General features: G+C 37.9%; 1 protein-coding gene across 3 annotated transcripts; it reads right to left on the bottom strand.

The window, feature by feature from the left end:
* Positions 1-650: 650 nt before the first annotated feature.
* Positions 651-55,500, bottom strand: LOC108706964 (tight junction protein ZO-2). 3 transcript variants are annotated; one of them, XM_018243834.2, is made up of 24 exons: positions 55,284-55,500; positions 48,822-48,942; positions 35,219-35,272; positions 33,168-33,292; positions 28,634-28,736; positions 27,185-27,785; positions 23,692-23,795; positions 23,046-23,202; positions 22,450-22,555; positions 20,076-20,230; positions 18,265-18,352; positions 17,324-17,474; positions 16,522-16,630; positions 14,938-15,148; positions 12,675-12,862; positions 11,618-11,713; positions 11,453-11,532; positions 10,597-10,807; positions 9,168-9,268; positions 7,607-7,819; positions 5,320-5,430; positions 4,338-4,691; positions 2,162-2,247; positions 651-1,562 (listed from the first exon to the last, which is right to left on the bottom strand). In XM_018243834.2, the coding sequence occupies exons 3-24, from the start codon at positions 35,261-35,263 to the stop codon at positions 1,397-1,399; spliced, it is 3,561 nt and encodes a 1,186-aa protein (XP_018099323.1). In that variant the 5' UTR covers positions 35,264-35,272; positions 48,822-48,942; positions 55,284-55,500; the 3' UTR covers positions 651-1,396. The 3 variants fall into 3 exon arrangements, with proteins under 3 accessions (XP_018099323.1, XP_018099322.1, XP_018099321.1); XM_018243833.2 differs by lacking the exons at positions 48,822-48,942; positions 55,284-55,500 and adding an exon at positions 43,933-44,568 and having other exon boundaries at positions 18,265-18,349; XM_018243832.2 differs by lacking the exons at positions 48,822-48,942; positions 55,284-55,500 and adding an exon at positions 43,933-44,566.
* Positions 55,501-57,720: the final 2,220 nt, after the last annotated feature.

The following is a 57,720-nucleotide window of genomic DNA, read 5'->3' as shown; positions in this document are numbered from 1 at the left end:
TGTCATTCCACCTTGGATAAACGTTAAGATTTCTAATGGATTGGGCTGGCCACTCCATAATGTCAATCTTGTTGGTCTGGAACCAAAATGTTGCTCGTTTACTGCTGTGTTTGGGGTCGTTGTCTTGTTGTAACACCCATTTCAAGAGAATTTCCTCTTCGGCATAAGGCAACGTGACCTCCAAGTATTTTATATTTCCATAGTATGAGAAACATTCCCATATCTTGATGCTTGTGCCGCCATGTTTCACTCTGTACTGTGAGTTGAATTCCGTGTATGTAGTCGTCTGAGCCCCCTGCTTTCATCAGTCAGATTACCGAAGACCCGGAAGATGGCTGCCATGAATTCCAATCCCTGAATCTGCACCGAGGGGTAAGTAAAAACTTAGGGGCATTTGCCTGGAGTAGCAGCTAGGCTGGGGAGGAGGGAGGGGGTCTATGTGGGGCAGGTGTTTTTTTAATAAGGGGTTTGTTTCTCATTTAAGTAGACTCTTTAAGTAGAATCTGGGGCCACAGGCTGACTTGCGAACCCAGCTTGATGCATTTTGATGTAATTCCTAGTTTGATTCCTATAAGTAAAATTTTGGGGTAAGGTTATAAAAAGTACAAAATATGTCTATTGGTTGCAATAAAAATATCCCAACAACAAAGGAAGAAAAATACGAGTTTATTTTTGTCAGTTGTTTCTGTCCACAGGAACAGTATTTTCTATAGAACGGGGAAGCATTTACAATCTCGACTTTGTAACAGCCAGATGATCTGACAAGAAAGCTTTAATAACCAATTCATTCTAAAGCAGTTCACCATGTATCATATTACTTTGATACACATAAGAACTAAAATAATTGCCTTTTAGTGCAAGAAATATGTACCTTAGGGATGTCAAACTGGAAGCCCTCTCAGCTATCATGAACTACAGTTCCCAGTGTCCTCAACAGTAGCTATACTTCACAACAGTTGTATGGCCACAAGCCTGGTATCCTTGATATAAGACATTATTGAAGCAAGGCACTTACAAAAACATGTTTTGGAATGTCAAGTCCATGCGTAAGAGTAACAACACCCATATTACCCACCTCCAAATCCATCAGCATTTTGTATGGGAATAGTGGCTTTTTATCCCCAGCATCAAACAAATGAGCAGAAGGCAGTCTCTGTGTACTCATTTTCCGAATGATGAATATTTCCAGTTTAGTATAAGAAATAACTCCAGTGTCTGTATAACAAAAACATGTCCACATATGTTCAATGTGTCAAGAAAATTTGAGATGCATACTACCATAAGTTACATGTGATTTCCTGATATATAAGATTTTAGAATATCAGCCCACATAAAAGTAGTCCATGCTTTTAGTCATCTCTGCAGTAAAGTCCAAAATGTAATCTGTGCAGGAATTTCACAGCTCTGTATGTCTGTATTTTGAAGGCTGGGAATAAAAGCCACGCTTTGATTGGTCAGCCAGCTGGCGGCGATACTCTTCATCCTCTTCATCACTGCCATAACTTGCTCTGTTATCTTGGTAGGTTCTAGAAGGGGGTTTCTGGGGCTCTGGTGGCCGGGAACTAAACATAAATTAAATTAAAAATTGAGCAATAATTTAATAAGGTTTTTGACATTTATACTGATCACCACAATCATGCCCCAATGCAAAAAATAGAATGATTTTATTTATTACATGCCTTATGGACTAGTGTTATTTGACCAAAATCAAGTAATTAAGTATTTTTCTTATCTTTATTATATTCTTTCTTGTTCATTATTGTTTTTGTTAATTGGTAGAACAATAATTGGCTTTTCCTTTAATTGTCATTAGCTCACTTTGACTTGAATCCAATGCCCAAACACTACTTTTATTTATTTATTTATTTTTTAAAAGGGGATTATAGATATTTAAAAAAAATAGAGCCAAGAGGAGAGGAGATCTGCGCCTGTACTGCCTCTAGTTACTACACCACCTACACCTGCTTCTACACAAGCAGTAAAACATCTAAGAGGTAAACAATTTGACAGCTAGAAACTATTAATACAGTAAATGAAAAAAATACTCTTATGACATCATTGTAGCACTGAAGTATAATGGTGCAATAAATGGAATAGAACTCTATATTTTACAGTCAGTTGGGAAATTTTGGCTTTTTATTCAGTAATGCTAAAAAAGTACCTTGTTTGCTGTGGTCGATTCTGCTCATTTTTCTGTGGCTTCACTGGCACAGCATAAATATCGGGAAGTTTCTGGGCGAGCTCCAGCTACATAATAATAAAAGCAATTATAGTCAATGTTGTATTTGTTGGTCATGGTACAATCAAATTATTATAGTCTTATGTTTCCTATCTAAATCCATGTAATGCCATAACTATTGGTGTCCTCTGATTTGAACATTGTTAATGAAACACCTTTTCTCTCTTGCACGTCTTCAGTTATATGCCAGTTAAAAACACGGGGAGGCATATTTATCAAAGGTCAAATTCATGTGAATTTTTTTTTAACGCTAATAAATTCAAATATATTCGAAATTCGATTGGAGGGTTATTTGATAAAAAAAATCGAAACATCTAAAACTCATCGAAAACTCAAATCTAATTTAACTAAACTCAAATCAAGTTTTTTCTCTGAAAAAAAACTCGAATGTCAGGAAGGTTAGTAAGATGTTAAAATTGGTCCATGCACCTCTCCCATTGATTTATACATGAACTCGGCAGGTTTTAGGTGGCAAATAGTCTAATTTTTAACTTAGAAAATCGAGTTTGAATTATTCACAATTCGAATTTGAGCCTTAATAAATCTGCTTAATAAATCTGTTAAATAGTTCTGTGTAGACCACCATCCACAAAAAACAATCACATCTACAATATTTGAAACCATGTTTTGTAGTTTCTCTTTGCCTCAGCACAGGTATGGGATCCGTTATCCAGAAACCCGTTATCCAAAAAGATCCGAATTACAGAAAGGCCATCTCCCATAGACAAATTTTAAAAAAATGATTTCCTTTTTCTATGTAAAACAGTACCTGTGCTTTCGATCTATTTTATATAAACTTGCCGTTAATAGCTTGTACACAATACTTCTGCATGCTGATGGTATAGAGTTGGTTAGATCAGTACTTGATGCCTTCATCTATCCACACGTTAAGACGACCCCCTAATGTGTGAATTATTGCAGTTGACTATAATAAAAATATTTTTTGTGCCGAGAATCATTATATGAAAAAAACGGGAAGAGCAGCTGTTATGCAAGTCTATGAGCATAAAATATATTCATACATTTGAATGTATTACACAAGCAAAACTTAGAAAAGCAGTCACCATTCTCTAAATGAGATGCTTATATTGGGCTGGATTCTTCTGAGGGTAGCAAAGAAGTACAATTTTTGAATGTGGCAGTCTCTTTGGAAGAGGGCAGGTTAAGCATAATAGAATAAAAGTGGATTTTAAATGTTTTGTAATCACTTACAAAAGATCTTTATTACATGTGTAGTTAATAAATACACATTGAGCCAGACTATATAAGCTATATGGAGCATTAAGTGAGCAGAAAGCTTAAACATAGCTTAACACCCAGAATTATCATGTTAAAACACCCATTACATTATTGCTGTAAATGTGCTGGCTGTACCATATGCAGTAATATAACTTGCAATAGTTTTCGACATCCACATATACAGAACTATATTAAGATAAAGCGCTGTATAACCCCAGTACAGGGTTTAACATATGTGGGTAAAACTCAACTCACTATAATGGAATGCATGGGAAGCCACAGGTCTGCACTGAGAGCTGGTTTTGAAAAAGGCAAAACAGAGTTTTCCCTATATAAACACTATTTAGAAAAAAAAGTCATGTTCTGCCCACTTTCTATTTTATCAGATGTAAATACCATTCTCAGTCTTGGCAAAGGAGGTGACAATTGTTGGATGTTGCTACAAAGGGAAACCTTCTGCATTCACACACTGTACCTCCCAAGTTTTTAAAAGAACCTTGCTCTTATTTGTTATTTCTGGATCATCTTTAAAGTACAGTACATGGTTTTAGTTTAAGCAACGCAACTGTTACAATATGTTCTTAACTTTCTGAAACGTTATCACTTATTGCTTTTTGTGTTTTCACCTCTAAGTTGCAGTGCTAAGCACTCCTCTTCTACTGGTACCAGGCCTTTTTCCCTCAAAGAATAAGTACAGAGGTCTCTTTTTGTCATATTATGTATAACTTTGGTCAAACTTGTTTTAGTTTGTTGATAAAGAAGACGTAGAATCAAGTAACATCCATACAAATACTGTAATAGACACCTAAAATCACAGGGGTTCTCTTATTGGCTAGGAGATGTTAATAGTCTTTCTTACCCTGGCATTCTGAGCCTCTTGCAGTTCTTGTAGCCTTTGTGCTCTTGCACTGAAGTCCATTTTTTCAAATATTTTAACTTTTCCTAAGACAGATTTGGGAACATCTGCTTGTTTCTGAATGGGGCTTACTTCTTCTGTCCCTGGAGAGGGGTTAACCGTCCCTGGAGAGGGGTTAACCGTAACTGGTGCCTTCAGAATGGGCTTTCCTGCAAACACAGGCTTGGCTGCAGTGGGTGGAGGAATTGCCTTGGAAGAACCTCCTGAGATCTCACTGCTGGCTACACTGGAGCTGCTTTGCTTTGGCTCAGTGGAGCGTGGCAAGTCATATATCTCTTCTTTGCTTTGTTCGTTTACCTGTAAATGAAATATATATTTGAAACAATGGAATACATTTATACGTGTCTGTTGAATTTCTTTTTAGTATCACAGATTAACAAACCTACACAGAACCAAGGAATTCCAATATATTTGAAAACTGTAGAGGAATTTGATTAGTCAAGGTTAATCAATAGAAACAAAGCTCCAGATTAGCTTTCCCTCCACATACAACCACCTGACTTCAAGTCAAAACATCTAAGAAAAGGATCCAGCAATTAAAATAGAATAAAAAATTATCAAGATCAAGGGTCAGATCCAATTCAATCAGCTTCTAAATCCAGTGCTGGTCCTACAACTGACACAAAACATGATAACCCATTGAATATGTTTGTCTGCTTAAATTTAAGGTGGCTTCATTTGAATAATCAGAGAAATTTCTAAAGGATTCAGCTACAGTATAAGTGCTGCACAAAGTCCATTTAAATAGAACACAATCAGTGCAGCCCAGCAATCTGCATTTATTAAATATGGTCCTGATATTTACTTAGCCTTAAGTAACATATCCAAAGGCATTATTAGAATTGCATTCCAGAACAGTTAAGCAAGTAAAATACGTATTAATAATTCAAATTTAATACATAACAGATTGATATAATAAGCATACCTTTGGTGGTTCTGGCTTGAATGTGGGAGGTGGACTGGGATCCCTTAGCATTTCTCTGTTTCCAGCTTTTTTCAACTGGCCTCGTGACTCAGGCACAGGTTTAGCTACAGGCTGTCATATATGACAAATTAGATAAGAGAAGTGTCACCATGGCAATATTGTAATTAAAAATGTACATAAAAAATTTCTTTCTGTTCTTTTCATGCTGCTTCTGAAAGAGCTACCTGCTGTTTTTGCTATAGTGCAACCATCAGTTGTACATAAACACAGCACAGAATATCTAAAGGAAATATTGCCATCTCCATAACATGGTTTCTTCTGAGCACAAAGAAGGAAAAATGGTAATCGGGACCATGATAATGTAAAATGGATGTTCAACTTTTAATTCCAGAAATAACCTCCTTCTACAGCCTGAGACTGCCTGGCAGTCTCTATAGCAGACTGCATGAGACATCATTGAAATTATGTAATACAAGTTGGCAAGTTTGCTACAAGTCTAGTGACCTAAAGAAACCAATCAGCAGGAAACATGAATTGTTGCCTTTTTAAAACAAACAAAACAGATTACCGCACCTTCTATGGGATACTGCACCTTGGCAAACTTACTGGCTTTTATTACACATGGGGGATTGTGTTTTGGAAGCTATGCCTTAGTGCTCATTTTACTCAACACTTACGTCTGGGGCATTGCTTGGCTCTTCACCTTGCTCCAAATGAAAAATATGGAGGAATGTGGAGAATACAGAACTGGTGGGCACATAGCAGACTTGTACTTATTGCCTGGCACAGGGCAGGTGTATGGACACGATCCTTTAGCACCATGCACCTGCTAACTTGTGTGTCTGAATGTTGTTAGTTAGTGTAAGTTAGTGGAATGTTTCTGACTAGTTAAAACAGCACTGTATTCACTTGAAAAGTGCAACTCCTTGCGCAACCTGGGCCTTTCCTGTTTCTGACTCAATGAGCTGAAGAGTGAAACAAGCTAGAAGTCAGTTCTCCTCCAACCAAGGGTGATCTTTTAGTCACCTGACTTCTGATACATTGTTTCAAAAGCCAGAACCAACAGGTCAGAAAACAGCAAAGGACACATACTGCTTTCAATTGTAAACATATTTACAAATCATTGAAATATTTAACATAAATATATTGAAAAGCTGCTTAGATTTAAAATATTATGAATTAATTTGCTTTCCACTTTATATAGAGTGTGTTTATTAAGGAGTCTGTAAAAGCAGAAAATGAAATTGCCCTATATGCCATTTAGCCACACTTTTGCAAGCTATTTGTACAAAAAAAAACTTTAGTCAAAAATACCTTCAGTTTAATTTCACAATGTTATAAAGCCCACATCACTGATTAATTAAAATTTCAACTGAACACAACCTCTTTAGACTGATTGATGTTGATGTGAGGATTTGCTTAAAGGGATACTGTCATGGGGAAAAAAAATGTTTTCAAAATGAATCAGTTAATAGCGCTGCTCCAGCAGAATTCTGCACTGAAATCCATTTCTCAAAAAAGCAAACAGATTTTTTTATATTCAATTTTAAAAATCTGACATGGGGCTAGACATATTGTCAATTTCCCAGCTGCCCCAAGTCATGTGACTTGTGCTCTGATAAACTTCAATCACTCTTTACTGCTGTACTGCAAATTGGAGTGATATCACCCCCTCCCATTTCCCCCCCAGCAGCCAAACAAAAGAACAATGGGAAGGTAACCAGATAGCAGCTCCCTAACACAAGATAACAGCTGCCTGGTAGATCTGAGAACAGCACTCAATAGTAAAAACCCATGTCCCACTGAGACACATTCAGTTACATTGAGAAGGAAAAACAGCAGCCTGCCAGAAAGCATTTCTCTCCTAAAGTGCAGGCACAAGTCACATGACTGGGGCAGCTGGGAAATTGACAAAATGTCTAGCCCCATGTCAGATTTCAATATAAAATATATATATATAAAAAAATCTATTTGCTCTTTTGAGAAATAGATTTCAGTGCTGAATACTGCAGGAGCAGCACTATTAACTGATGCGTTTTGAAAAAAAAAAACATGTTTTCCGATGACAGGATCCTTTTAATTAAAAATATGTGCAGATACAAGAACCAACAGGAAATGAACATGTACAAAAGAGTAACCTACTGTATATTCATTAAATTAATCATTTTGGGGTTACTGGTCCTTTAAGACCCAGAGGTTATAATTTTCTGGAACAATTTCTAAGATACCTGTAAATTAAGTTAAAGTAATGGTGAAAGAAATATCTGTTCTGAGAACGTATTCATACCTCCTCTTGGTGCACAGGTTCTGACGAGCGGCTAATGGCAGACACGGGTGGTGGATCATCAACAAGCTCGTCTAGCTCATTGTCAGTGTATGCTCCACCTTCACCATCTGTATCCTCAAAGTCACTGACTAAGCGACTGTCACAACTCAGGTAGTCAGCTCCCATTGCTGTTAGGTATGACATGCGGTCATCATCCTCATCTGCTCCTTCAGCCTGAAAAACAATAATCACAATCATGCTAGTTGGATGTAAAACAACCTTTTCTGAGTATTCGATGTTAATGTATTATGAACAATCCACAATGTGTCCCTTCCAGTTTTGTTATTGCCATTAGCTTATGAGTTAGCTATGTTGTTTAATTCTAGCTGATTAAAAACTATTCTATTTTTTACTAGAACTGCACAGCAGAATTTCTAATGTGGTTTTCATTACAGAACAGCTATTTACCCCCATGAAAATGAATTAACAAATGAGAAAAGGTGGTGATGCAGGAAGGAACAGCAAAGCAGGCAGTGGTCTGTGAACATGTACACACAAAACACTTACAGAGGGTAGAAAACTTGGTATTATGGGCAGTAACATGCAACGCTCCCCCGAACCCCCCCCCTCCCTTTTTCTTCTTTCTAATAAAGATGAAACACCAAATGTGATTGCTGCTCTCTAAGGGAATAATAGAAAGAAAGCTTACTTACAGAACAGAGCTATGATGTTACACTGCATTGTGACGCTGATATAAGGAAAATAAATATGTTTGTGCAGATTCTAATGCTTAGAAATACACCATATATTGCCTTTTCTATCAATTCTCTACTGCCTTCCCAAACACTTTGCTTCTTTCAGACTGGCTTTCATACAATAGGATCATAATGGAGGTTGGAAAGACGAGAGTGTATTTCCATGTGATGTTGGAAGGTTATAAAGCTATTTACATTTCTGATTATTGTTTTAAGGAGACCCTATACTAATCACTAATGTGACAACACAGTGAAGACTAAAGCAGATTTTACCAAAATCACACAAGACCTTATTTTTTTCATGTTTGGTCCTGTTTTTATCCTTTTACTTCACACTTACTTTACCCACTGAGAAACCACCAATTAATAACAAATGTATCAGTGTGTAGCTTTCCTCTTTTAATGTTGTATAAAGTACTGAATATACTGTTTTAGTGACTTACAGAGTCACTTTGCAGTATAACTGATCACAACAGTTTAAGAATGTGCCTCTTTTAGGGCAGTGTCATACAGGGCTCTTTGAAGGTAGGGACAAAACACTCATCATCCTTCATTTGCTTTTACAGCAAGTGTGGGTGCATTTGTGTGTTTAGCTATTGCTGCTTGAAATCTCAGAATAACACATTTCCAAGTAACAGTTGTCTGACAAGAAAGTGCGCCCACACTGCAGTCGATTTCCGTGGAACTACTATTTCTACCTCCTACTATTTCTGCCTCCTGAATTATTAATGACAATTAAAAAAGTTATATTCCCCCATGTGGCACTGCTCTTACTCGTGTCATTTTGTTTACGAAAGAAGACCAAAAGTTTAAGGGATGATCAGTACCTTTCCGTCCGATACCCAGACTGCTTGAGTCTGCTGTTCCTTGATCACATCTTTTATGCTGCCATACCAGCTGTCATTGGCTGAACTGAGGTTGATAGTGGCTGCATAAAGAAAACGATAAAAATCAATACTTTTTACAAAACTGTGAACATTAAAAACACAGTAGGAGTCAAATGGTGCAAAACTGTGTGCCCCCAAACGAATGCTGTGGGCATAAGAATCTTCCTCAGAATTTGTCAACAACCATTAAAGGAGAAGGAAAGGTAATTTTTTAAACCTATCTTTAAACACTGCTTGGGTGCTCCCCTCCTGAACCGCATTACTTTCGCTGCCCAATTCGGTCTCCTGCACTCACATCGTCCCATTGAAGTTTCAGCCCTTTCCAAACTTTGCGGCTGCCATGTTGACCGAGTGTGCATCACGTCCCTGTCTGAAGTGCGCATGCGCTAAATTTAGTCCTCCCCATTGCCTGTTGCCTTGTACCACCTGACCGTAATATTGCAGCTCGCATGGAGGAAGAAAAGGATATTGTACGCATGCGCAGGGCTTACCAAATTTTTACTGCGCATGTGCAAGCCCTATTACAAATTACAGAATTTGATTACAGAAAGAGAGAAAAAACGTATAGAGCAAGGAATCCTGTATGTATCTCTCCATTTTGTGGGCAATCTATAAGACTTTATTTGTATTTTACCTTTCCTTCTCCTTTAATATGAGCTTTATGTTGCTTCCTGACCTGTATAAATTGTTATACTGTAATTACAGACAGATTCAAAATCTGTGTGAATCCGTAGCATATTACTGGCCAGTGTAATCCTGTGCACACACTTAAATGTTAACATTTCTAGGATACATTCAATGGATACTTGGGCTGTTCAGCACATGCTCCCTGATCCCTAAATTTGCTTTATGATGTTAAAGGAACAGTTCAGTGTAAAATAAAAACTTGGTAAATAGATAGGCTGTGCAAAATAAAAAATGTTTCTAATATAGTTAGTTAGACAAAAATGTAATGTATAAAAGCTGGAGTGAGTGGATTTCTAACATTACAGAACAGACCCCAACTTCCTGCTTTTCAGCTCTATAACTCTGAGTTAGTCAGCGACTTTAAAGGGGGCCACATGAGACATAACTGTTTAGTGAGTTTGTAATTGATCCTCAGCATTCAGCTCAGATTCGAAAGCAACAGTTTTGACCTATGTGCCCCCCCCCTTAAGTCTCTGATTGGTTACTGCCTGGAAACCAAGAGAGCTGAAAAGCAGGAAGTAGTGTTCTGGCTATTATATTACACATCCAGTCACTCCAGCCTTTATACATTACATTTTTGACTAACTAACTATATTAGAATTTTCCACAGCCTATCTATTTACCCAGTTTTTATTTTTACACCGAACACATGTACTATGGTTTGAAAAACATGTGTACGCACCTGTTATGAGATGAGTGCATGTCTTCTTGAGTTTAACCGCCTGGTCATACAATTTTTTGGAACTTTTGTTCGATGTGGGACACAGCCTTTGTCTCATCGTTTTGACTGCTTGCTTACTGTCCGGGCTAAAGAACACGACTATAGGGAACCACTGTGTGTAGTTCAAGAGATCAACAGCTTTGGGAGTCACATCCAGTAATGCATGTTTATCCTTATAAAAAGAAAATCAATATATATAAGAATGATTCAAAAAGACTGTGATGAAGATTTTTTACATTTTCCACTATCCCAAGTCTGCAAAGTGAGCATAAGCAGTGTATATTCACATCCACACTCATTCACCTATTCATGTGGTTATTGAGAAGCATTAATCTGCCTTGCCTCCTATCATTTATAGCTAGATTTAGCATCTCTTTCTCAAATGGCTATTCTATATGTTCTGATAAGTTCTCACCTCATATCTCACTGTAACTGCCCTTTAGGCTAGTCTTCTAGGGATGTCTAGAAAAGCAATAATTAAGGGATGTCTAGTAATAAAGCAGTAATTTGCCCCAAATATGATTCTGATTAACCATTGGGCTGACATAGAGATTTTAATTGGTCTAAAGTACACGGAACAACATTCAAAATCAAATAATGTTGCATGTGTCAGCATTTGAATGCATTTACTACATTAGCTAGGAGTTTATTTCTTACTCCCTAGGAGGCTTTATTTTGGCACCTTGGTGCAAAATACCTGTAAATTCCTAGCCATTCTAAACCTCCAAAGTCAAAAATTGCATCATTTAAAATTAATAATTGTATTCATTCCCCTTCATCATTATACAGCTTAATTTAATAAAGGATTAAAAAGTACCTGCTCAATTATCATTCTCACTGTATTCAGCCGCACAACTCCAGAAGGCTTGTCAGAGCCAGCATCTTTGGGCTCAGTCTCTGCAAAGGATAAAATAATGATTTACTTGACCTTGCAGGCTCTGTGGGAAGGTGAAATACAGACTTAGCTAAAAACAACACTTACTGGCAATTTGATAAAGGCTTGGCATGTCACTTGCCAGTTTTTCCATTGCAACATCAGCAATAGGGCCAAATACCACAACAGGTCTCTTAAAGCCAGCTGTGAATATAAAATAAAGGATTAGTTCTATAGTCACAGACAAACAAAATAGTAAATATAAGACACAGACAATTTTCATTAGACCAAATCAGTGATGATATAAGTGCCTTAGAGTTTACCTGGACAAACTGATTGGCAAGGGAATGTGCACATGCACCAAGGAATATATACGTCTGCAGGAAAATAACTAAAGTGTATCAAATATTGGTTAGTATGTGGCTATCATCAATGAAGAATAAAGCAATGTTTCTCTCAAGATAAGATGTTTTTTAAGTGCAATAACTTGTTAAATTGTTGCATTTTACCATTTTCATGACAATTTTGGAATTTCCGGATTCAATTAATACATTTAAATAAATAAAACTATGCACATGATTCCCCCTGTGCCAGTATGTTTCACTGAAAATTATACCACAATAAGTTAACATACTTTAAGATGATCCTTAATTTGTATAAATATATAATATAGTACAATATATTATACTTCCCTTTTAACTGTTAAAGTGTAATTAAATGTTTTTTTAAAAGATGGGTTTATGCAAATGTTTATTTACTAAAATTGATAGGTAATCATAACCAGAGAAACAGATTAAAAGAGATGTGGAGAAGCCTTCCTGTGTATTATGTAGTGTGAATATAATCATCACTATAGATTTGTATCAAACAACAGGTCTTCAGCAAACAAAACTCCCATCATCCACAGTAGGTTGCTGTTTAACCTAGCTAACCTAAACTAGCCAGACACTTACTGGCATTATATTCCTTGGCAAGTACTATAACTCTATATGGCATTCTTAAAATGAATCTGTGTTATAGCAATACCCAGATTTGTACAATAGTGATGAAAGGCTAAAGATGACACAGAAGATAAAAAAGCTTTATGGGATGGAGTTAATAATGATTTCTGTATAAGGTAGAATAATAGACACACTATGCTGTATCTATGCAATAACCTCCATACCTTCTCTAAGAAGCACTCTTTCATAAGATGGGAACTTCGTGCTAACTATGGAAACAGTAGTCTGATCATCACGGCCCTTCTTTGCATTCTTTTTAGCTCCGGATCTTTGGCCCCGATTTTTCCAGAAATCAGCTCTGTCTCCAGCGGCTCCTCTTTGAGCAAGCTGAACACTGGCCAGCTGATCAGCTCTGAAATATGTATGCAAGGTATTACCAATTTCATTACACACCGCAGTATAATACATGAATGAATAAATGGCAAGAAGAAAGAAACTCTCCCAAAATTATGGAGTAATTCTGTTTGAAAAGGTCAGTACTGTCAATCCATAGACTATATTAAAAATGTTTATAGCACAATGTGAAGTGCACAAAAGTCATCAGTGTGAACTAGACTAGTAATTTAATCTTAATATCCAAGGTAAAGAACACTGTAATGATCTTTATAGCTCAGGCAGATTAAAATATGACACAAATTACTTATGGCTTATGTTTTTAAATAAGTTTAAGAAGCAGTTAGAGATGAATATGTTTTTTGTCAAGTGTTTATTTGAAAAAAATAATGAAAGAAAAAAATACTGACAGTGAATACCTCAGTAACCGTTTATACAGACTTACTAATTCTTGCCTCTTTAGAGTCTAATGAGAAGCAAGAGAGCAATGTCTTAAAGGAGAACTTAAGCTTAGCTAAAGAAGTAGCTAGAAATATTGTACATTATGTTTTGGGCTTCTGTACCAGTCCAAGGCAACCACAGTCCTTTAGCAGTTAAGATATGTGACTCCCCATCTTCTTTTCTGCTGATTGACTGCACATGATCTGTGCTACTGTCACTTACTGAGCTTAGGGACCCACTCAAAATATACAGAACACATATGTAAGTGTCACTGTATAAGGCTGATTAGTAATTAATACAGATAATTACTGCAAGGCAGCACAGAAACCAGTGCAACTAGTATTAGTATTTAATAATCAGCCTTGTAGCATCAGCTTATATTACAGGCCAACCTCATTTTCTACTTGATAATTTGCGACAACCCCTAAAGCTAAGCTTCACAACAGCTGCTAAAGATCCAAGATGGTGACCCCCCTGTGACAAGTTTGAAGTCCTGGATCATTGCTGCTATTGAGGAGCTGAATCTTTAGACTGGTGCAATAAGCTCAGTATATAAAATATGGTATGTTAATTTTTAGGGTTTAGTTCTCCTTTAAGCTGGCTATAGACACAAAGATACAGTCATCAAAACAAGATTTGTACGATTTTTGGATTGTGTGTGGAGTGCCCTGACATTTTTTGTACCGTTCAGTTGATTGGACAGGTTAAAAGTTATATATCAGCGACTGATAAGATCTCTGCATGTATTGCCTATCTGACGATATCAATGGGTGACTGTCACTACTATTAGTCGGACATAACTTATGATTATTATGTACTATTGATGTCTGTCAATTAATGGTCAGAACATGGTCTGATTTATTTTTCCTACATATTTTAACCCGAAAGGTTAATGGTAGATTGCTAGATGGAAACAAACAAGCATTCGTCACACAAAGAATAAAATTTGCACGTTTATGGCCCGCTTAAGTACTCTCCTTATAAGCAGAATTGAAGGTGTGAGTAAACCTTTACCATCCGTATTTCAAGCAAGTTCTTTTATATTTGAGAACAAGTGTGCAGATTGAATTTAGTGGGACAAATGCTCAGTTATTTCTTGCTGTACTTGGACAACTGAGATTCAACCATCTCCCTTTTCTCCTCTTTCTAGTATCAAGTGAGTTGTAGTTATTATAAAAAAAAAGATGTCATGCTCCATGTGTTCTAATAAAGGATGTATTTACCCTATGCTTAATATTACCTTTTCGTAATTCCAGTAAAATATAAATTGAAGGGAGTGTATAATAATTTGGGGATTTAGGCTCTGGCTTTTTTAAATCAGCCAGCAATATAAGACAGAGGTAGTGCAGCAGCAATAAAGTAGTATTGTGAGAAGGATCATGAAGCTATGTCTGCATTGGTTACCCCTATGTAATACTAACAGTAGAGTCTCTTTAAATTCTATTGTGTATTAGTGGGATTGCTATAATGAACAAAAGCTATCAATCTTGCAACAATTATTTTGAAAGACATAAAAAAAGCAGTTGGTAGAAATGTTTTTCTGTATAAGAAATAAATAAAAAAACATGAATAGCTCTACATATCAGGCTTCTAGGGAAGACATATGTATATGTAACCTTGAAAAGCTAAAGATCAGAAAAAAATAGTCAATACCTGCTTTTATTTGGAATAAGGCCCTTTTCCAGCTCATTGGCAATCCTCACAGACAGCCAGTTGCCAAGTTTCCCATCATAGAGAGTATCAACTACTCGGAAAATCTCGCCTCTTGTAAACGACAAAAACTGTGGAGCTTCTTTCTCATATTCAAAATGTGTCCTTATAAAGAATGAGTCTCCACGGCCACAGGCAAGTATGTTTTTGTACACTGGATAAAAGAAACAAACCCTAGTATGTTGCTCAGCTAATTTAACTAATGTTGCCAGCAGTCATTTCTTTACAACGCAGATAAAATCGGCTTGTTCATTATGTAATAGTCTGCACTGAAGGAGTATCTTAAAAAACATTTATTTTATATGCAAGGGTACATAGAAACATACCTATACAGCAAAATGCTTTCATGTATTGATCAAGTGAATAGAATTCATATTGTATGTAGGCCCTCGGACACAGCAGGTAGGTGAAATATTATAAGGTGAATTTACATGATATGGTAAGTGTCAGAAAATATCATTATGATTTGCCGCTAGTATAACATCTGAATTATGTAACCACTGAAAAATGAAAGGGAAGGCAATTTCTAGTGGTAACGGGATTCAAAGTAAATTTGACACTGCCCTTGTGCTCCAAGCAGGTTTGAATTTAAAGCAGTTATCCTGATGTTGCCTGCCCTCCTGGTGGGGACACTGCCACCTTAAATGAACAGTAACACCAAAAACCGAAAATGTTTAAGGGTAAGGCCACACTGGGTGTTTTGGGGAGATTTGGTCGCCTGGCGACTAATCGGCACGTCTTTGCGGCTACCAATCTCCCCAAACGCCTTCCCTCACTCTGCGCCGGCTAAAATGAAAAAAAAAACGCAGGCACTAATCACATGCGGCGGTTTTATTTTCCGAAGTCGCCCGAAGTTGCCTCACGAGGAAACTTCGGACGACTTCGGAAAACGAATCGTTGCGTGTGATTAGCGCTGGCGTTTTTTTCATTTTAGCCGGCCTTACCCTAAAAGTAATGAAAATATAATATACTGTTGTGCCACACTGGTTCAACTGGTGTGTTTGATTAAGAAACACAACTATAGTATATATAAACAAGCTGCTGTGTAGCCATGGGGACAGCCATTCAAAGCTGAAAAAGGAGAAAAAGCACAGGATACACAGCAGAAAACAGATATGCCCTGTAGTATACAATGGGATTCTTCAGAAATTGTCTATTTACTGTGTATCCTGTGCTTGAATGGCTGCCCCTATGGCTACACAGCAGTTTGTTTCTGTAAACTATAGTTGTGTTTCTAAGCAAACACACCAGTTGAACCAGTGTAGCACAACAGTACATTATATTTTCATTACTTTAAAACACTTTCATTTTTAGGTGTTACTGTTCCTTTAAGTGGTCTTGCAGCAGCACCCCTGGTTACAGGAGATAGTAGATGACGTTATTTTTTAAAACCTAAGAAATAATTAGGGAATAAACAGAATTCCAAATACACTGACAATGTAAGGGAGTTTGTTTGAATGTAAGGACAGACTTTTTTTTAGTATTTTACTGATATAACCCTCAATTCCAAAGATTTAGTGTAATTACCATCATATCTGCTCTGGGTTAGAATAGTTACTTCTTCTCCTTTAGGGACTTCCAACAGGTAGAGAACTGCCTCCTCTCTAGCTATGCCTCTGAAGTCCTGAGTATTTACCTTGGGTAATAATTTGTGAAAAAAAGTCAAAAACATTAATATAATAGCACTGAAATTCTTCTAGTAACAGTTTAGAATACCGTCAAATAGACCGAACACTGGTTAGTCATGACTTAGCCCTGCTAGTATGCAAGAGGAATGAGTGTAGGGAGGAACAATTTCAAAGACAACCACGCAATGCTATTTGTTGGCAACCTGTCAAAACTGAAGGTTTTATCTGCCAATGCCCCTTATTGTAAGATAGGTGTATGGGGCACTAGCATATGTGGAAGTGAAAGGGTCAACACCTCTTTGTTCACTTCAGTTGCAGGCTCCTCTATGTGGGAAGGCTTCAAGGGCAGCAAGTTGCCCATATACTTGCAATATATATGGCTTATGTGTGCACTGCTGACTGAACTGCAAGTATAAACAAAGAAGGGCAATAACTGGGTGGAAGTGATTCAGACAGTCAGGATTCCTTGTTTTTAACAGGAGAGGTATGAACAACAGGGGGAAAAGGTGCAGTACTGAGTGACTCAAGGCCTGATCAGTTCAGATAGTTGCCATGGAAAAAATTCAAGGTTAATAAAAATTAAATAGTATGGTTTATCTGCTATTATTATTATTATAGAAAGTAAAATATATAACCATATCTCACTATGTACACAGGACGTACATTGTAACTGTGATCATTTTCAACAGCGTCTCTCTTACCTTAAGCAGCTGATCTCCTTCTTGCAGTCCCTGCTGTTCAGCAGCACTGCCCTCCTGAACTCCAGCAATAAATATTCCAACATCATTTCCACCAGCTAGACGCATGCCAACGGTGTCCCCTTTTACAAACTTGATCATTTTGGTACCGGGTCTAAATATCAAATTAATTTCTTATTACTTCTGTACTTCAGTTTTTCTACAGTGCTATGTATGATCTAACAAAATGACATTAAATCGATTGCTTTTTGCCAAAAAGGGTACATTTTTTATACAAGTTGTCTGATAGACGTTAGTAACCTGAAGATAATACTACCAATTCTTTAGCAAAATTAATGCATTAATGCATCCCCTTTCTTTATATTAGAAAGCTTCAGCCTGAGCGAAATATTTTCTAATATCTGAGTTGTGCAGCTTAATAAAAGGCTTTAATATTAATCAACATTTATACGGGGGGAAATTATTGACACAAATTAGGCATGAAGGAGGAAACCTTTGAAACACCAGCAAAGGTTTTACACCACTCTTCTTAGTGACAGGGAGACCCCAGAACAGGTGGGTTATTTTCTCTTTAATTCCAGAAAGTGTTTCCAAGCAACAATTGCCTGACAAATAGACAAATGTGTGAACATGTATTTTGTTACTGCCCACAGAGCTATAATTCTCTGCTGAGACAACCCCCCCCCTTGGACAATTACTCTTCAAGTTATTGTAAACTATGGATTAGGGAATCACTGCAGCTTTTAACTGTAATCAAATGGAAGCACCGCAAGTAATGCACACAGGCACTATCATCCCAATAAAAATAAAAATAATCTTTGCCGATGTTCTACGTTTTGCAATCTACCATCATTAGTGAACAGTCTTCTGCTGAGTAACTCAACAAGCATCCAAAAAATCCAATATGCCCATCACAAAATAATCCCCAAAGTAAGAAAACATACCCATATATTTCTTCATCTTCTGGGGTCGGTTGCAGAAACACTTTGGGGGCAGCTACAGGCACCTTGGGGACAGCTACAGGCAGTTCTACTGTACAATTAAGAAGATAGATTACTGCAAATCTTATACATATATATATATATATATATATATATAGATATATATATAGATATATATATAGATATATATATATATATATCTCAACATATTCTGTGTGTGTGTGTATATACTTTTAAGCCTAAGGCATATGGCACCCAGGGTGGTTTTGATAGCTTTTTGTTAGGCTAATGCCACACCAGGCTGTTCCCAATCCATTCCCATCCACTCCGTGGTATAAGTGCTCTTAGACATATGGTATCTGCCAGTGTGCACTTATAACCCGTGGATAACTATGAATAGGTTTTTCCTCTGCCTGAAAACAGTCCTGTGGGGGCATAAGCCTTACACTCTTACCTATGACACTTAGATATTTTCATCACAGCTTAAAGGGACCACATATATATAAAAACACCTTTGCTAAAAATTAGCTCATTAAATATGACTTATGTTGCATTCTGCCCTCACTTTAAAAAAGCCATATTCCCCTATAGTATGCCATTCTAAAGCACATATTTGAAAGTTGTTTTTTGTCACCAAAAGGTTATTCCCCCTTCCCGTTATAAACTGAGCAATACGTTCATAGTTCTTGATCTATCTTTAGACAAAGTAACCCCTCGCAGCAGCCTTTGAGCAGCTCATTATCAGAGGCTTCTTAATGGGCACAATTATTTTATCAGATCCTCCATTACTGCAGGATCAGGAACTGGCTACAAGTGCCAAACATAACAAAAAACATATATCTTATATATCTTAATTAAAACAATAAGCAACACGTAAAGACAGCACAAACCCTATCCATTGAGCTCATATACTACTACTTTAAATAAGGTGGAAATAATGTCCCAATTGGAATTGCCCCTGAAGAAGTATTCCAGGATACGAAACGCGTTGGGCTATGGGCGATACTAAAGCTCTGTAAAAGTTATTTATTTATTTATTTCCAATAAAATCATCCATTCATTCCCCTTAATGTGCCTGAATGTGTTAATACCTAAAAAAGAATAAGCAGAGACAAACCCCTCACTCTGAAGCGTGGGAAACAGGCTGAGAGCTGACCTCCGGAAGAACGGCGAACCGGACCGGCTAATCCATCCACGAGGACTGCTACATCGGACCGCTATCCCCAGAGGACTGAACGCACCTTGAATATTCTTCGTCCGGTACGCGCATAAACTTTCTATCTTGTACCGTACGCCAGCCGCTCTACACTATTGTAAGATTTTCCCCGCCAGGCACACAGCAGAGAGGACGGATTACAACCCGACTCTGAAGCGATCACGGATTCGAATTGTTTAACACTCGCTAACTCCATGTGAGTAGGTCTGAGCGCACAATTATCTGTGTATATAAAGGTTAATACACTATCGAGGCCTCTTTTATTTTATTTTTAGGAGATTGCCATTCGGAAATATAGCGCACCATATCCAGGTTAATGTCCCAATCTGCCTGTCATCACTTCCCATGGATAACTATGAGCTGCCTGAATCTCTGATAGTGGTGACAGGCAGACCTCAAACACTCAAGCAACAATTTATGAGCAGAGGTCCATGTCACTGATTGGTGTGCTTCGTGATGCAACCCTTGTGCCACCAGCCCAATGCTACTTAAAATAAAACTAATAAGAAATGGACCTTCAAATGAAATTCAAGACTGATGTGTATGAATGGACAAAGTTCATAAAAAAATGAGCAGAGAGGACTTTACAGGGGCTGACCTGGTGCCTCTTCTTTGTGTTCCTCCTCCTTGATTTTCTCAGGGATTACTGAGCTAACAGAGACCTTATGAGGAGTGTCTGTTGTGCCCACTACTTTAAATGGAGTAGGCATGGCTCCCATTTTAGCTAGTCTGTTGGGTGGGTCCTCTTTGGAGCTGGTAAAAGAAAAAAAAAAAGCAAATACACAAGATAAAACAAGCAACCTCTAGGGTTATCAGCATGCAACATTTTCTGATAAATCAGCTACTTGCTAGTTTTTCAAAAGTCTATTGAAATGAAAAGTAGCTTTGGAAATAATCCCAAATAACTTTAATAAAAGGTCTAGTAAAACACAACCTGCACCATAAAACTTTGGGTGCTTGCTTCATAAGCTATCATTTATACTCAGTGTATATGTATGTTCCTTCACAGCAGTCAAGCCAGTCTGTAGTGACCACTTTGAATAACAGATACCCAACATACTATTTAGAGTACAGTGGGCATATACAGAGATTAAGGGGTCTATTTATTAAGGCCCAATTTTTCTGGTCGAGTTTTTTAGGAGCAAAACTTTATTATTTAGATTTATTATGCTCCAAAGCTGCTAAAAATGCAAATCTGAAAATACTTCAGCTAAAACCTGTTAAAGTCATGTAAAACTCAATGGCAGATGTCCCCTAGTTTTTCACCCGACAATTCAAAAAAGTCACACAATTTTGTTGTAACTTTTCCTGCATGTACAATTTTCGTTCAGATTTTTTGGTAAATTAAGACAAGTCATAATTTCCTTTTATGAGAAGGTAAGCAGGGACTTCAATTCTGGGATGGCAGTGGATGTGATTTACTTAGACTTTGCTAAAGCATATGATGCAGTGCCACACAGAAGGTTACTGTTTAAATTAAGGAATGTTGGCCTGGAACATAGTATTTGTACCTGGATAGAGAACTGGCTAAAAGATAGACTACAAAGAGTGGTGGTAAATGGAACATTTTCTAATAGGACAAGTGTTGTTAGTGGAGTACCGCAGGGCTCTGTACTTGGTCCTTTGTTTTTAAACTTATTTATTAATGACCTGGAGGTGGGCATTGAAAGTACTGTTTCTATTTTTGCAGATGATACTAAATTGGGCAGAACTACAGGTTCCATGCAGGATGCTGCCACTTTGCAGAGTGATTTGTCTTAGTTGGAAAACTGGGCAGCACACTTGAAAATGAGGTTCAATGTTGATAAATGCAAGGTTATGCACTTTGGCAAAAATAATATAAATGCAAGTTATACACTAAATGGCTAAGTGTGTTGGGAGTTTCCTTAAATGAGAAGGAACTAGGGGTTTTTGTAGATAACAAGTTGTCTAATTCTGGGCAGTGTCATTCTGTGGCTACTAAAGCAAATAAAGTTCTGTCTTGCATAAAAAAGGGCATTAACTCAAGGGATGAAAACATAATTATGCCTCTTTATAGGTCCCTGGTGATTCCTCATCTGGAGTATGAGTGCAGTTTTGGGCTCTAGTCCTTAAGAGGGATATAAATGAGCTGGAGAGAGTGCAGAGACGTGCAACCAAACTGGTTAGAAGGATGGAAGACTTCAATTATGAGGGTAGACTGTCAAGGTTGGGGTCTTCACAGTGAGGACAGTGAGGTTGTGGAATGCACTGCTCGGTGATGTTGTGATGGCCGATTCTGTTAATGCCGTTAAAAGTGACTTGGATGATTTCTTGGACAGACATAATATCAAAGGCTATTGTGATTCTAAACTCTACAGTTAGTATAGGTATGAGTATATATAATTTATGTGAAAGTATGGAGGGGTGTGTGTGTATGGATACTGGGTTTTCATTTGGAGGGGTTGAACTTGATGCACTTTTCGCAAACCGAATAACTACAACTATGGTTGGATGTTAGGTCGAATTTTTATTTTAATATAATGAGAACAATGTGGGTTTTAATAAATACACCCTGGCCCTGTCTACACCTACTGGTATACAAAACAAAACTGCAGCTGTTAGACTGCAAAATTGCAAAAATGTATAACTTCATTTTGTATTTTTACCTTTCTTGAGTCAGTATGTATTCACTGTGCAAATAATGACTGAACGCTATGTAAACACAAACATCAGAATAATTTCTTTGTAGTCATCTCACCTATGTGTGAGTTTGTAAACTACGAAAATGCTGAACAACAAAGACTCAAGGCAGAACTAGATCCTAATAATATTTCCAAGTTCTATTCCTTTTCTTGCTATTGAACATGTTTTTAGTTTTCAGTATTTATATATGAATGTATATCCCTTTTAAATATAATACTTTTGAACCCTTTTGGAGAACTGGCATCCATTCAACTTTCTATTAATTAGATTCAGATTCAAAGGAAGGTTGCTGATGTATATTTCCAAACCTGCTTTTTTCTCGCAGTTTTTCAGAGGAAGAATGAGAGTCAGAATGCTGCAATCGGCTGTCTTCAACAGGTGAATTGGAAAGATTGGAGTCTATATCGGAAATATCTGTTTAAGGAAAGACAAAGGATGCAAACATATGTTACTTCAAAGGACAGAAACATCACAATTACTATTCCACATACAAAGTAGTATGCCTTCTGGAAATTCTAATACATATGGATTAAAAAAATGTGTGGTCCCTGGCAACAAAGAAATGAACACTGGAAATTAACCAGACATTATTCAAGCCATTAAGACAAAGCTAGCAGTTTTAAAATTAGAGGGACCATTCTGGAAACATGTGATTTGTTTACTATAATTTTAAACATCTATTACTAAAATGGCTTGGCCACAAAACTGACCAGTGTCTGAGGAAAAGGATATGGAGCAAAGGCTAAAGAGATAAGCATGATCAAGGCAAATTGACTGTTACTTCCTCTTTACAAAAACTGCAGGTTGTGCATGTTTTATATTTTATTGTATAGGCCAACTAATAACAAAGCAACATTCTGTTTAGCCCTTGCACATAGACTATTGGCCTACATAATCCACTTGCCTCCTATGTCATCAGAGTCACTATCATCCAGTGCAGGGATGTTGATAAGGGTCTGGCTGGCATCCCTCTGCACGAACATCTGAAGTTTCCCTCTGGATCTCTCTATTAACTTCCGAGCATCTGTTAGAGACATATTTTCTGTGACAGTGCCATTTATCTGTTGGGAAAAACAGATCGTCAACATCAACATAAGTTAATGCCCATCAATTTGTGTTGAAAATTCTGGGAACTACAATATTTGGCTAGTAAAGGATTTTTTTTTTTTTGCATAATGAAAATAAATGTAATGCTAAGCAACTTATATATACTAAAGATGTTCATTGATTTGTTACTTATGAATGTAACTGTTCTTGAAAGCAGTTTGTGTCATAAAATGTCTTTCTCTGCTTTCTCCGACTACTCATATCACTGAAACACTGTATCAGTAGTTAGATCTCCTCTGTCCAATACAATTCTTAAACTGCTCGGAATAACATCTGAAAAGGAGGATAACAAAAGTGAAAGGACTGTGGGAACTGGAGTCCTGACTAAAGGAAAACTGATTTTAGATATATTGTTACAGTATTCATGTAAGACCAGAAGGTAATAGTAAAAAACCGTTAGATACTGCTTTAAATTCAAATTAAATATTATATATACACATTACCTTAAGAACAATGTCTCCTTCATAAAGATCTCCATCTCTTCTTGCAAGACCTGTAGTTGTCATTTCCTTTATGAAAATCTGACTGCCAAGTCGCAAACCATATTCTACAGGAGAGAAAGAGAGTGATGATGTCTAAGGTGCATGCTTATAAAGGTGTGTACAAAAATGAAACAACAGCTTTGAAATTACCAAATATCTTCATTTTAACTTCATGGTATATCATGTATTTGCAAAGCTTTGTAATTCATTTTTTTGATTGTGCAGCAGATGAAAAAATAAAAAACAAGAGTTGCAGTATTTTTACATTACTTTTCTTGCAGAAAAATCTTCCAGCCTAAATTTCTCTCTCCGATTGCAATGAGTGGAATAAAGTCAAGTGATGTTAATTAGTTATCTTGCATGGTTTAATTCACGTGCAAGATATTTATAAATATGCCATTTATTTTGCACCTGGTCTTACACTGTTTTGGGTGTAAAATATATTACACAATGTTATAAATATGCCCCATAGGAGTACTCAACACCTTTACATATAGAAAAGCCCTTATAAATGTAAGCAAAGGGCCAAAATAACGCATTTGCTAGTGTTTGGTGGTAATGCAACTTATTATTCACCCATTATCCACATAGTCTATATGTTGGTTTGAAATCAAAGCATAAAGGTGTGACGTGGCATTAAAAACCCTACAACAATAATCTTGTCTAAGGTTGCAGCCCACATCACTCTAGTTATGTGCATGCTTCCACTGGCCAGACTAATTTGCTTGGTTAAAAACTGGTGCAGGGTACCAGGCTTATACCTCTGATAGTGGGTTTCTTTAGCATTGCAGAGCAGCAGTACACCTGAATATGTAAAACAGATTTATGGCTTAACATGTTGGCAGGGGTCTAAGATATACATAAATAAGAGGGGCGGTTTTGATGCAGCTACAGTCACATCATAATACAGCTGAGTTGCCTACACCTCAGAGGGGGTTAAAGTAATTCCCTTTGCTAATCACTGGTGTAATCTATTCACCTAAATGATAAATCAAAGTGCCTGTGTTTCAATTTAAAGATGGATTGCATGAGAGGGCGAAACCTAAGTCCTTTCAAATTTATGGAGTGACACTTCAGAAATCGATCGAATGGTCATTCGTAAACATTTTTTGTTCTGATTAACAAATACCCTTGCACAGTTCATGACTCAGGCACTCCTTTGTAACATCTCATACATCTACAAGAAGAAATAGGGAATTGCATTGCCAAATCAAGTCTCCGGATTGTTATCCCAGAGGATATAAATAAACATGAACTGATTTATTTACACTTATACCTTCATATAATTGAAGGCAGTTTGTAATAAACTGTCTGCAAGGCACAATCTACTCAGTATCAAAAAATAACTTGAAAATAAGTTCAGTTCAGCATTAATTTTTAGAATAATTTCTACATTAAGGGGCACATTTACCTAGGGTCGAATATCGAGGGTTAATTAACCCTCGATATTCGACCGTCAAAGTAAAATCCTTCGACTTCGAATATCGAAGTATTTTGCGATATTCCTAGGATTGAACGATCGAAGGAATAATCGTTCGATCCATCGATCGAAGGATATTCCTTCGATCAGAAAATTGTTAGGAAGCTTATGGGGACCTTCCCCATAGGCTAACATTGGCCTCGGTAGGTTTAGGTGGCGAACTAGGGGGTCGAATGGTCGAACGATTTTTAGTTCAAATCGTTCGATTCGAAGTCGAAGGTCGTAGTCGAAGGTCGAAGTATCCCATTCGATGGTCGAAGTAGCCATATTCGACCATTCGAAATATTTTTCGTCTATTCCTTCACTCGAACTAAGTAAATGGGCCCCTATGTGTATGTATGTATATATAGACACACACACACACACATTTTCCAGTTCAAAACTTCTTGGAACATGGACAAAACGCTGCTGCGAGCATCTCTAATCTGCACAATCCCAGCCCCTTTCATTATCACCACACCCCTCAATGTCATCAGGAAAGTTGGCAACCTTCCATATATATGTGGCATATCTATAATAAAGCAAGCAGATGAAATACCAAGGACATATACAGCGGAACACTGACTAATAAGCTGTTTAAAAATATATGAAATATATGGTAATTCTAAAGTTTAAAGGGGCCCGACTGATTTTGTGATGGGGTCCAGTATCAACTGGTTACACCAATGCCGTACACCATCATTTTTTTTTCTTTTGTTTTGGTGTAATGAAAGTATTCTTGGAATAAATACAGTATATTATTACTGTTTGTTCCTGTAACTGCTAGTGTTACTGCCTCATATTGCAGTCTCAGCCTTGCCCAATCAACCTCTGTCTTCCAGCCTCTGTATCACTGAAATTCATAGAACTTCTATTATAGTATAATTATAGCTCCCTTATCTGGAAACCCATTATCATGGATATGGGAAGGCCATTTCTTATAGACTCCATTATTATAATTCTAATTTTAAATGGTTTCCTTTTTTCCCCTGTAATTATAAAACAGTACCTTGTACTTGATCCTAAGTAAGATGCATAAATCCGTATTTTTTTTTTTTTGCAGACTTCAGATATGGTGATCTAACTTATGAAAAGATTCCTTATCCAGAAAATCAAGGCCCCAAGCATTCTAAATAATAGATCCTATACCTGTACAGGTATGGAATCTGTAAGCAGGAAACCTGTTTTTAGGTCTTTTTTTGTTGGCTCATGGTATGGCTACCCAAAGTACGGTACATGAAGATCCCTCATCCAGAAAACTCTAGATCCCAGGCATTGTGGTAAGTAGATCCCATACATATCAGGATACCATTCTATTCAAGAATCCAAAAGGGGGGAATGACCTTGCAGCTCATAGGGATTATTGGTTATTGTGGTTTAGCTAGCTTACCAGGGACATAACAGAACTGTCCATAGCAGGCAAAACTCCAAGTATTTTCATTGTTTGTATAGCAAAGGTTCCATAAAACGGTGCCAGAAAGTCAGCACAATTTCTAGAGAAAGGTTTTGAACTTAAAAGCAAACACAGGGGCCAAATAAATTGCCAGTCACCCTTTTAGGGCAGAGACACACAGGAAGATTCGGGAAGAGACGATTAGTTGCCCGACAACTAATCGCCTCTTCTTCGGCGGACTAATGTTGTGATTTCCAAAGTTGCCGAAGATTCCTCATAAGGCATCTTTGGGCAACTTCGGAAAAAGAAGTGCCATCCTGCTGGTGATTTAGATTTTAGCCGGTGGGAAGGCAGTCTGGGGAGATTAGTCGCCTGAAGAAGAGGCGATTTGTCGCCGGCGACTAAATCTCCCCAAATCTTCGTGTGTGTCTCTGCCCTTAATGTTCTAAAGTCACATTATAAACTTTTATTCACACATAAAATTTAATAGGAGACTGTCCTCTTATTGTCTGAAAAGGGTAGCCTAAAACTCTTCCCCTTCCTGATGACAGAGGATGGTGTCAAGAGCACACAATTAAATATGCCTGTATTCATATTCCTACCTTCACTGGGCTTGTTCTTACTGAGCAGAACACTGATGGGCTTATCTAGTCCTCTGCGAGCTGAAGCAATTTCTCTGTGTGGTTTAGGTGAAGGACTGTGAGACTGAAGCCTGTCACGACTGCGATTTACTGGCATCTCCCTTCCACTTCTGCATTCTGGTGCTAGTTTCCTGCCATTGCCCCGATCTGGGCTGTAGTCTCCACTGTAGCTGCGTTCAAAGGATTCCTCTCTGTCCACATTCTTCTGATCTCTTCCGGATCTACGCTCTTCACTCTGGTCACGGTCTAGGCTTCTATCCCTACTGCGCTCCCGTCTGTATTCTCGCCCATCATCCAGATCCCTCTCCCGGCTCCGTCCACGGGCCAAGTCTTGATCTCTCTCATAGGAACGACCTCGGTCCTGGTCCTTGCCATAGCCTCGGTCTGGACTTGTGTCTCTACTGTGATGACCATTTCCACTATGCCAACTCCTCTCACTGTAGCCGCTGTAAGCACTTCTGTGATCAAAGGGTCCATCATCATCCTCAACATCTCTAGTGTCCAGCTCAGGAGAAGGTGACCTCCTTGCAGTGACCTGAACTTTTCGGGGTCTTTTAACAACCTTGTAAGGATTGAAAAAATCCGTAAAATAGTATTTATTTTGGTTAGAACTCAAATACAAACAAGAGTTGCCTGTGGTTTCCAAGACATTTCATGCTGTGATAAATCTGTTAAAGGAACAGTAACACCAAGAAATGAACGTGTTTAAAAGTAATTTCCATTACCCTGCACTGGTAAAACTGACCTGATTGCTTCAGAAATGCTACTATAGTTTATATAAATAAACTGCTGTGTGGTCATGGGGCAGCCATTCAAGCTAGAAAAAAAGGATAAAAGGCCCAGATTACATAGCACATAACATAGAAGCCCTGTAGAATACAATGTGTTTTATCTATTCTCTGCTAAACAACCTGTGCCTTTTCTCTTTTTTTCCACCTTGAATGACTGCCCCCATGGCAATACAGAATCTTTGTTTATATAAACTATAGCAGTCTTTCTGAAACAAACACACACCTTTTGCCAGTGCAGGTCAACACTACATTACATTTTAATTACTTTTAGTTTTTGGTGTTACTCATTGACGTGTCTTTACAGATATAGTCAGCAAGATTTGCAAACAAACTGTTCTATATTTGCCTGTGTGTATTGGTCTACATAACTTTAACTGGCCTTGTTAGTTTGTAAATCCATTTGTCAATGGTCATTACTGACTTGCACATATGATCACTGACCAAATAGATAATATGTCACCTGTCTGTTCATGCCTGTATCGTACAACCAGTGTGTGCAGCAAAATTGGTCAATAATTTTTCTATCTGACTCTGTATTAAAAAGGACATCTACTTGTATGCACCCCTCATGACCCACAACAAAATTTCATATGTTGTAGACTACAAGGCAGACACTTACTAAGACAGCCGTTTTCCCACATTTCCGTAACTGCTGAACAGCAAATGAATGGAGCACATTATCCATTAATGTCCCATTAACCATAACCACACGATCATTTACTCTGAAAAAAACATGAAAAAGAACATTCATTTTTTTCAACACTGCTAAAATACATTAACCACGTTCGTTCTATAACCAGCAACATTGCCTTAACAGAAGGAAAGCAACAAGAATATAATTGACCATAGCCCACTCTCTCAGTAAAATGTATTAAAAAGGTAAAGTATTAGTTTCCTATTAACATAAATTCACAACCAATAAATTCCTTCATAAATCGAGTGGCACAGTTTGCATCTGACCTAGGCACTAACTGCAAGCATTTTATGTTTGCTTGGCTGTCCTCTGGTCTACTTTCCTCTAACAGGCAGGTTAAGCTACTGATAAAACGGCATGTATGCATATTGTCTGTGTTGTAATAGGGAACCTAGAAGAGTAGGGGGGCTGGTCCACAGTTTGTCCAAAACAGCAAATTCGCCGTTTTGGCTGAAGATGCTGGGGAGGAAAACTCCGAACTGGCGTGTATGGAGCAGGCTGACTCTCGGAGCACCCCGGGAGGCAGTGGCTCTAATACGGGTGGTGGGGGGAGTGCAAGGAAGGAAAGGCAGGTTCTAGTTATAGGGGATTCAATTATTAGAAAGGTGGATAGGGTAATCTGTCGCAAGGCCCCTACATGCCGAACAGTCTGCTGCTTGCCTGGTGCTAGGGTTCGGCATGTGGTGGAACGAGTTGACAGATTATTGGGAGGGGCTGCGGAAGACCCAGCGGTCATGGTACACATAGGTACCAATGACAAAGTTAGAGGAGGTGGTGAAGTCCTCAAAAATTATTTTAAAAAACTAGGTTCAAAGCTGAGGGCGAGGACTTCCAAGGTAATTTTCTCAGAGATATTACCTGAGCCACGAGCAACGCTAAGGAGACAGCGGGAGCGTAGGGAGATTAATGCGTGGCTAAAAGATTGGTGTAGGGAGGAGGGTTTTGGGTTTTTGGAGAACTGGGCTGATTTTTCAGTCGGCTACAGGCTCTTTGCTAGGGATGGGCTGCACCTCAATGATGATGGGGCAGCTGTTTTGGGAGAGAAGATGGCTAGAGGGTTGGAGGAGATTTTAAACTAGGTGTGGGGGGGAGGGTTCAGTAAAAGATTCAGTGGTAGACAGGTTAGATGAGATAGTGGGCAAAGAAAGGGAAAATGGGGGAGGAGATTTGGCTAGGGATACTGTTAAGGATAGGGAGGACCACATGTCATATGTTCAATATGGTGCCAGTATTAAATGTATGTTTACAAATGCAAGAAGTCTGACTGGTAAAATGGGAGAGCTGGAGCTGCTGGTGATGGAAGGAAAATATGATGTGATTGGTGTGGCCGAAACATGGCTGAATGAGTCGCATGACTGGGCAGTAAATATCAGTGGCTATACTTTGTTTCGGAGGGACAGAGGCAATAGAAAAGGAGGAGGGGTATGTCTGTATGTTAGGCAGGATTTAAAAGCTCATATAAAGGAGGAGGTTGTGTTAGAAAATGAGGGGCCAGAAGTCGTATGGGTGGAGTTCTTCACCAATTGTAAAGAATCCAGCAAATTAATTGTAGGAGTATGCTATAGACCCCCTAATGTAAGTGAGGAGGAAGAGACAAAGCTCCTAATGCAAATAGAAAAGGCTGCTAGTTTAGGTAAAGTAATGATAATGGGGGATTTCAATTACCCAGATATTGACTGGAGCAACGGTACAGGTACTGCTAGATCAGTTAATGGGAACAAGTTTATAAACTTATTGCACGACAATTTTTTAGCACAGGTTGTTGAGGAGCCTACCAGAAAAAATGCTATTCTTGATTTAGTGATCTCAAATGACCCAGAACTTATAGCAAATGTGCAAGTCATTGAACCCCTGGGTAATAGTGACCATAATGTTATATCTTTTAATGTCTGGTGCAAAAAACAAAAATATACTGGGGCAACAAAAACCATGAATTTTGCCAAAGCTAATTTTAGTGCCTTGAGGGCTGCCCTACAGAGCATTGATTGGGGCATTAGGTTTTCAGCTAAAAACACAGAACAGAAATGGTTGTCCTTTAAAATGATATTAAATCATTACTGTTCTCAATTTATTCCCTTAAGGACTAAACGTAGAAGCTCTAAGAATCATCCTGTGTGGCTTAATACAGAGGTAAAGATGTTAATGGGAAAGAAGAGAAAGGCATTTAAAAACTACAAATCTGTAGGGACAGAAGCTGCATTTAATGAATATAAACACTGTAATAAATGTTGTAAATCAGCAATCCGGAAGGCTAAGAAAAGAAATGAAGAGTTAATTGCGGTGGAGGTGAAAACTAACCCTAAAAAGTTTTTTAAATATATTAATAGTAAAAAGATGCAGGTTGAGAGTGTTGCTCCATTAAATAATGGTACCAGTATGGTTGTAACAGATACAGATAAGGCAAATGTGTTAAATCAGTTCTTTTCTTCAGTGTATACAATAGAGGAGTCTGGGTTCACAGGCTCACTTAATAACTGCACGAATGATCCAGCTCAATCTAGTCAGTGGCTGACTCAGGATATGATTCAAAAAGCTTTAATACAAATTAATGTAAACAAGGCTCCAGGGCCTGATGGCATACACCCCTGGGTTCTAAGAGAGCTTAGTTCAGTTTTAGACCAGCCCTTATTTCTGATTTTCTCAGATTCACTGTCATCTGGTATGGTGCCTATGGATTGGAGAAAAGCTGATGTTATTCCAATATTTAAAAAGGGATTACGATCTCAGCCTGGCAATTATAGGCCAGTAAGCTTGACATCTGTGGTGGGCAAATTATTTGAAGGCTTGTTAAGGGATCACATTCAAAATTTTGTCCTAATGAATGGCATTATGAGCAACAATCAGCATGGCTTTATGAAGGATAGGTCATGTCAGACGAATTTGATTGCATTTTATGATGTGGTAAGTAAGATTCTGGATAGTGGGGGGGCAGTAGATGTGATCTATTTGGATTTTGCCAAAGCGTTTGATACTGTGCCCCACAAACGACTGATTTCTAAACTAAGGTCTGTTGGGCTTAATGAAGTCGTTTGCACATGGATAGGAAACTGGCTACAGGATCGGGTACAGAGGGTGGTTGTTAATGGGACATTCTCTACTTGGAGTAAGGTTCTTAGTGGGGTCCCCCAGGGCTCAGTATTGGGTCCACTTTTATTTAACTTGTTCATTAATGACTTAGGGGAGGGTGTTGTAAGTAATGTATCAGTGTTTGCAGATGACACATAATTATCCAGCCCAATTAATTCCATCCAGGATGTGGCATCCTTGCAACAGGATCTTGACAAACTGGCAATCTGGGCAGCTAAGTGGCAAATGAGATTCAATGTTGATAAATGTAAAGTCATGCACCTGGGATGTAAAAATATCCAAGCCACTTATACCCTTAATGGGACTGCACTAGGCAAATCCATTATGGAAAAGGACCTTGGAGTCCTTGTAGATGATAAACTTGGCTGTAGCAAGCAATGCCAGTCAGCAGCATCAAGGGCAAATAAGGTCTTGAGCTGTATTAAAAGGGGCATAGAGTCACGGGAGGAGGGGGTCATTCTTCCACTGTATAGAGCGGAATCTTAGCTATGAGGAAAGACTGGCCAAATTGGGGATGTTCACGCTGGAGAAGAGGCGCTTAAGGGGAGATATGATGACTATGTATAAATATATAAGGGGATCATATAACAATCTCTCTAATGCTTTATTTACCAGTAGGTCTTTCCAGCTGACACGAGGTCACCCATTCCGATTAGAAGAAAAGAGGTTCCGCCTAAATATTCGGAAGGGGTTTTTTACAGTGAGAGCTGTGAAGATGTGGAATTCTCTCCCTGAATCAGTTGTACAGGCTGATACATTAGATAGCTTTAAGAAGGGGTTGGATGGCTTTTTAGCAAGTAAGGGAATACAGGGTTATGGGAAATAGCTCATAGTCCAAGTTGATCCAGGGACTAGTCCGATTGCCATTTTGGAGTCAGGAAGGAATTTTTCCCCCTCTAAGGCAAATTGGAGAGGCTTCAGATGGGTTTTTTTTGCCTTCCTCTGGATCAACTGGCAGATAGGTAGTTAATAAACAAAAAAAAAAGGTTGAACTCGATGGACATGTGTCTTTTTTCAACCTTACTTACTATGTTACTATGTTACTATGTAACCTACACTGGTGCAGGTGAATAATAATAAGCATTGCACTAACACTAACGCTATATAAAGAATTATATATTTTAGAAACCTGTAATCATGTCATGAACAAATACAAGACAGCACCACCAAAATACAAGAAAGCAAAAGAAAAACAAAAAAAACTATTTTTGATGGAAGATGAGACTGTGCTTGCACCCCCCCCCCCGCCCACACACACCAGAACATTTTGCTTATATTCAACAAAACTGTTTACTGCTCCAGATATTACAAGATATTATACCCACACCATCCCAAATACACAATTAGAACTACAGTTGGTGTCAGTACTTACTGCAGACAGCCATCGGCTGGGCCACCAGGAAGCACATCTGAGATTACAATTGAAGGTTCTCCATTTTCAAAATGGGGATTATTTTTGCCTCCAGAGACAGCAATGCCAAATCCCTTTTTGCTATCCTGAAATAAGCAAATAAAATAAAAAAACATAAATATGAACTATGGCATCCATGTTTCATGGTTCCTACCAGCAACATTGAACACATTCTAGAAACAGAAATTAAATGAAGGACTTCTAAAAGGAATAAATGAGAGGGAGTAGCTGTCTGCCATTATACAAAAATGCAAAAAAGTGCCCATTTCTCAATAACGTTTGCGTAAAATGTACCCAAAAAAATACATTTAAATTGATTGCATACAAGGGTGGATCTGCCTGCTCTTATAACTCTGCTTTCTGATACAGAAATTTAAAAAGTAATACACAATAAATTACTATTGTATTTAGTTCAGGCAGTGAAAGCCATAATCCCAAAAGGATGAAAATTCTCTTACCCTCCTTCAACATTAGATAATGAAAAGAATTGAATAAATAATTTTTAAAAATGCATATTTTAGAGTTTCACAGCTGAAAGTTGCTCTATGTGTCTGCACACAGGTCTACGCCCTACCTGTCAGTGCAGATACAGAAGGATCTGCAGATGACAGAGCAATGGCTGTTTCTCCTCCTGCATTGATCTGCAGGCAGAGACACAGCTATGTGAGACTCTAGCCTAAAGAAAGAATATTTTAATTAAGATATAGAGCTACTTAACCTATTTGGTGGGGTATAAACACATACATAAAGTGTAATTTTGGAATTGCACTCCCATTTAAAACCAGTTAAATGTCCCCACTAGCACTAGTCTGGTTATAAAGGTATGGGTTTTTCCACCATTATGGAGAAGCTTGTTTTTCTGTTCCCATACAACAGCCAGTTTAATGGTAGACTATAAAATAACTTTAAGGTAAAGTCAGCCTTCAAATAAAGTGTCATTTGCACCTATTCTAAGCTTTTTTTTTCGTGCTAAGTTTATGACTTTCTAACAAAAACACTCCAGCAAATTTCTCCCTCCCCTGCAACCAAGATGTACCTATATTATTTATATGTAACTTACTTTGATAGCTTTAGATTTTTACAATACAGGTTAAATTATACCCCATATAACGGTTATCAGAATTGATTTGGATGACCAGATGATGTTTGTTTCCATTTGCTTGGGCAAGAAGCATAGCCTTTGCCAGAATGTCACTCACACCCTGCTAACAATGTTCGGCATTTGCTTAGCCAAGAATGGCAACATATCTGGGTCACCAGCAGGTAAAAATGATTGCAAGGGTATGCGGCTTCAGAAGGAGAAAAAGCACAGAGCCCGTATTTATTAGTAGTAACAGTAGAAAACACCACATCAGGAATGGAGCCCTTCCTTAGCTAGGGGCTCGGTATTACAGTAGACTTCCCTTGAATTAGCCTGATTTACATATATTGTACCTACATGTAGAATCTAGTGGTTTGCATGTCAGTCAATAACAGAGTTGCCGCAGGTTATTTCACTGGTATAGCCAGTAAAATACTGTCCCAGGCTGAAGCTGCTATTAAAAATTAGGAAAATAAAAATGAAACTGCCAGTAAATTCAGGCACCCATGTTGTTACACCCCGCCAGACCTGAGTGTACCCCTAATCTGCCCAATGATGTCCTTAGCCACCCAATTAAACTACACTGATACAAATCTTGCTACCTTTATTTCACTGCTGCCAATTTTCATTTAAATATGTGGCAACACTAGCCAAAAACAAACGTGCAAGTCTAATAGTGATTATCTTTAACAATTGTTATGTCATATTTTAAGGATCAGGGAGAAGCAACAATGTAAACTACACTCCCAGCATATAGTAGAATATGTTTATATCACTAAATTAATCAATTGAACCAGACACAAAAGGGGGTATATTTATAGCCCAGGCAAAAAAGATTAACAGCATGTCAAAAAGAATTAAGAGCAGTCAAATCACAAGTGTAATATATGAGTGATGTTTAAAAATGGGGGGGGACGTTTAATAAGCTTACCTTTTGCAAGGTCACTGTGAACTGCTCCCATATGAGTTCTTCCATGCTAGAGGCCTGCAGAATGAAAAAAGGAGGGCAACATAATCAATACCTGTCAAGCAACAATTCACAGCACCATAACGTTTATAACAGCCACTCATATAACAGTATTATTCAGTCATAATAGTAATCAGTGGTTAGGAAGGTCATGGTTTGCTTTGCTTTACATAAAAGGATTAAATTAAAAGAAAATGAAAAATTAAAGACAAACATAAACGCACCCATGGAATATATATGCATTAGATAAACACTAAATACATTTGAATCATCAAGAAAAGTCTTCCTGTTTGCTAAATCATGTTTATAATCAATATATAATCTCCTATTTTAGTCTGTATGTTATATAAAGTTATACACACATTATATATATATATGTATATGTATATATATATATATATATATATATATATGTGTATATGTATGTGTGTATATATATATATATATATATATATATATATATATATATATATACACGATACATACGCTTGAGAAAGGGAACGGATGTGTCCCGAAACGTCGCGTGAGTGTGGATGAATATAGCGTTTATGCTGGACTTTTAACAGATAAGTGTCTTGATACAAATGACGCTGCTACTATGTTGTGAAGAATGCCATTTTTTGATACATTTTAACAAGCTAATAAAAGCTATGTTTTAAATATGGAGTGCGATCTGGTTGGACCAATATATATATATATATATATATATATATATATATATATATATATATATATATATATATATATATATATATATATATATATATATGTGTGTGTGTGTGTGTGTGTGTGTGTGTGTGTGTGTGTATATATGTGTATATATATATATATATATATATATATATATATATATATATATATATATATATATATATATATATATATATATATATATATATATATATATATATATATATATATATATAGACTGCTTTCACACAGAAAAGAAATATATCAGTAACAGCAAATTACATGGGCATTTTTCACTATATCTGATAATTGTAGTTGTTTGAGCAAATTATGCCAAAATGAAAAGCAAAAGTTGCTTTTCATTTTGGCATAATTTGCTCAAACAACTACAATTATCAGATATAGTGAAAAATGCCCATGTAATTTGCTGTTACTGATATATTTCTTTTCTTTGGTAACTATGGACTTTGCATAGTAACGGGAGGGTGGAGATATGTGGTGACCGACGTGCAGATCCGGCCTCCAGGTGAGGAAGCATCATCACAGTTACTTACCACGTATGCCCCGCCTAACGAGGAAGCAGAAAGTGTGTGCAATGGAGTCCTACACGCTACTACACGATACATACGCTTGAGAAAGGGAACGGATGTGTCCCGAAACGTCGCGTGAGTGTGGATGAATATAGCGTTTATGCTGGACTTTTAACAGATAAGTGTCTTGATACAAATGACGCTGCTACTATGTTGTGAAGAATGCCATTTTTTGATACATTTTAACAAGCTATTAAAAGCTATGTTTTAAATATGGAGTGCGATCTGGTTGGACCAATATAACTAAGAAGCGGAATTACTCACTGCTATTGGGATCAGCACCCTTGACTCTGATATACATTGGGATTAGTGCATCATAAACGTTGGAATTGTATATATATATATATATATATATATATATATATATATATATATATATATATATATATATATATATATATACACACACATACATATAGTTGGACAGTGAGAGAAACCCTAGGGCAGCCTTTCTGGCAGGCACCTTGCCCAGACTGATAATCCAGGCTATGAATCCTCTTATTTGCACACTTGAATAAACAGGTCCAATTTAGAAGTAGCAGGGTCCATGCCTACCTACCTTTACATCTCTTTATTTAAATGCACCTGCCAAGAAAGGAATTGGTTGCTTATCAAAGCCTAAAAACTCAAGAACATTTCAATCAATTTTTTTTTTTTTTTTTTTAAATAACGTATTGTGGCCCTTTAAATACCATTGGTTATTCCACACTTCCACACTATTGTAATATGTATTTTTTAAAATTTCACATTTTCCTTGCAATTTTTGTTCTAAACAAACATTGACTGTAAAATAACATTTAAAACCCCTAGGTGCCAGTAGAATAAAAATGGAACAATAAGAAGCCTGTGTGCATGTAATTAGCATACAGTCACTGTTTGTACAGACTGTAGCTGCAGCTGATGATCAGACAACCAATGGACAAACAAAACCAATATCTAATGCCGGCTAAGAAGCTACCCACTGTGCGCCACAGACAATAATGTTATTCAGCAACGCCACAGTGGAAACTGCCTCTCCTTCTCAAGGCACAATACATTCTTGGCATTCTTTAAGTCCTTTTAAAAAAAGGGAAACTTGGAGAAAAGAAAAGAAACTGCCAAAGCAAGAAAAGTCTTAATTTACAGTTTAATATAAATTCCTAGTAACTTTTATAAAAGGTATATCTGCCTCTATATACCAGAGAACACCACAGCTTCATTGTAATCAACTTGAAAAAGGAACTAAAATGTTCTGAAAGCAGACTGGAGGGAGACTTATACAGAACACATTATCTCTCTTGGCACTGTAAAAGTGGCCATACACGGACCGATAAAAGCTGCCAAAAGACCGAGTCGGCAGCTTATTGCCCGTGTATGGGGGACAGGCTTCCCCGATCGATATCTGGCCGAAGGAGACGGGGATGAATGAACCAAGTAGCAGCCCTTTGGCGGGAGCATTTTGATATTGATATTTTTCCTTCCTTAACAACCGATTTTACTGCGATTCGACAATTCTGTCAAATTATCACGAGGTTAGTTAACGCTGAACGATGGTCGTGCATCTAACGATTTTTCGTTCAACATTGGTCAGTAAATTGTTAGGGCAGGTTAGAAGATTTTTATCGCTCACATTGAAATATATCCATTGTCCAATTGTTAAAAATCTTAACATCCATGGCCACCTTAAACGTGGCCATAAAAGTTAAAATGTATCTAAAATATATTTTCTTATCGGGAGACCAAGCTTATCCTAAAATCGCTTAAATGTCCGATTTATCCATCGACTACAGTAAAAAGAACATTGTCTAGTTGAAACTAGGTAAACTATGGGTAGCTGCCTGCTTGACCATGCAAACAATTAGACAATGGATAGTTTTCACTATGAACAATGAAAATTTTCTAACCTGGCCGATCGATTTTCTGCTGGATGCATGATCGTTTGGTGCTCACTAACCTCATGATAATTCGATGGATTCGTTGGATCACACTAAAATTGATTGTTAGGGAGAGAAGAATCTTAAAGACTATGGCCACCTTAACACGAGTAGGCATTTTTGGGACTAAATAGGCTCTCCTTGTATCTGCACACATCTCAATGAGGTACCTGCAGTGAAGACACTTGGAGCGAGCCGAGAGGAGAGGTTAGCTTTATGCTAATATTTAGTATGACAGAGATATTCACAGACTTGTCTTCATCTTGTTTGAAATGCTTTAGCTTTTTTGTTGTACCCCTCTCCACGTTAGAATTTCAGCAGCATTCACGTTTCTAGGGTACTATTTACCTGAGCAACCAGGTAGTGATTTGAATGTGAGACTAGAAGAGGAATACAGGAGTGCCTAAATAGAAACAAAGTAATAGAAATAACAATAGCTATAAAAATGTAACCTCAAAGAACAATTTTTGGCAGCTGGGGTCAGGGTCTACAAAACAAGAAAAGAAAAATAATTGAAACATTGCCAAGAATGGAAAACAGTTAACTTAAACTAAAGGAAGGTTTGTATCCCCCATTTAAATGATGGCAGCAGCTTATTGTGTATGTAAATGTATAAATAAAAATATGCAATAAAGCAATGTTTTGTGCAATTATGGGAAATTATGGGAAAGAAAAAGTACTGCTAAATACAGAAATTAAATATCTAAATACAAAAACTCACCACTGGAAATACAAAACTGCCATACCGCCAGAAGAACACAGAATGGTCTACTTCTTTATATCTAGTGCAGGCATGTGGTATAGCTTGTTTGCAGTGCATTTGTATTTATTTAATGCCCTATAAACTTTGAACAGAGGAAGGACAGCCCACCAGCACCTTCAAAGGCCTAAACCTAAAAATGTATTTTTAGGGGAGTATTTTTAGGTGCAGAATGTGTTAGTGGAAAATACAATGTCAGAGTTTCCCAATGTTCCGTTACAATATGCAATAAGCCTTTTCACACAATCCATAAAAATGGATCAAACTAAAAAAAATTAGCACATGATGAGAGCTGTCATACTGCTTCGTATGGTAAAAATAAATCCTAACCCATGCCTCCAACAGGACAGCGTGAGCTACTGAACTCTACAGAGTTGCCAGGTCTAAGGCAAAGAAAATCTCTTGGCAGGCTATATCCATCACACATCCATCCAGTTGGACAGCTCTGATGATGCTAGAATGTTTAACGGTGTTTTTCTAAGCAATAATCTTTCAATGGAGCAAGTATAAATCTCCAACAAAGTCATGCAGAGCCTGCAGCATCCAGAAAAATATCTTTTCTGATGAGTACAAAAATACATTTTGCTGCAAAATAAAATATAGTAGCATCCCTATGAATAAAACTAGTAAGTCAGCACTTTTCCTAATGCAGTATTGACTACTAAACTAAAGTTCATAACCTTTACTGACTATATTAAATGTGGTCTCCTATTACTATAGTGAATTGATTTGCTTCTGTCTGCTATTCAAAGCTTCCAACACTGCCAAACAAATCTATACAGGATTTCCTTTCCAACACTGATGTAAAGTACATCATAAAGGAGAATGAAAGCATATAGATAGTGGAGTTGTCTAAACTTGAAATAAGGGGAAAATAAAAGCATTGGTTGATTATCAAAAGGGCTATCTAAATTCTCATCTGGTTCCTTAGTCTCTAGGGACCCAGCACCAAATTTTTGGAAGCTGATGTGTGGAAGGAGCCATGAGCACTGCCAGGGTCGGACTGAGATGCTAGGGGCCCACCAGAAAACCTTAGACCATGGGCCCACTTTCCAAACTATTATTCAACCTTTCTTCTCTCAACCTCTTTCTTCTCCTAGTCTTTTATTTCTACAATACTATACTCTATTCTTTCATTTTTAAGCCCCTTAAAGAAATAGGAAATGGCCATTAAATAGATCAAATGTTAAGAGCAAGAGGGCCCACTGACACCTGGGCCCACCGGGAGTTTTTCTGGTATCCCAGTGGGCCAGTCCGACACGGAGCACTGTCCAGGGCTATAACCACAAATAATCTGCCCTTGGTGTGGCTCCTTAACATTTTTTCATAAGGGTTTGGCACTCCATTCTAAACAGTACAGGGACACAATTTTGGCTGCCAACCCATAGAATAGATTACTGCCCCAGTTCAATACCTGGCTAAAAGATAACTACCCATATCATTCCCATGTTCTTCCAGCAAATGTCATAAGGACATATTTTTGTCTACAAAGTGGTCCATTTAGAAAAAAAGTGAAATCTAAATCTTAAACTTCATGTGCTTGTGGGTCAGGAGATCAGAAGAGCCTGGTGTCACTAGCAATGCCCTGACAAGTTCAAAGAGACTGGGTACATGATGGCAGATAGGAAGTTTTCTTGTCCATGCTAAATTTTCTTCAGTGTGGGCAACAAAATGACCAAAAATACATTGGCATTAAGTATTAATGTGAATCTGCCCTGGTAAAACATTTTATTTACCGTACCATCAACCTAATGCAACAAGTTAGCTAGTGGGTCTTGGTTAGGCTTACACAAAGGCATCTGAAAGTTTGTCTGCTGAAATGCACGCTGAAGCAGCATAATACTGAGTTTTTTTAAATGCAAGGTAGTGCGTTTTTTTCCAAGTTAAAGGCCTGTCTCTTCATCTGAACATTCTGTGGATGTGCACTGCACAATGAAACACAACTGAAGATTTAAATGTTGTTGGGTACAATCAGTCAGAATATAATGTTATCTAAGTAGCTTATTATTAGTAGTAGCATGTATTTATAATTGTGTTAACACATTCTAAGCAATGCACAATAAATGGGTGTATACATTTTTAAATTGCAAGCTCTTTTTAAATTGCAAGCTCTTTACCTCTTCCTTCAGTTATGTAAGCATGCTCAAATGCACATTAACTGCACAAAAAAATGCCAATAGGTAAGAGCCCTTATAGGGCTGAGCAACACTCTGACTCTGGCCTGTCAGTCAGAAAGAGCTTAAACCAATAGACATGCTAGCAGATGTCAAACAGCCAAGAGTTCTGAGATAACCCATTTAGACAAACATGAAGCCAGCTTCAGTAGAGGCTACTATATCTGACAGGCCATAAAAGACAAAACTATGATGCTACTTTCACCACTTGCTGCAGAATGTAGAATCTACTACGGCCGGCACTGGTTGTGAAGCATATATAGATTCTACAATTTTTGTAGTTTAATTTTCTGGAATCCCCTGTAATTCTATACAGATACACAACTTTCAGACTAACGTATTTGGAGGTAATAACTACTTGTGTTTAATAATGACAGTATACACTTCCGAATAATGTAAAGAGTAGGAATAAACAGCATCAAGGCAGTATTTTCAAAACTGCAAGTGTTTCATTTATTAGCAGTGTCAACACTACATGTTTCGGGTATAACCTTTTTTCAAGTGTGAAAATACTGCCTTGATGCATGCCTTAATATATTCCTACTATATACATTATTCTGATTACTTTGGGGAGTGTGACACAGGCTCCTTGGAATCTACAGTAATATATCATTTGGAATTTGCACGCTGAAACCAGCAACTTGCCTTACCCAGTATACACTTCCAACATAGACAATTCTCAACATCAGTGGCAAACCAACATCCTATGTTTGGTCCTGCCAAACAAACATCCTATGTTTGGTCCACATATACAAACTCGTTGGTCATTAGTGATGGCGAGGCCTGGAGCAAAACAAATTGCAACATACAGATGTGAAATCATTAAACTACAACTCCCAGATCTCTCTTAAGATTGTGGCTGTCATTGGGTGCTTGGAGTAACTCTTCAACAACACTGAAGAGACCCATGTCCGACAACACCCCTAGAATTTATAACTAGCACAATCCTATACTTGTTGCCACTATGTGTGGGAAAATTGGACAGTTTTTATAAGTTGTATTCATTCTCTGGAAATGCTTCTTATTTAATGGATTCATCCAGCAATTCTTGTTAATTTATTCTAAGCCTCTTCTTTGTTATAATGTTATTGCCCAGCAAAGCACAAATCTCTGGCAATACATAAATGATGAATTTATCTTCTACAATGACTTTTCAGCAATATCTTCCTTTGACACTGTTCTACTATTTGCTGATCTGCTGTATAAATCTGTAACCGTTAAAAACGGCTTGGGTATTTAGGAAACCACAATGCCACCTGCTTGTAAATTGTGCTTTAATTTAAGTTAACAAGAAACATTTTTAAAGATCCTATACAATGACAGCTACGTAAATACTTGTGCTATGTCGATCACTGTTACACCTGACCTTGAAATAGATCAGTCCGCATGACTCAATATATCCCAGTCAGACCCACAAGAGCCTGGCCAGGCAATGAATGCAGTGGATGACTGATAACTTGATACCAGTGTACATGGAGGATTATAGATAGAGGAGCTTAAAAACTTTTCACTAACACTTGAAGCTCTGGTTCATTCGTTTGCTAGGTTTCAGTGTAGTTACAAAAGAAATATATGTATACCAGTGTTGGACTGGCCCACCAGGATACCAGGAAAAGTCCCAGTGGGCCAAGGTTTCAGTGGACCCTCATGCTGCTAAACATTTGGCATATTTCATGGTCATTCCCTATTTCTATGAGAATAAAGAGGCTAAATAGATGGAATAATAGATTATAGTATGTAAAAGAAAGAGATTAGGAGAATATAGGTTGAGTAATGAGAGGAAAAATAATAGTACTAAGAGTGGGCCCTTGGTCTAAGATTAATTAGTGGGCCCTTAGTCAAAGGTTTTTGGGTGGGCCCCTGGTGTCCCAGTCAGGCACTGATGTATACAGTGGCGTAACTAGATGTAACTGGGCCCCACAGCAAATTAATTTTAAGGCCCCCAACATAAACAGAGATTATCCTTTTTTTTAACCAATATATATGTTGAAATTAGGGCCTAGAGGGGGCCCCTATACCTCTTGGGCCTTCCTGCAGCCGCAGGGTCTGCTTCCTCTGTAGTTACAGAAAAAGAAACTGGTTTTCAGTGTGTGTCACCACATACTAGTATTTTAAACTTCCAAAAGCAACCATGTACACACCAAAGAGATCAGAACTAAGCTCCTCCTGTTGTAGCCACACTGCTGTGTAGGGAGAAGGAGCAAAATTATAAAGAAAGTAGACATAGACAGCTGGGGGCCCAGTGGGCTACTGACTGATTAACAGTTTCAGTCTATGTTTATGACAAATATCCTCAAAGAAGGGGGACTGAAACTATTTTTTTGGGCCCCCCCCCCAATAACCTCTGAAAGGCTTGGATGGGGTTTGCAGCCAGTACAAGGGTTATGAGATGGAATCCCCCGGTGGCTTTTGGAGTTAAAAACTGCAGACAATTCCCTATTATTATTATTATGGCTGAAATAACCGAATCTTGAGAGTCAGTCCCTCCCCCATGTTCGTGTACTAAATATCTGCAGGCAGAGAAAGGAAAGTGTCCCGGGGTCCCACTTACCCCAAGCCATGCTGATAAATTCTTGCTGCTGTGATGAGGCGGAGGGAACTGATGGGCAAATAACCTGTCTCCTCTCACGGGCATCTTGCCAGCAATCATGGACCTGCATAAGATGATGTGGCTACTAGTAGCCCGGCGGCTTCTGCTTCCTTGCCGCTGCTGCTGTTACATTGGCCGAGTGCGACAATATCACCGGGAACAGATCCCTCGCTTCCTCTGAGCATGAACCCTCTGTGCTACTGTAGTGTACTACTGCAACCAAGAACTAGCAGCGCACTATAAAGCATGCCTGTTCCCCTCCTCTATCAAGTGTAACAAACTCCCCAGAGGCAACCTTCCAGCGGACCTCTACCATCATTCCTCCTACAGGGGAGCGACACTGGTGCTTTAAATCGCAGCCACAGAGCAGCTACCCGGCTGTGTTACTGGACGTATTTCTAGCTAGCCGCGTGATGGCTGAACGCGATAAAATATCCAGAACGAAGGCTAAGCCGTGCGGACGCTATTGACAAGCAGCGCCCGATCCAGTGGAAACACCTCTCTGGAGCAGTGGTTCAGTCTTAGGAGCAACCAACACGAAAGATCAAACTGGAAGTTTCAAAGCGAACAAGGAGGGAGGGGACGCTGCTCTCTGCAGAGACGGGGGCTGGGCCGACCCCAGAGCAAGGGAGCTGAGGGAACTGCTCTAGGTGGAAAGCAATTCACCACTTTTTTTTTTTACTTTCTAAACAATAATAATTATTTTTAATAAATACTTTTGCATACAAGAGTGTAACGCGAAGTTGTACGCTTGTAATCGACCTGGCTGCTGAGGGGAAGATGGAAGTTGTGTGTGTGTTACTCAGACAGGGAAACAGCAGAGCAAAACAAACTGAAACAACTATATGTCTGTATAAATGGGTTACTGACAAGTTGCACATACACTTACCGATAATATTGTAGGTAATTAAATTTTGTACAATTCTTGGAGCCATTGTCTGGCGAGTGTAAACAGTTGGCCTATGTAAGTCCTCTTTCAGTTTCAGTGCATTACAATTCCCCATCTTGTCCTATATGCTCTGATGTATTTATCCCTGTCATCAATCTCAGCCCAAGTAAAATTATCCTCAATACAGTTCCCTTCCATTTTATTTATCCTTATACCCCTTTTCTACCATTAATTACTACTGTGCACCACATCTTTCTTTATGCCCATTTTTATATATATATATATATATATATATATATATATATATATATATATATATATATATATATATATATATATATATATAAAAAACAAGGTCAATATCCATGGCAACTAAATACAGGGTTTTGGTATCATCTGCTGTAGGTATTGATCCACAGATAGATCCCATGGCAGTTTATTGGAAAACAGCAGGCTGCTTATTTGCTTTCGTTTTGATGATCTTTGAGCTAAAATTGGAATAATAGGCAGACTGAAATAAGTACCACTCTAACTTTCCCTCAACTTGTTGCTAATCACAACCACAAGTGCATATACTATCTCTTTTTATAATTTTGGGTGTATGTTATATTTTTTTTGTTTCTCTGGGCTTTTTTTGCTCGATATTGTACTGAACCATATTAAAGCTTACATTTCATCATTTATTTGAGCAGACTTCATGTTCAATATCAGAGGTAGTTAGCTACACTAGTGACGTGTGTGTGAAAAGTTCCACCTGACACAAACTAATCCATACCTTCTTTTGACCAAAACCCACAGGTGATGTCTCAAAAGGGGAAAGGTTTTAACTGATTTAACTAATTGACAGATGGTGATAAAATAAAGATCCTGGGGCTAAGGTGTCAGATCCAGCATTCTAAGCAGCTGGAATCACCAGGCCCTTGATCCAGTGCCAGCAGTCCTCTGTTGTGACCTGATCATGCTATACCTGTGGTTTCCAGGGTTGCCACCTTTTTATTATCCACCAACTGGGCAGCCAGTGATGTATTATGAATGCCTGATGTAATCTCACAGCAAAGCCTTTTGCTTTAAAGCAACTTTTATGTTGTAATCACTTCTATTCTTTATTTAACAAAGTAATTTCCCCCTTTAAGTAAGCATTTATATATTATGAATTATGCTTATGTGCTTTGTTTTAATGTTCTAAACCAATTAGATTACATAACAAACCTTCCCCAGCCCTAAACTACAAACCTTCCTCGGCCCTAAACTAATAAAAATGATGGAGGACAATTCAAGCAGAAAGGTCATCCCATTTACCTGAAATTCTAATTACAGGGATTCCAAATGTACACAAAGATATTACAGTTTGTCTGAGCACAGTGGCTTTCTCTAATATTTTATGGTCTGTTTGAATGTGTATTAATTGTCAGGGGCGTAACTATAGAGGAAGCAGACCCTGCGGCTGCAGGGGGGCCCAGGAGGTATAGGGGCCCCATGAGGCCCTAATTCATATACAATTTCAATAAATATTGGAGAAACAAGTCAACCTCTAAACATTTTGGGGGCCTGAAAAATAATTTGCTGTGGGGCCCAGTAATATCTAGTTACGCCACTGTTAATTGTACCTTCATAAAAATCAATACATACTTATGAATCTAACTAAGAAAGAGCTTTCCATTTGTCTTGTACAGGGATCCCCAAACTTTTGAACCCATGAGCAACGTTCAGAAGTAAAAGGAGTTGGGGAGCAACGCTAGCATGAAAAATGTTTTGGGGTGCCAAATAAGTGCTGTGATTGGCCATTTGGAAGCCCCTATGTGGATTGTCAACCTACATTGAGGCTCTGTTTGGCAGTACACCTGGTTTTTATGCAACCAAAACTTGCCTCAAGCCTGGAATTCAAAAATAATCACCTGCTTTGAGGCCACTGGGAGCAACATCCAAGGGATTGGAGAGCAACATGTTGCTCATGAGCTACTCGTTGGGGACCACTGGTCTTGTATATAAAGGTTCCTGGTGCCCCAAAATTACACCAGCATTTGAACCATAATCATATTGGTCAGCGCACTTCAATTACTTATACACCCATGCTTGAACCTTCCACATCTGTCACTGTATGGCACTGTGAGGATGTACAGTAAATGAATGCAGCTGCATTTGATCAGGGTAGTTCTTCAGAGGTGTTTGGGGAAGAGGAGGAGTGGGAAGGATCCAGACCTGCCACCCACCCACAACTGCTCAGACAGTAAAGGCCCGGCCAGCCCACCTCCTACTACTAGATTACAGGACATATTTTTCATTGGGGCCCCCTTTTTTTTGGGGGGCATAAATAACCAATGGGCTAATAATTCTTTGCTGACCTGTCCATGTTTAAAGCAGGGGTATGTGCTAAAATTTGCAATAAATACAAATGTGAGAAAGTTGCAGCATGGTCACAGAACATTAGTGATGGGACGCATGATGTGCATACAGTGGCAAAAATTTTGTTTAGAGTTGTTCCTTTCTATTTCGAACTTCTAGTTAGTTCTTGGCCTAAATGTACGTGCTGATTTGTGATCTTACATGCTGTGAATGCTGCAAATGCTGCATAATATTTAAGTACAACATATATATATATACTTTTTATAGCTACAAAACAAATCAATCACTATGGGGCCCATTTACTTAGCTCGAGTGAAGGAATAGAATAAAAAAAAACGTTGAATTTCGAATGTTTTTTCTGGCTACTTCCACCATCGAATGGGCTTCTTCGACCTACTACAACGACTTCAACTTCAAATCGAACGATTCAAACTAAAAATCGTTCGACTATTCGACCATTCGATAGTCGAAGTATTGTCTCTTTAAAAAAAAACTTCGACCCCCTAGTTCGCCACCTAAAACCTACCGAAGTCAATGTTAGCCTATGGGGAAAATCCCCATCGGCTTTGCAATCTTTTTTTGGTCGAAGAAAAATCGTTCGATCGAAGGATTCGAAGGATTTAATCGTAATTTTTCGTTCAATCGAACTATTTACGGTAAATCCTTCGACTTCGATATTCGAAGTTGAAGGATTTAACTTCGACAGTCGAATATCGAAGGGTTAATGCATGGGTAGCCAGAAAGAAGTGGATCACAACATACTGTATATGGCCAGCTGTATAAGTGGTTTAGGGTACTGATATGATTTGAAGTTATTATGTTCGTCTTCATTTTATCGCCAAAACTGGGGTAGCTATAATTATTCTATGAAAATGTGTTTTCAAAAGAAAATATAAGGTATTCCCTATTTGCTAAAATAGGCAACTTCCACAATGAAATCTGGGTTTCAGTCCTGCCATGGATGTCTGCTGAATTAATCAGAGCCTGTGGTAAGATTAAAAGGGAGTTGACTTGGCAGCTGAGTTCAGCATTAATCTTCTGATCTGACGCCATTTATGCCATTTCAATTGCTAGAGTTTTCCAAACAGGAAGCTGAACTGTGGATTATCTGTAGAAACGTGCTGCTCCTGGTTGTGTCATTTTGCTATGAAAATGCAACCGGGATTAGTAGACACATTTAGTACAATTATGAGATTATTTTTGTGGAATAAATACTATTACACTTAATAATATAAGCAAACTCAGATTTTAAATATAATGGGAACATGAAAAGGATCCTTAAAGGGGTTATTCTTGTGTAACTTTTAGTGTGATGTAGAGGGTGATATTCAAAGACAGTTTGCAATTTGTCTACATTTCATACTATTTGAGGTTTTTGAATTATTTAATTTTTTTATGTAGCAGCTCTCCAGTTTGGAATTGCAGCAGCTATCTGGTAGATATGAGACCAAACTACCCTCACAACCATGCATTTATTTGAATGAGAGACTGCAATATGAGTCGGAGAGGGCCCGAATGCCTGTCAGCGCATTTGTAATACGAGACAGAAGGCAATGGACAATAAAATATTTAAAAGTATATAACAAATGTTTTATACGTTTATTCTTGTGGTGTGTACCTGCTGAAATGATCGGCAGCTGAGAAGCCTTCGTCGGGGCCTGGTGGAGTGCTTTCTAGGAGGATTCCAGTGTGAGTTGTTGTACCACTCACATGCGCTAGGCAATACTTTGATCTGGTCCCTGCAGAAAAAAAATAATAGTCAGGTATATCTGTGAAAAAATAAGTCCAGTTATTCATTACGTATTTACTGAGAGGGAAAAAGGTACTGCATTTTTCAGATTGCTCTACACAATGCCAATCTTACAATCCACCTCTCAACAAACTACGGCAGTTGCAATGGGAAATATTAAAGAAGCATAAAAAAGAATATTCACCCAAAACATTGCATAATGTAATAACATTTCTAAGCATAAATATATTAATTAAAAACTTTTAGTGGTTAATAAAACATGGAATTGCTATTAGAATTTGTTTGTTAGCTGTTTGGTAAGTTGGTCCAATTCTGGACAAGTGTATACAATGGTATTTTCCACATCAATGTCAGGAGGGATCCATTGTCTGCCCTATTGAATGGTAAATGTACTGGTTTTATGAGACTTCAACACAAACTACTTGCAATATTTTTTTTGGCAGCACAGCAAACCATTGACAAGCTGTGGAAAACTAACTCAATACCTTCCCCAGCCTTTGAACACAAAATTGATTGGATCATGGTGGGCAAAAAACTTACTAGTTTGCTAACTAATACACATGCTATATTCTAAAAAATCTTGCAACCATGGCTTGATTATATTGATGTTAATCCCACGTCTAGACTCCTGTTTTCTATCTGATTTACCTGGGGGTTCTCTTTTCCTTTTAGAGTTGTTCTGTTCTTTTAGATATACTATTCTATCTTTCGGGAATTTGTCTGATCTATAAACGGTGTACCTATGTTATTTCATATTCTGCAACGCATTGTTGAGCAAGAATAAGAATGTGATTTGCAATGGTGTTACTTGCTTTGTTTATTATGACGTATAGTTTTCTGGTTTGTTGTATGTAAACAACTTACCTTAATTAATTAAGGCCTCTTTCAGGCCAGATATACACAATGTATTGAACAAATGTAAAATGTCAATAAAAATATTGTTACAGAAAATGTGTCTGTTTCTCGGCTTATATTCTCTGCACTTCTTGTTCTGACTCCTAAACAATCAAAAGCCAAATGTTTAACAGCCCTTGAAGAGAAATAACCACTGCTACCTGCTTATTTCAGCAGTCAGAACCAAAGAACAAAAAGAGAAGGGAATCAAAAAAACCTGGAAATTTGTGTAGAATTCAATGAATTTCATTATGCAAAAAAAAAAAAAAAAGAGTTTTTGGTTGCAATCCCCTTTAAACATTTTGCAATCTGTCTGACATAATTATAACTACAATATATGGTGGAAATAAAAAACAGTAGCAGAGGAAGAAGGGTATTATAAATTAGGATGAAAGGAGCTCAAATATAATGACATTAGAAAATATCAATTTACTGAAAGATTAAAGCATACTTGCATCAGAGTTTAGAAAAACAGACATGTTTGGCAGACATTGGGGTATATCCAGGGGTGCTTCGCCAATGAGGCGAGTTGAGGCTGTCGCCTCAGGCAGCAGCGCCCCACTAGGTACCAGGGGCAGCAAAAATGCTACTCCTGGTACTTTAAGAGCGAATTTCTGGGGGAGGGGGGGGGCAGCAGCAACTGCTGCTGCCTCAGGCGGTGGAGGGGCCAGGATCACCCCTGGGTATATCTAAAGAATAATTTGCCAACTAAAAAAAAATATGAATACAGCAGGTATCTTCAGACAATTCTCATTATATCTACTATGTTCCTGCTGCATATCCAGCATTCCATATTCCAAAACTGCATTTTTGCTACACTCAGGACTTATTTACAGTAAGGGTTAGTTCATACGAGGAGATTCGGGGAGATTTTGTCGCCTGGCGACTAATCGCCTCTTCTTCTGGGCGACAATCTCCCGGAACTGCCTCCGCGTGTCTTCCCATTCGCTATAATGAAAAGTCGCCTGTGCTAAAGCACCCGCGGCGCTTCTTCTTCTGAAGTCGCCCCGAAGTTTCCTCATGAGGCAAGTTCAGGCGACTTCAGATGAGAAGACACTGTAGGAAAGTAGTGACCTACTAACATAGCATGCAAATACTAGAAATGAGATGATTACATTTAACCAGGGAGATCTGTCTTCCGCAGCATGAAGTCTACATAAACAGAGTGAACACACACACATCTCCATGTAGTCTTACCCTGCAAATTTCCATAGGTTTGCATGTCATGTCTTCCTTCTGGAAGCAGCTCTCTCTTATTGAGTAGAGTGATGCCAATCGCTTTGTATCTCATTTTGCCTCTATCACCCCAGCAATGCATGAGACTGAAGGTCTGCTGTTTACCGAGGATCTATGCTGTGTCTCAGAGCTGATAGATGCTATGATCATTTAACTGCATCTTGGGTATCACAGTTTGTTGTTTTGCTGCCATCATAGCAGCAAAACAACACATTGGTTGATTCCAGTAATTTCTCACATAATACCAGTGGTCTTGGAATAAAGCCATAATGAAAAATCTCTGTATTAAACATCATGCCGTGTGTCTGACTGCATAGACTGGAAGTCCAGTTGACTAATCCCTAGATAAATCTTTTAGGTCAGCAATCTACTAAATCCAAACTAGAATTTAATGAGTCTCTGGTAATACAAAGCACAACCACTTTATGCATATTTCCATTTAGTCTCTTTTACATTATTTAATGGTATACTTATGATTTAAAAAAGAAGCAAAAAGGCACTGAATATCAGTTTGATATGGACTAGTTAAAGATATTTGGGAGGATTATGAAAAAAGTTTAACAGAAAATAGGTGCAAAGTGAACATTTTTATTTACACGTCAGATTGTACTCATTGCATGTTATCTGAACCTGCAAAGTACCTTTCGACTCATCAATACATAATTTATTATTTTCATTTATTGATAAGCATTTTTTTTTAGCTTTGTGTTAGTGCACACGTTTGTATGTGCTGGAAAAGAAGTTTTACAATGTTGGAATAGTTATTTTGCAACACCAAAGGCCAACGTTAAGCAGATATTTAAAATTAGTGCAGCCTGCCATTAAACATAATTGTCAAACCAAGAAATCCAAATTTCTTTCTTAATTCTGAGAATTTTTATTCAATGTTCATTGTATTCCTCCAATAATTCTGATCAAATACAGCAGTTGAGCATGTTGTTTTTAGAAAGCTCTAAAGGGAACATATCCGCCGTTTTCCAATGAAGATCTGTCTTTAGACTGGAACCTCCAGTGGCTGCAGCCCCCCCCTTTCCCTGTGCACACTCATAATGGGGCTTCCCATGTACAGTATGTCCCAATTATTCTAAGGTATTTGCATATGCACATGTGTGACCCAGTTATGGGATATGCACAGTGAGGCATGTCAGCTGGCAGCAGATTCAGACAGAAGCCTAATTAGCTGTGCCTCTGTCAGTGACTGTACAGTTATTTGCCCACCTAGCAAGCAGGCTGTGCCATCCCAAGCTCTGGTGGTGGAAATCTTTTCAGGAGGGATACGAGCTGATTGTGATTGTGTACAGAAAAACTTTCTAATATCATTGTTAATATTAGAAATCTTACAACATAAAACAAGGTTAAAGGGAAGTTTATGTGTTTTTTGTGTTGAGCATCAATTTAAATCTCAGTCATAAGGCCTATGGCACGGCTGCTGTGGTCGAAATGTGTTAAATCACCTGCCACTGTTTTCCATAGCAAAGAATGGGAAACGTTGTGCCTATGGTAGACACCCACACTATTTAGAAACATGAACATTTCTGAGCTGTGTATTCCTGTCATCCTTTATATCTACCATAGTCAGATCCTTTCTCTTACTTTGTAATGGGAACTGGTAACAAGCGATTTTGATTAATTGACAAAAAACCATAGGCCCATGTTTAAGTGGCCAAGAGAAGGCCTGTTTTTTATACATTGAATTTTGAACTTATCCTGTGAGATTGAACTATGTTATACAAAAGACACAGAATGTGTGTGGGCAACAGAGAATGCTGAGATAAACAAACTGAAGCTGAACTGATAAACTTGATGGTCTGTGCAATTCCATATGCATACATATCATGCTTTGTTGATGTGCAGAGAAAATTGAATAAGCTTTTACTGAACTGAGATGTTTCCTTTCATAGAAAATTATTGTGCACTTAAATTTTAAAAAAACTTCCTTGTACTGTAATTTGTAAGGGTTCAGTTCCATTGAATGACTGATTAAGTGTTACTAAGACCCTTCTTGTTGGTGTAGGTTGTTGAGTGGCATACGTATCAGCTGTAGTAGTTTTAACAAAGGCCATGGTTAGGGAAGAACGAGGCATACTCAAGGCATTGTTTTAGAGTATGGTTCCCTAAGATGGTATTTAGAAAAATATTACTCATTCCTAACATTCCTGCCAGACTGTTGTCATCCTGGTCTGTTTCCTCTTGCATGATGTATACTTTACTAATTTGTCATTATTTGTATGGTGCTACTAACTGCATGCAATGCTTTACACAAATCTATCAGCATTAAATATTGGATAGAAGAGTAATTGTTAAATTGGTAAGGAGCGTGTGTAGGTGGAATGACAGCCATGCCCTTAGTCCCATGTGTGATACCAGGAAGTAGAAGTTGTTCCTCAAGACTCATGTGGTGAATTGTTTCACAGATGTTTTACACAGTGAGCAATTTCTTTAGAATCAAAATTTCAGTTCATTCATAGGTCTAGATGTCTTTAAAGTATTAATAAACTTGTGTATCATGGTACACCCACCTTTAAATACTTGTACCAGAAATACAAATATGAGCAATACATTAGCCAATCATACATTTGCTTTTCTAGTGGCACCTTAATAATAAAAGAATGTTAAAGGCTGATTGCTATGGTTTAAGTCAAATGGAGGGTCACAGATTGTATGTGCTCCTCCTGGGGAGTTTTTAGGGCCCCAGTCAGCTCAAGGATTTAAAAGACGTCTTTGCCTATTAGGATTTTTTTATAATCCAGCAATGTGAAATGAAAAATACATGTAAAAGTTTCACAGCATTGCTATAGGGTACTGCACTGGTGTTGTTCATACATTAGTCACTGAGGTCTCGTGAAACCCTGTGGATCCTTGGAGTCTCTCCGTTTTACTGATAGAAGGTGTGCTTACTGATACATATTAAACACTTATTAGTATAATACCAAAAAAAAAACACATTCATCATATTCTGCTTTAATGTTTTTGGTTATGTTGCATTCTGGTAAGATGAATCTTGATGTTCAAGTATATAAGTTTTAATAGGCAGAATGGTGAACAGGTTTATATGGTATGGGGTCTGTTGCCAAGTGCATACTGTACAAGAGGGCATGGTTTGTCCACAGAATCAGAGGGAATCGGTTTGCTAGATTGAAAATTATGTTTGCCACCAAGTTTGGTTAAAGCAAGCCACATGGCTTGGGGGAGTCAGTGGTGTGAAACCACTGGACCATTGTTTTTACATAATGGGAAGCTCTCAACCAACTGAAACTACAAACTCCACCTTCTCATGTCACAACACATTTTGCTTATGGCCTAAAGGCAATAAGTAAAGATTAGGACTAGCTATTGTCTGGTACCTACTGCCAACCTAATTCATTTTTACAACACAAAATTGCAAGTTACTGTAAGAATATAAGAATAGCTTGATGTCCTACATGAGATTTTACATTTTTCAGTATCACACAGAAACTCTAAAATACCAATTTTTATGAAGCAAAATATCCACAACACTAAAGGAAAAGGGCTTTGCTAATGAGACATACAAACGCAAAGGGTTGTTTCAAAGGGCAGCGTGTTTGAACTTGCTTAAATATGCTGGTAAACCAGTTGTCTCTAACACAGTCCAAAGGGTAGAACTACCTGATAGCATGAGCCGGGAACGTGAACAAAACATACAAAAATCATGTCTGTATTCCTACTTTCAGTCATTTGGTCTCAGCAATATAACCATCCCAGGCCTTTGTTAACTTTGTCAATGTCAAGGAACTCGTATAGCATTAATTTCTCCTGTAACCAGACTGTAGTTTTCACAGTACAACACGTCTGTAAGTTGCATTTAGTAAATGGCACACGGTAACTCACAGCCCATTTAACATGTCCTCTAAAATGGTCAGGGTGCACCTTGACCTCTCTTGCAATTTTATGTGACCTGGAAGCAGCCTTGCAAGTGCCACTGTAAATAATTTTTAGTGTTAGTTATATTAGTTTCCTGTTTCGATAGACCAACCAATGCCCTTCCGGCACAGTAATGGTTACATTGTTAGGTACGCAATATGTCGGTGCTATATAAATACATGTTAATAATAATAATAATAATAATAATAATAATAATAGGTGCTGGAAACTGGAAAGAAAATAATAAAAACACAAGCAATCGTTTAACTGCAATGTAACCTCTCCCCTATACCTGCAATTGCAGTAACAGGAACTCACCTTTCAGCCCTTCAAAGTGGAACTCAAAGTACATCAAGCTATCAAAGATCCAGAAAGGAGTGAGCCCACGTAAGAATGGAATAATCACCAAACAATCCAGAAACTTTTTTTTAGTTCTCCAAAGTAATTTCCTTAGGGAGCTTAGAGAGTGTTTAGTATAAGGTTGGCTGTGTTGGGTGTGTTCTGCCTGGAGCAAGCAGGGTGGGGATTGAGAGCCAGGGAGCTTCCTGTTTGTAGAACAGTGTGTGTGTTGAAAGTGTACGTAGGGGAGGTATTTGCAGGTCATAGTACTATTATCTTATATAGCACTTCCAGGTGATATTTGGTTACTGTTCAACTTAGCAAATGAGAAATTGCCTATTCATTCTTTGTGAGCTTTCTTCCGCAGTTTCAATCAACGATTCGACAGAAACAAAAACAACATTTTTGTTGTTTTCCAAAAAAGGAACAAGAAAACTGAACAGGTAAATTTCACACTGAAAAGTCTGTTGGAACATCCTGCTTGGCTTTAGCAAATGCCATGTTTTCCCTTGCATTCTTCTAGATCCTGCAGTACTCATGACACACACATTAGGAGCCAAACCATAAAATACTGTTGGTAAAAGTTTCAAGGCAAAGATGAATCACGCGGCTTAACATTATAAGTGATGGAGTAAAAAGGGTGGGAGGGGACAGAAATTTAAGTAAAGGAATCATGAAACTGCTTTCATTTACAATGTTATTTACAAAAAAAAAACATTTAAATAATTTAACTGATGTATATTGGGAATTTGTTAAGAATTTTATATTCATTCATTTTGCAAAAAAGAAAACATTTCATTATTTTGGCAGACATTCAAAAAAGTTAATTAAAACAAAAAAAATTCTGCTGCTTAAAATGAGGATTTTTCACCAACAGAACTAGCTTCCAGTTAAATTCAAATCCATAATCAGCTCAGTATTTTAATATAATTATATTGTTCACCTCTAATCAGAGCTTACAGTTGCCCAAGAGTGCAAATGTTATAGGGAGCTAAATGTCTGCAGTATTCCTTAGTGACTTTCTCTGCAGACCCTTATGTGATTATAGCCACAGGGAGAGGTGGGCAATCTTGGAGATTATCAAATGCATATAATCCTGGGCATCACCGTGGCCTTTGGGAAAATTCTAAAGCATAGGTGCAAGATATTTGCAGTCATTAATTGCTGATTGGTAAGTGCAGTTTTGCATACCTGACCCAATGTTAGCAAGCATACACCTTAAGCTGGCCATACACGTGCTGCTATAAGATGCTGACAGACCAAGTAGGCAGGCTGGCAGCTTATTGGGCAATGTATGGGACCTTCTGATCAGGCTTCCCCAATCACTGAAGCAGTACTCAATCGGACAGAGTGTATTTCTTGCATTGTGTTCTGATCATGGCCCACACTCAGATCAGCCCAATATATCCCACCTCGAGGTGGGCATGTCAGAGAGATCCGCTTGTTTGGTGACCTCACCAAACAAGTGGATCTCTGTGTGCATGGCCAGCTTTAGTCTGCCTTTAACCCTTCAAATGGATGCACATAAATACCGAATCCTCCAGAAAAGATTAGGTTGAATATGAAACCCTAATAAGCACATTCAATGCTAAACACTAAGGGGAACATTTACTTAAGGTCGAATATCGAGGGTTAATTAACCCTCGATATTCGACTGTCGAAGTTAAATCCTTCGACGTCGAATATCGAAGTCAAAGGATTTACCGCAATTCGTTCGATCGAACGATTAAATCCTTCGAATCGTTAGACTCAAAGGATTTTAATCCATCGATCGAACGATTATTCTTCGCCTAAAAAAACGAACTAGGGGGTCAAAGTTTTTTTTAGAGAGACAGTACTTCGATTATCGAATGGTCGAATAATCGAACGATTTTTAGTTTGAATCGTTCGATTCAAAGTCGTAGTCGAATGTCAAAGTAGCCCATTCAATGGTCGAAGTAGCCAAAAAAAACATTCGAAATTCAAAGTTTTTTTTATTCTATTCCTTCACTCGAGCTAAGAAAATGGGCCCCTAAGGATTCAACTGAATCCCAGTCCTGCAAAACAATTCTCAAAATTCATTCCTCATCCAAATGAACAACTTTGGCATAGGCATATCCCTAATTTAGGCTTCGTCCCTGAACTGCGACTTTTCCGGATTATCGCCTGAAAACCACAAAATCTTTGGATTATTGAACGAAATCCAGCACAAATCAAGCTTCCAATTTTAAACACGACAACTGCCATTGACTTCTACATGAACTCGGCAGGTCTGAGATGGAGTACTTTTTTATTTGGACTTTTAACCCCATTGGGGTTTAAAAAATCATGAAAAGTATTTTCTATGAAAAATTGTGTTTTCCACTTTAAAAGTCCAACCAGAAAAAAATTGGACTTTAATAAATTACCCCCAAAGAGTGTAAATCAAAAGAGAAAA

This window comes from Xenopus laevis, chromosome 1S (assembly GCF_017654675.1).
Source record: "Xenopus laevis strain J_2021 chromosome 1S, Xenopus_laevis_v10.1, whole genome shotgun sequence".
Lineage (NCBI taxonomy): Eukaryota > Metazoa > Chordata > Amphibia > Anura > Pipidae > Xenopus > Xenopus laevis.
This window is presented reverse-complemented; position numbering and strand designations above follow the sequence as displayed.

What these genes read in the sequence shown, in the direction of transcription:
- LOC108706964 (XM_018243832.2), bottom strand. Translation starts at nt 44,031, where the DNA reads ATGATTGCTGGCAAGATGCCCGTGAGAGGAGACAGGTTATTTGCCCAT. An exon ending in AAGGAGATCAGCTGCTTAAG is followed by an intron (nt 16,631 to 17,323) that starts GTAAGAGAGACG and finishes TTATTACCCAAG; the next exon opens with GTAAATACTCAGGACTTCAG. An exon ending in CTTATTCCAAATAAAAGCAG is followed by an intron (nt 12,863 to 14,937) that starts GTATTGACTATT and finishes TACATATTTCAG; the next exon opens with AGCTGATCAGCTGGCCAGTG.